General features: G+C 45.7%; 1 protein-coding gene across 1 annotated transcript; it reads right to left on the reverse strand.

Moving 5' to 3' along the window:
- Nucleotides 1-851: 851 nt before the first annotated feature.
- On the reverse strand, nucleotides 852-51,255 carry LOC136947578 (sterile alpha motif domain-containing protein 5-like). Its single transcript, XM_067241693.1, has 3 exons — nucleotides 50,968-51,255; nucleotides 50,722-50,913; nucleotides 852-992 (listed from the first exon to the last, which is right to left on the reverse strand). Exons 1-3 carry the CDS (start codon nucleotides 51,229-51,231, stop codon nucleotides 852-854), a joined length of 597 nt encoding a protein of 198 aa, XP_067097794.1. The 5' UTR covers nucleotides 51,232-51,255.
- Nucleotides 51,256-72,089: the final 20,834 nt, after the last annotated feature.

The following is a 72,089-nucleotide window of genomic DNA, read 5'->3' on the forward strand; positions in this document are numbered from 1 at the left end:
TCCTCATAGCCCTGCTGTTGGCTGGGATGCAATTTTAACGGCCCAACTTTGGGGATAGTGCTCAAATTGAAAGTCTTACTTCAGGGGAACTTTATGCCATGGATTTAACCGTGATAGCCATTCAGAAAACTATATATGTGTTCCTCTGTCCCCACACTACTGGCTGTCTGGCTACTGCTTTACCTCAAAAAACAGTTGTAACAATGTAGGCCTCATGTATGACCTATATTCTATATGTACAATATAAATATAATGCAGGAGCCTGTCAATACAAGGCCCACAAAATAAACCTTTAGACGGGAATAGCTTTTCAAGGGAATTGATTCTTTCTCCAAAACACAGTTTGAACATGTCTTATACATGAAGGGCTACTTCGTCAGATGACCTGTGCTGTCAGGCAGTGTGCATACTTTGTCTAAATTCCCCACTCCAGTGTTGAATTGAGGACTAACCTTCACCGTCTTCACATTGAGCGAAACATAATTTAGAAAACGAAGGAAAGAATCCCAGTGTATCTTTTCAATTAGTCTGCATTGTTATGAGGTGAATAGATTTGGTCCCTGTATTGTGTCTTTCCTGAGACACTCTGGCAGTGCTGGGAGCTGGGATAACTGCCACTGTCAGCATATAATGAAAGGGAGGATATGGAGTTTCTGAAGAAAAAAACAAGAAAAAAACGAAAAACAACCAGCTTCCAAGAAACCGGGCCACAGATTAGAATAATGGCTCGCTGTGGCTTCTTCATTGTCCCTGGGCCAACACATGCTATCAGGAAACTTGGGTTGGAAAACAGTAGACCGTTTTCTACACCTCAGTAAATCGAATGTCTTTCCTGTCACAAACCTCGGAGACTAAGAAGGGCCGAGAGAACCACATAATGACCGGGTGGCGTAGCCGTCGCAGGCTCCAGGAGGCAGGAGGATACCCGCATCTGGCGGGCCCACGATGATGACCTCACAGCTGAAAGGCTCCCGGGAGTCTCTGGTGCACATCTGGGAGACGTTAGCAGGACCGCAGGGAAGGACACTGGCATTGCTTATCAATGAGGTGGTTATTTCTTCTTGGTAGCTTTGCAATGAGCTCCATCACTCCCGTGTCATATCAATGAGCCTCATCATTCACTCATCACATCAATGAGCCTCATCACTCAGGTGTCATATCAATGAGCCTCATCACTCCTACCAAATTAATGAGCCACATCACTCACCTAGTGTCTTCATTCACTGGGTCTAATAGCTCTCACACAGCCTCATCACAGCCCTAACATATCCCTGCCTCCTTGTAATGAACAGCACATTGTAAACAAAGGGGTTTTGACAGGAGACAGAGGTCCTTCCCACTGAGATCAAGCGTGAACACACTGTCCCCCGCTCACACCCCGGGTGTTCCTCGGAGCCGGACGCTCCGAGCTGCTGGAGGAGGAAGCTTGTTAGCCATGCAGTGACAACGGGGATCTGAGGAGATAGCGGTCTGGATTGGAGAAACATGACATCAAAGCACGCGGGATCAATGATGCTGTTTGCCTATCGATTCCTCCGCTCTCTGAAGGAGGCAAGGCACAGCTCGGCTCAGAGGCTTGCGAGGGAATAAGCTTTCCACACTGTGCTACATCTTTTTGTTGTTATTGAATGTAAACATTGAATAACACAGTGGAATATGATGTTAATTTTGCTTTTAATAATTAAGTGCTTCTTGCTGTCCAAGCACTAAGTGTGAGAATGCCAACAGCCACCCAAAAACAATGCTCTTTCTTTCATTAGAAACGTTACGGTAGAATGAGCTCATCAAGCCAATTCCTGGCATGGTTAGGATAGAGCCTCATCCATACTCCCAGACCTAGCCTGGCTCCTCAGGGCCCGCAACAGAAAGTGGAATCAAATTGGAGTGAAATCCTCTGAGAGTCTCTGCTGTCACAAATTGTCTCTCTGTGTATCAGCGCGGAGGCCCGCAGGCCAGAGAGGCGTCTCACACAACGTCATGCGCCAAAGTCAAAAGACAAGATGGATGAAAAAAAGGAAGCATGACAAATATATTTGGAATGTAAATATCTGCAGATCTCTTTGTGACTGGTCTTGAACCATGCCTTTCTGGTGCCTGGGCATGTAAGAACAGTTGACCCTTTGTGGCCGTTTAATTTTATCTCTGACTTGGACAAAGGGGCTATGAACAGTGTTCCTAAGCCATTTCAAAGGTCATATCCCATCATGCATGGCAACCGGTCGCTAGCTCTCTCTTATTCTTCTCCAGCAGGCAAGAGAAATCCTGGATGTTTCTATAGCTGGTCCAGGAGATAGAACAGAACAAAGCTCGATGTTGGACCACTTGCACAAAACGTCTTTCAGCAGCTCCATCTGGATGGTGCTAGGGTTATGTAAAAGGTTAAAAACTCTGTCTGAAAGCACTTGACAAATACGGCTGCGTTAAGTACAGTTTTTTTCCTTCTTTTTTTCAGGAAGAAGCTCTTACAATGGCCATCATGGCTGTCCCTTTGTTTTGTTTGAAAATGTTTTTTTTCCTTTACATATCAGCATGCCGGGATGGCATTATTCTATTATTTACAGCTCAGGCTTGCAGCTACTGTCACAGTTATAGCGTTCGTATCTCTTCTCTGACCATTTACAACATGACAACAACTACGCAGACAGACATTGAGAGTGTGTTCAATATTATAACTGATTTATCTTAACACATAACAAATTAAGGACTGAGGATCAACGATACTAATGATTTCTCAGGCCAAATGGTAGTATAGAAAAAATACATCAAATGAAAACTAACATAAAAACAAAAACAAGAACTGAAATCCACAAATCACATTCCATCAGTAGTCTAGCAGTGGTTTGAGTGGAGCAAATCACAGTGAAACATCACAGAGAAGCAGTGTGTCCATGGGAACAATCAGAGAGGGGTTTAATGGCAGCAGATATCAGACAAAGCTGGAAAGCAGCCTGCTGCCTCGGTCTCTCCTATCGATCAACCCCAGACACGCACTGATTGCCAGGAATACCAGTTTATTCCAGGGATGATTGGCTGCACTCCCACAGTAGCAGGACAGGAATACCCCCTTCTCCTTCATACTCCCTCTCTCTAAAGGGGGGAGAGTGACCCCTGAGGAGGGAGGAGGAAGATAATGACTGCTGGAGTGTTTAAGCTTTGTAAGTGGGGATGTGAAGAGGAGGGGGCCTGAAATGTAATCAGGGACAGACAGGAACACACCGTGCATTCAGTATACACACAGACACGCACACACGACACACTCTCACACACGCGCACACACACACACAGATACTCCCACACAGCTCTGAAGCAGCTGTACAGAGGTGATATCTGCATTAGCAGACAGGGACGAGCATGCAGCAGGTTAACACTACCAGAAGAGGAATGGCAGCAGAACTTCCATTTGGACAAATGTGCACAGACATTGATCATATAATCAAATCCTTTAAGATCAGCTGTGTGATACTCACTGGAAGCAAGTCTGAACATAACTGAACACTATCTGAAAGACATTTAAAACAACACTAACCCTAAAGAAATACCAGATAAATCCCAAAAATGGCATTCCACTAAAATATGGAAATCCTCACAGCACAATGCACACTAATAACGGATCGCATTTCACCTCTACTTTTCAAACAACTGCTATGTGGGAAACTACCCTTTTCTGCTTTCAAACGACAGAAAAAAAGTCTATAAAAAAGTTTGCTGCTTACTGTACGTCTTCTCATTGCAGCCCTACAGCTGTCAGACACTGATAACAAAAACCATTGGATCCTGAAGAAGAAGCTGGTGTGCCAGGGCCAATGATTGTCATCCACCATCCATCTACCCTCATTACCATGAGAAAGAGTCTGCATCAACCAGTTTTCAAATGCATTACAATCCGCCCTTCAACCCTCCCTCTCTTGTCTTCATCTAAAATAGGTTTGCAGATTACCTCAGGACTGACAGGCTAATATTTACATCTCAACACTGTAAATCAGAGCTCTTTGATTAAAAATGCTCTGACAGTTTTGACAGATGTTGAATATGTACGCAGGTAACTCATGGAGGAGGTATGGCACTTCTGCTAAGTCCATTCAAACATCTTTGTTAGCTCAGCTCAGATAAGTGCTCTAGACATAATTACAGCTTGGGCTATATATAGCACTGTACCCAGGCATGATAACGTTAACAGTGTGCCTTCTGGGGTAGCTGGAGGGTGGCTGAGGTATTTATGGGGTATTAACGAGTGAGGTGGCAGTTAAGGAGCCGGGTGGATGAGGGTCTATTGGCGTTCAGGATGAGAACCGTGCCAGAGCCTCATTACGGGATACGCAGCGTGGCGTATCGCATGGTGCCAAACCGGCCACAGTCGCGCCACCGCCTGCGTGAAACAAGGTGCCAGACCACGGCCGAGGGAACGGGATCCATGGCACAGCCATGGACAGCCACAGAGCTGGGCCCTGGCCATCATGGGAGGGGTTTTACCAGTGGCCCAGTTTGAAGCCTTGCTACTGGCTAGGCCATGTTGAGGTCCAGTGTAAACCCAGCTGTGACAACATCCAATAGACTGGGTATTCTAGCATGGGCCAGTGGTTCCAGCACACCCACATCTGTGTGGGAGTGGGAAGGGATTCTTATCAAGCAGGCAGCAGACCTGGAAGGAGCACCCAGCAGAGATGTGACCCTCATGAATAGTGCAATGAGATCTCATGAATATTCCCTTTGACTTCAGATAGGGGAGGGGCTAAAGGAGGAGCTATGGGAACCCTGTCCACAGTGAAAGGAGCAGATAACCCACAATTCATCACATAGAAGAATAAGCAGCTCAAAGGTCTCTTGGCAACTGGACAACCACCCCCTCGCCCTCCCCTTCATCTCTCTCACTGTCTTCCTCTCTCTGGCTCAATCTCCCTCTCTGTCTCTTATACACCATAACTATCTCCTTCTCCAGCTCCCATTCATAGGATATCATGGGAGCCTTTGATGTCTGGATCCCTCATGTAAACGGTGTCAGCGAAGAGGAGAGCCCCTCTATCTCACTTCCTCTCTTTGGCTTTCCATCATGTATGAAGTGAGCCCTGTAGTCTGTGCTATGTTGAGCTGAACCTACCGCAACCAACCAGCCATGGAGTGAAGAGAACTCAACATGCCAAAGGCTCATCACCACTCATTATCTCTCCACAAATCCCCTCCGGTGTTCTTTTGACTTCCTTCCTTCCTTTCTCCCTCTCTCTTCTTCTCTTCCCGTCTTGTCGTTTCCTATGTGCTTTACTCTTTAAGACCCTAATACCACCTTGCTCATTAGAATGTGGTAGCACCGCTCCAGAGGCTAGAAGGAAGGCACTTCGTCTTCCGATATAATTAACCTCCAGTGAGTTTCTCTAAATCCGTCATTATTGCAATGGGATGATAAGTATATTAGGATGTGGCCTGACATCTGCTAGAGAGAGACTTAGTGTGGGGATGAGTGGCTCTGCCTGCCAGGAAACAGTCCTGGCAGGACCGGCGCTGTTGTGAAGGGGTCGACTTAAAAGGCTTAGAGAACCGTCATGTACAAACCTTGGACCATGGTGCATGGCTTTCACACACGAACAGTCCTCTGCGTGACGCACACACACACACACGCACACACACGCACACACACACCCTGCATGAGGAGGGATTTGTTGTTACACATGTAGCCCCCCATCAACCACTCCCCCCTAAAAATCCAGATTAACTGTTCCTTCAAATTGACTTTCAATAACGTGCTCAGCTAATTCAATATTCTCCTGCGGCTTCGCTCCCACGCAAAACATTATGAAAATAAAATGGAGGCAGAAGACCTCTTTGTTGAGATGGAGTGTTTTCCTTTGAAAGCGCAAATAAACTGGAGGTCTCTAGGAAATGCACTCAAGGGCCTTTTTCTATTTTGGCAGTTGAGTCCAATGCTTCCAACACAGAGTTAGTTATGTACATGTCTGACTATGAGCGTCTGGATTAATTTAAATGTTCTACATCCAGAATAAAAGGAGATTTATCTGTGGTAGAAAGTCACAGGGTGTCTCTATATGTACAACATACACACCATGTTACAGCTCAGTCTGTTTGTTTTGAGTTGACTGTCAATACAAGATCTAATTGAGGGCACATGGCCCCTTAGTAACGTGTTTGGGTTCATATTGCTCCTATCATTCAAGTCATCCAGCAGGCAACAACAGTGTTCTTGTTGTGAGTTTGTGTGTGTGTGCGTGTGTGTGTGTGTGTGTGTGTGTGAGGGCGAGAGAGAAAGTAAACTAAAACGACACTTGTGAGAGCAAATCACTTACAAACTCTTAGATACTTGGATCTGATCTTCCATTGGCTACTGTGAGTGTGTAGGGCTAGAGAGAGACATAGAGAGAAAGAACACAACACTGTAGTCTTCAGTTCATGTTAGTATACATTAAAATATAGCTATTTGTATCTGCGGTTTTAGAGCTCAGATATTTTTTTATAGAAGAGGTCTTGCTCTGAGCTGAACTCTACGTGGCCTGTACCATGTATCCCCTGTGAGGAAAAACATGCTGTTTTTTGTCCAAAATTTCTAAGCATGAACAGGCTCTAAACAACAAACCCAACGAGGTGTATAAATTGGAGATGACTGAACTACACAACAGGTCATATTTGAAGTATTTTGTTTCAATCCTAGCTGTTGGGAGCGAGAAAGATTCCCAGCTCAGTTCCACCTCTGCTTTACTCTGTTTAGGCTTCTCTGTTCTAATCTCCCACTCCTCCTCTCTCCTCTCCTTTCACTGTGTGTGTTTCAAAAGGTTAAAGTAATATTTTAAAGTATTCTCGATTTTTTTGTTGCATTCATTGTTTCTCTGTGAGTTGTCGTATTTTGGGACAAGACGCAAACCCTATGGAGGCAGATGTTAAACCATTACAAAAAAGTCAATTCTAAACTCCAGTGAAATTATCCTTCAACTGATTCGCTCTCCGTTTGACAAAAACCCCTCCAGCACTCTCCCTGAGCTTCTGCTTATGGTAATTATCGATCCATGTGAGTCATTAACAACAATCCACACCTCAATACGCTGCAGGTTATCGCTTCAAAATACCATGCAAAATGTATGAAGGCATTCATTGCTTCATTCATCACCCCAACGTGGATGTTTAATTCCTGTCAAAACGCTGATGGATAATGGATGATGTACATACCTCTACTGAAGAGACAGAGAGACTGCAAGCGCTAACACTATAATTGACAACACGGGAGCAGCTAGCTGGTGATAAACAACTGTACGTGTGTTAGGAAAATCTCTTTATCAAGAAGTGCACAGCGTTGATGGAGTCAAGAGAGTTTTGAGGTAAAGACAAAGAGGAACATTCCTTGGATGTTCCGCTTCTGCTTAACCACATTTGGGTGCATTGGTTTCTATTTCTGAGCGCGAAGATGTCTTGTACAGCAGTTATTCAGCCTGTATAACAACTTGCTCAAATATTTCCATCAATGTGATCAACAAATATGCACTGTTCCCTGTCCATGGTGCTTCAGCAGACAGAGCGAAGCATACAGCTAACAGACTGAGAGCCTCAGGGCAGCAGGTTGCTGCAGCATGTCAGGATCATCACTAATACGACTTGACCCCTGACCTTTACCATGCAATGTACAGTTACACCTTCCCCCTATTGCAATAACTTCTGAGAGAAAAACAATTGTGAATGTGGGCGTGTAGAGTGTTATAGTGTGAGTGTGTAGAGTGTGTCTAGTGCGAGTGTGAGTGTAAGTAGTGCTGCCCAACATGAGACATGGCCAGAGACACACATGATCTAACTGCTCTGGTCTGTCACCTCCATGCATGCACATGACTGGGCCTCGGACTGGGAGCCTAACACACTCATTTCCCACGACACAAACACATATAGTTAACATCACACAGTAGAAGGTTAGGCTATCCAGGTCAGCACAGTGGAAACCACAATGCTACTACGGTGCTCTGGAGGTATACCCCACCCTCTGCTCACAGCTCCGAATAATCTATTCTATACAGTGCATTCTCACCAGGCGCTTCCATATAATCTATTCTATACATTCACACCATGCTGAGCTTCATCAAATATGTATGACAGGTTTGAAAGATTTAACTGGCGTGTTCTGTGCTAAGGCTGCTGACAACATCAGGTATGAGAACACATACACACACATTCACACGCAACCACACACACACACACACACGCAACCCTTCACATTGCCACAGACATAGTATAAACACACAAACATACACGCTGACAGAGTTGCAAGCGTGCACACACAAACACACACACAAACAGAGTAGAGAGTGACCTTTTACAAGTAGCGGGGGTGAGTTTTACCTTAGTCCAAGCATCAGCTCACCATACTGAGCAGATGACATCTGCCTGAGGCCACAGGCTCACTGGACCTTATGTTGTAGCTTATGATGTAACGTTGGAACGCAATTATTACTGAAGTCAAACGAAGCACAAACGCATAAGTGTATTTTGCTCATTTGCTCACTTGCCACACCCACTTATATTTCTAGCTTCATATAACAATGGGAGAATCAGGTATATTAAATACATGTTTTCTATGGTGAGGTATTCATCATGGACCCCACACAAACACAAAGAGTGCTCCACTTCAATATGATATGAAATCAACCATTACATAACTCTGCTCTTCTTTAGACATGACTCTGTTGTCAAAGGTCTTTTCATTTACAATAGTGGTGAGCCCAGAGGGCCATTAGGTCACTACCCTCTATAACATCTGACAAGGTTACACAACCACTGTATATGACTATGAATTCATGTCCATACCACACTGTGTGTTTCCATATGTGGTTTACCAGACCTCTTGTGTGCAGTGCCAGAGGGCAGGGAGTAGGCTATTAGGTCACATCACTATGGTAATATTCAGAGGCCTGGAACAGTCAGATGTTCCTGTGAGTCGCTCCATCTCTGACCCAGACCTCTGACGTGCACCAGCGGCCAGAGGGCTGCCACAGCTGGCCGCATCACAGCAGAGAGCCTACTGGCTGGTGTGCTGGTTGGCTGGCTGGATAGCTGCCTGCCTACCTGCCTGGCTGGTTAGATTTCTGACAGTGTACCCGTCAGGCTGGCTCGCTTGCTGCTTAGTTACCTTCACGACTACCTATCTGTCTGGATAGCTGCATGCCTGACTGGTTAACTGTTGTTAGGTTAGTATATGTTACCTGGCTGGCTGGCTGACTACCTTCCTGTGCCCCCTGGCCTGGCTGTGCGCACAGACAGGTGCACACTGGGCCTGAATCAGGCTTCAGTGGTGTCTGTCATGTCCGTGCCTCTGATGCAGGGGGTTCAATGTGTAGTCAATCTTTTTGTTTCTGTGTCAGTCACTGACTGTCGCAGACTGACTGCAGAGCCACTTAGCATTGTTCAAACCCAAGTTTGGGGTTTTAAGTGTCGTTTTAGTGGGCAGAGGTTAATCCAGGCGGAGAGCTTTAAAGGAAGTGAAGAGGTAATTACAGTTCTTCAGCACACTGACGGGAGGGAGAGGGCTTGAGTGAATATTAAGAGGCAGTTATTTTGTAAGAGCATGCAAGCTCGCTGATGTCCCGCAATGGTGACTCAGACTGTTTCTGTTGGGCTACTGTAAAGATGTTGGATGCTTCGGTGCTTTCACAGGTTTAGATGGTGTCTCAAGCGTAAGCTCCTGTTCCCTTCCTCTCGTACTCCCTTTCTCTCTTCCCCTCATCCTCTCTTCCTCCCTACTGTATCTCCCTCTATTCCTCACAGGCCTGACCTTCAGCCCAGAGGCCGGCTGTTCCACTCCTTCATTAGAGCTGAATAATTGGGAAACTGACCAGGATGGGAGGACTGACACACATTAACCAATAACGGCATATATTATTGATTTCAGAACCAGTGAATGATGCTCATTCAATACTGTGCTTTTTCCTGCATATATTTACCTTACGGACAGACAAACACACAAACGTACACATAACGTGTGTTTATGTGTATGTGCATGTGGGGGTGTACGTATATGTGAGTGTGTGTGTGCTCATGTGCATGTGTGTCCTCATAAGGTAGTAAAGGCTTGAGGCAAACACAGTCCGGTCCCTCTAATGGCCTGTTCATTGAGCTTCTCTTGTAGGGAAGCAGTGGGACTTCTGGCTAGTGTTGAAAAATGACCCGATGTACAAATGATTCCACACTTACCAGCCCCCCCTTCACCTCGCTCACCACCCCCAGCAAAACACTTCCACTTACCTGCAAGAGAGGGAGAGACATGAAAATCAATGACTGCACACTCAATTATATCACAAGTCACTGGTCTCCTTTGTTTTCAGTTCCCATATCTGCGCTGGACAATAACACTTTACATCTCCGCTCTGGGCCTGCAGGGATTTCTGGGTAGGCTATCTTTCTCTCTACACCAAGGGGCGCATGTAGTTCCAGGGAGAAATATCGTCACACACCTGAGACATCAAGATAACCGTGGCTCGAGAGTTAAACAGGAAAGACGTTTCAACGTGAGGATGAAGTATCCCCATGTCAATAACTCCCAGGTACTAGACCAATCACTCATGACTCGGTTTTTGTTTGAATGTTCTGTACGGCGTGGCTTATCTGAAGATGATTGGGCTTTGTACTGCAGGAGTAGCATGATGTGAACGAGTCGTTAAGAAAAGAAAGGGAAAACAAAGAAAGACTTCCTCTGGTAGCAGTCTATTCTGCCGTCAGATCATCTAGATGTCCTTGAGGGATGGAGAGTTAATATGGTGTAGGCTCAGCATCTTAACCTATGACAGCAAGCACATTACAGACACTGTCACACACCAACATATTTTTCAAGCAAAGTTCCCGAAAAAGAAGATATCCAATCATCTAGTAAAGTACAGAGAAGATAATGGGCTGTCTTCACTTGTTCAAATACTGCAGCATCAAAATCAATATCAAGAAGGCGTCTTGCAGCATGTTACATCATGTCCCCTCCTTCTTTCACTAAGACTCAGACCGTGTGTTTTCTGAGAATGTCAATAGAATGAGGAGAACACCCTCCATTCTAGAACCCATGGGACTGTCCTGTGTTGACCTACAGCAGGCTTCTCAGTGACAGGCACGGTCAAAGCGATGTTTCCCTAACTCTTGCTGCTCCACGTTCAGCCGAAAAACCCGTTCCATCACAACTCCAGGATGTGTGTACTTCCAGAGGTAGCTTACTAAGAACAGGAGGGGATAATATCATAAATCACTGGGATTGGAAAACGATGACCATTTTCAGAAATGAAATAGAACTTGTGGGACAATGGAGAAAATGGAGAAAAAAAAATTGTAAGACGGGGCCGCATTCCTTGTTTCCACCTCTCCACTCAGCTGAACATTTCACTCCCACTTAGCAGCCTCCATATTATGGCTGTCGGGGACCTACCGACAAGGCTAGATAAATAATTGGTGCTCTTGATTAAAACAAAGGCTCCCTCTATTACGAACTTGCTGTTGCAGTTCACAACAATTAGCGTCCTGATAAATGATGGTGGTCTCCAGTGAGCAGCGTATAGATAAGCTGGACTGACAGGATATGCTGTGGAGAACGGGGTTTCACTGCATGGGGCTCAAGTGCTCCATGTTGAGACAACGTGTGAAACATTGATTAACAGTTACGTGTTACTAATCAGAGGCTTTCACAAGTATATGTGTGTGTGTGTGTGTGTGTGTGTGTGGGTCTCCGCCTCAGGAGTGATTTGTAAAGCGTAGCAGCCCAGCATGGGTCCCCACCCTCTACCATCCCACAATCCTGCTCACCCCCTCCCTGTGTGACTTATCTCTGCAGAGTTGATCAATAATTAACCATATAGGACAAGCTCTAATGAGGATGTAATACCCATTTAGACTGATAACACCTCAGGCTTAGTGAGGAGAGACTGGACCTTCTTTCCTCAAGCCTTCTCGTCACCTATTATTGTCTATCACACTCACTCTTTCTCTCCTTCTCCCACTGTCTCAAAGTCTCCATCCACCCGGCATCTCATCCCCATTTTTCCCCTCAGTTTTTCTCCTCTCTCTGCTTTACCATTTATCTTCCTCATAAGCCTCTGCTCTATTTTGTTTCGTTCTTCTCTTACTCCCCTCCCACATTTGTTCGAAGTCAAGTTCCCTCTCCTCTCTTTCTTGACACATTCACCTTTCACACTCTACTGTTGTCCCTTCCTCAAACCCTCAACCTCTTCCCCCATCACCTCAACCCTTCCACAAGCCCCTCCCCCCCTTCGTAGCTCTCCAGACAGTGTCTGGTAAACCTCCGCCTACATTACCCATCACTACCTCTCTCCTTAGTGGTGTATGACACCCCCGGTAAAGGCCATGCCTTCCCCCATCCATCAGGCTACCCCTCCACATCCCCTCCTTATTCCTCCTCCCCCACCCCCATCCCACGCCCACCATAGACAGGCTTTAATAGGGCCCATTAATCAGGGGCCTGGTCCGTCCTGGCCGGGCCAGACTGTAATTCAGCTCTGAGTGACTGCAATCCCTCTGGAGGTATTCACTCAGGGGCAACAAAAGAGTGTCTACTCACCAATGGCTAGGCTGCAGTGCATCACTATGCATCCATGCCTGGGTCTTCAGGTAAATGTGCCCGGACAACTTAGGTTCAGTTAGCAGTTAGCATAACGTAGCACAACATCACGTTTGTCGTGCTACAACTTTGAGGTTGTGTGGTGCGGAGATTGATGGCGCTAGACTACTAACAACGCAAGCTAATGATGGATACCATGAGGCAGGTAGTGATAACAGCCTTGGCTAGCCTATCAGTTCGCGTTTGTGTCCGTCTTCCAAAAGGGAGTCTCCTAGGGCCCATTAGAGGAAAGCACAAAGAGCTGCTGTATCTCCTCCTGCCAAACACACCCGGGAACGGTAGATGTGCTGGAGTGAACAGGAACAGTCTCCTTGAACACCTTCTTCCAACTGAAGACACCCCAGGCTTTATACAGTACCATCTGCCATACATGCCTACTCGCAATGGAACTGTCCACAGGCCAGTTGGCAAGAGTAAGTGTGGTATAATGAGTATGGGGGGAGCAGACTCATAAACAAAGATAAATGATGATCAAGTAACAGCCTGTAGATTTATGCATTATCAAACTGGGAACCTCTCACTGGTAACCTATTTCAGAGGACGATTTTATAATATTTCAGGGAAAGATAGGGCATCTGTGCCACACATGTTTGTGTGAGATAGCTGAGCCTCAGTACCCTGTAGGTGCATCACTTTATTCATCACCTCGCTGCATCTTTCACTGTGCTGAAAGGGTCCGTCACTGCACTTTGCCAGAGTGATGGCCTGACTGCCACCCTTTCAACCAAAGCCCAAACACGCATTCTAAAGTCTATTTTTTTTAAACAGTACGCGTGTGTGTTGAAGCAATTACTTGACAACCATGAATTATATCTCAAAAAACATTTTCATTTAGCGGACGCTTCATTTACAGATTCTCTAAAAACATAACCATCCGAAGAAAGCTTTATCGATTTCTCTCTAAAACCCATATCTTAAAGACAAGTCACCTTCCTCTAAATATTATGATTGGAGGATTGCATCGCTCGTCGGTTGGTACAGTACATGGCCAACAACAGAGAAGGACATGCTCCATACAGCCAGCTCCCTGGGGGAGAAGAGTTAAGACAGCCGGTTAGAGCATCAATAATTAAAACACGTGTAATTCCCATTAGCCTGAGGAGCAGGGCCCATAAATAGTTAATGGGACTCTTGTGTTCCTCCCCCTCTTTACTCTTTTCCTCATTCTTTTCCTCTCATCTTTTTTCTCATTCTGCTCCTTCCCTCATCAATCCTTTTCCTCTCTGTCCATCTCCCTCTCCTCTCCGCTCCTCCTCTGCTCTCCCTCTCCTCCTCTCCTCTCTCGTCATTCCCTTCTACTGTCCTTCTTTTTCAGACAGCAGCAGGGAGATTGGGGTCTCAGTGACAAAGACACAAAGCTAAGAGATTTTAATAGGTCCTTTGGGGCGGTTTGAGAGGCCTGAGGTGGTCGAGGGAGGCTGAGAGAGGCAGAGTTGGGGCGAAGAGGGGTGAGGAGTGGGTGAGAAGCGGTTGAGGAGTGGTTTGAGGAGAATAGAGCTGGATGTAAAGCTTAGTGTCAGGGGGCCAGCCTGCTAGAGAGCGGGGTTCTCACGTCGGCTAACACGTCTGTGAGGCAGCCTGAAAAGGCCACTCTGGCACTCACAGCCAATTACTTACTACCAAAACAGAGACCAGCTCAGAACAAACATGGTTTATTTATGAAAGTGCAACCGCAAGAAAGGTCAAAAGGTGATTTAAGTGAGAAGAAAGGAGTGAGGAGGGAAGGAGAGTCCATAAGTTACAGTAAGAGTTTCTCTGAGCCTCTCTGGTGAATGATTCAAGTGAAAAGAGGAGAGAGCAACACCGAGAGAGGAGCTTGGAGTTTGCCTGCTTCTGCATGATGAATAGCACGGATAGCATGTAGAGTGGGAGGCTGAAATTGAAACAGCCTTCTCCCAATGTTGTGCCATCAGTCAGGGGAGCCCCCTCATTAATCCAGAGCCTCATCTCTCCATCTACTTCTCTACCCACTCCATCCCTCCAACCCTCCATCCTCCTCCCAGCCTGCCGGCGTCTCCGCCGTGTCAGAGCACCAGCCTGCATGACTGGTTGTAGTGAGCACCAAGCGCGATCACAGCGCCGGCCCCTAAACCACAGTCCATCCATCTCGTCCTTGACTCCAGCCTAATGTACTGTCTCCATGCTGCTCACACAAGCATGCCCTCCGGCAGCAGCAGCGAAGGCTAGGAGAGAAAAAACTTTATTGTCCAAACAATGTGAGTACTTCCCTCTGGCATAAAACGCAAATAGCCTGGTTATACATTACGACTGACATTGAAAATGTGTCCTCATCAAGAGGCTACTCATCTCACAGGCTGTTGACATCTTTCAACTCAACATACAGCAATTTCTTCCAAAGCATGATACTCTATGTGGCTGAATGTTATGGCCTGAGATTTGTATCTTAACTATCTTATTTTCAAAACAGGAAAATGTCATCTACATGTCCCAGGGAAAAGCACAGCTGTACATCACACAGCTGGGAAGTGACTCACTGTTGAGATGCACGCAAGTGGACTTTCAGCAACTGAAAAAGCAGCAGATTTCATCAGTCTGCCCTACATGGTTCACAGCGGGACCACGTTTGTGCGTGTCCAACCACCTCAACAATCATCTAACGCAACGGCTCAATGGTGACCCTCCAATCTGCTTTGAACCCCCCCCCCCCCGACCACAAGGCAGGTCTACAGAATTATAATCTCCTGATGCATTTCACCTTCTTTTGTTTTTACCCTCACAAGTAAATACATTTAGAGTAATGCGTGGATAATCTGAGACCACCCTCTGGTTTTAGATCCAGGAGTTAGCCAAATGTACCAAGCATAAGCTGCAATGGAGGGAGGGGGGTCTAGTTAATAGTTGAGGGCCCACACAGGGTGTTTGTGTGGGGTGGAGGAGTAGTTACTGACAGCTGACAGACTGGTCAAGACAGGCTCACTGGGCAGCTACTGATGACTGGATGTGAATGACAGCCAGCTTTGCTAGCGGCTACCTAGCCACACTAATTCTAATCTAGCCTATGTTAGCCTCCAGTGCTAGGCTGCTAGCCAGTCAGAGCCATGTAAGCCAGCTACCTTAGTGCTAGCCACGCCATTGCTAGCCAGCTAAACTGAACAGTTATGCCCTGAGGATGTAGGAGGATGCTGGCATGTCACCCACACACAAGGTTTGCTGCCGTCTGTTGTGAATGTCTGTTATGAAGTCTATCACATGCACTTCCTCTTGTATTTGTTGAGATGTTGGAGACGGTCTTATTTTTAATTTCTTATTATATTCTCCTCTCTTTCTAAAGACAGGATATTCACAATAACTTGCCGTCTTCCTTCAACTTCCTCTCTTCTTCTGTTCACCAGTAGCCTTCCCCTGGTCTCAGGAGCCAACATAGCCGACCACACAGATATGCTGTCTCCCATATTTTAGAGGGAGTTGGCAACTCTCTAAACCACACATAATATCATCTATCATCTCACAAAGCAGCAAATACTGCATCAATCTGCCTGTCAGCAAACCTCCAGAACAATTTACCATCCAGCATCATAATTCCACACAGTACCTCAAACCCCTCTCAACTTCATTTCCGGCCAAAGAAACTCATATTTATACAAAAACATAAACACAAAACAAGTTCTAATAATATTAGGATATTTATTGAATTACAATTTTTAGAAAGACTTTGGATGGATTTCACATAAGATATATTTGCATTTTAGAACATTCTGGGATCTTTCATTTTAGCTTGCGAAACATATGTCCAGCACTTATGTTTCTGTTCAGTGTAATAGCCTTAATTGAGAACGTATTATGTGCATACCCAATTGTGTAGAGTTTCCACAACTCTTCATATATGTGGGAGAAATGTCACAGTGGCTATACAGCCCAGTCACAAGTTCTTCCTAAGTAGCATTTGAATGCATTTATACAACTAGCCAAGGATTTGCAGAGCTGCATTTCTCTGTGATGTACTGAATTTGAAAAACAATACATATTCCCATGAATGGGAAAATGTGTCAAAACCTTTGACTGGTATTGTAAATTAATCTATATTTTAAAATTCCTTTGATTCTCCACTCAGATAAAATGAAAATAACAGATAAAGGGGAAAGAAATATCAAAGCAGGGGGGGGGGGGGGGGGGGGGCAATAAGCTGAACAGAGATGAGTAGAAATGGAAGGGGGACCAGACACCATGTGGGCATAGGTCAGAGGATGGGGGGAAGGAGGTTTGGGGAAGGTTAACAAGAGGCAGAGAAGTAGAGGAATTCTAGTTCTCTGGGGTGTTGGAGAAGTGCAGCCTCAGCAAACGATCTGATCTGGGCTCATGTGGTCTGTAACCCTCCATCCCCCAGCCCTATAATAACCACCACTATCATCCCACCATGGCTGGCTGGCAGGGCTTAGGGCAGGATGATTAGGCCGGTCTGGATGTGGGTGACTGGCTGGGCTGGATGTGGGTGACTGGCTGGGCTGGATGTGGGTGACTGGCTGGGCTGGATGTGGGTGACTGACTGGGCTGGATGTGGGTGACTGGCTGGGCTGGATGTGGGTGACTGACTGGGCTGGATGTGGGTGACTGGCTGGGCTGGATGTGGGTGACTGGCTGGGCTGGATGTGGGTGACGGGCTGGGCTGGATGTGGGTGACTGGTTGGGCTGGATGTGGGTGACTGGCTGGGCTGGATGTGGGTGACTGGCTGGGCTGGAATAGGCTACATTGAATGGCTGGGGTCATCAGTCCGAAAGAGGTCTGGGTTAGGATGGTGCAGGGCGGGATAGGGAAGGGGGTTTGGAATGGGTCTCCCAGACTAGATGTACTAGGAGATATGGGCCGGTTAGAGAGTGTTGGGGGTCAACAGAGAGTGTTGGGTGGATCCCAACCATCAAACTAGCAGAAAACCCACCCACTCGAGTCCATCAGACAACTAGCTTTATCTCAGATACAAGCTACTGACTGGAAGAGCTTGTCTATGAGAGTTAATACCCTGACTCCATTTTATATTCTACAGCTGCTGTTAGAGCACATCCAGTGGATTGTAACATGGTGTGTAACCGAATGAAGTTGTGTGAGAATGGCTATCACCAGTAGAGTGCACTGTGGTGATGGGATATCAGTAACCATCCTGTTTTAACACCATGGGTTAATATTACATGTTTCTTAGGTTTCAACAGAGAAAATATAAAAACTGTCAATTAGTCATAAAACAGAATGTGGTTACTTAAAAACACTGTTAAAGTACAGTAATAGTAAACTGCAGTGGACTGTATTTGCTTTCTTGATCTCTATTTTTCTCTGTGTCCATCTCTCTCTCTCTCTCTCTCTCTCTCTCTCTCTCTCTCTCTCTCTCTCTCTCTCTCTCTCTCTCTCTCTCTCTCTCTCTCTCTCTCTCTCTCTCTCTCTCTCTCTCTCTCTCTCTCTCTCTCTCTCTCTCTCTCTCTCTCTCTCTCTCTCTCTCTCTCTCTCTCTCTCTCTCTCTCTCTCTGTTTCTATCTGCTCACCTCTCTCTCTTTTGTTGACTCTCTCAGGTCTGTTTTGTCTCAGGGGCTATGTTATATTGTCCGTCAGAAATCCTGCCGTCTCGGAGGACAGAAGACCACAGGAGGCTGGCTACCCTTTGACCTTCTGTCCTCCCTGTATGCTAGTCTGATCTGTTATGAGTCTGACTGTATGCATGTGTGAACAGCCCCAGGGCTGTGACTGTGTGTTTGTGTGTGTCTGTGTGTGTGAGTGTGTGTGCAAGCAGTCCAGTACAGTGAATGCTGGAGTGAATGTATTAACCCTTCTATGCTTGTGAATGTGCCTCAACAAGGCATAACACATGTATGACTATCTCAAGTTTGTGTGTGTTTGTGTCTGTATGCGTGTGCAGGTGTGTGTGTGTACGCGTGCATGTGTGTATACGCCTGTGTGTGTGTCCGTGCCTGTATAAAAGCTCTTTCAGCATCATCGCTGTCAGACAAGAGTGCTGTGAATCTCACGGCTCCATTGTTAAGCGGCAGCAGGAACCAGATAAATCACAGCTTTGCATCCAAATGGGGGAATTAGAGAGCGGGCGGCCAGCTCCATCCACGTGTCTCCTCATCCTTCACTCTCTCGCTCCAGCCTCCGCCTGACGGAGCGGCTCTGACACCCCCCCACCCCCGCCTCACCCCTCCGCCTGACCCCTGCAGCAACAGATTATTTGTCCGAGGAGTTGATTCGGGCTCCAGCTCCCTCTCCTTCTCTAAAAGCCCTTGTTGGAGTAATGAGAGCTTTATGTTTCAGAGGCGGTGATAAGCCCTGGGTTTATCAAGGTGGGCGCTCCTACCGGGGCAGGGGGCTGAAGTGGGACTTCAGTAGGTCTTACTGACTCTCACCATAAGACACATACAGAGGCAGCCGTGTGTGTGTGTTTGAGTGAAAAGTATGCAACTGTGTGTGCCAGTGACCCAGACTCATCCCTCCCTCCCTCCTACCAGACACACACACACACAGACACCACAGATCATTTTTGTCATTGACTAGCCTACTTAATAGACTTAATAGAAAACATGTTTGTTATCTGTGTAACTTCCCTCAGAGTCTCTTTAAGGCAAGCAGGACAGATATTATAGAGAGTCTAGTCCATGAGACACTCTGTCACAATACACTTACCTGACCGGCCAGCCCGGCCAGCCTGGCCTAGCCCAATGACCTCTTTCAATTGTGTGTGCTCTGATCTGGCTCACAGTGAAAAGTGCTGAGGTCAAATCCAGTTACTCTGAAGCCTCATGTTGTATTGTGTGAGGGTGAGGTTGGTGGATCCGCTGTATTGTGTGAGGGTGAGGTTGGATCAGTTGTATTGTCGCAGGCAGGCATGCGATTTGCTTACTGCGAGGTTTCTGCCCACCGGGCTACCATTCAATCAAACTCTTGCATCCGGAGTTTGTGCAATAAATACAAATGTTATAACCTTGCTAGTGGAGAAGACACAGTTCTATCACTAATGTGCTAAGGTTCATAGTTTTAAAAGTGGGACACAAAGGGTCCTGACTCTTTACATACACATTCCAACTTGCCGTTTGTTTCATGTTGTATGTTGTTTTTGACTAATCCTCGATATGTGAAAACCAGCTTGGGATGAACAGTCCTAACTCTGTGCCTGGGCATCTGATTCCAGCACACAGCTCTGTGTCAGGACAAGACAGTCATCAGGCCATATAACACACCATAAACAAGAGACCAGACCATAAAACCACACCAACCAAAACCAGTAAACACATTAATAACTGTCGACTCACTAACAGACTGTCATATCTGAAAAGGAGCACATTCGGTGTCCAGGCTTGTTGAATATGATCTATCCATGTTGAATCTTTGCAGAGTAAGTATATGTAAGATCCCCGGGGCTATAGGCAATAAAGCATTTAATAATGGCTGATACTTACAGCAAGACATTTGCCGGTGATTCCATTTTTATCTATATGTCGCTGCCACTGTGGTGTACAAACCATAAAACACTCCCCATTATTTCCCTTGAGGGTTTTCTATATCACCCAATCAGCAGCTAGATTGCTAAGTAGGTTAAATATAACCTTTGACCCAATCCACCCGCGCATAAACTTAGCCTAGCCTCCGGTGCGTTTTGGCATTTGGTCCCCTGTTCCTTTCTGCTCTGTGGAAAGGTCATGGATTGTAGCAGGTTTGTAATGAGTGGTGTGTGGTGTTGGATAAAAGTATGCACCGATATGACAAAGGTCAAACGCCAGGTTTCAATGCCCCAGAGGAGCGCTAGCCAGTCATCAATAGCAGAGGATGAAGAGAACCATTGACAGTTCAGAACGTCTAGTCTACAACACAAGCCGCCCACATTCTCCACACTCACACCTTTCGTTCCTCATTTGTGTTTGGTAGAACACAGGGACGCGACTGTGGTTAATGTCACAGAGGTCAAGAGCTCAAGGGTTTTCACACCCCAAGCGTGTAACTCCAAGGAACTGAGTAGAAGCATGGAATATGAGTTCAGCCATGCAAACACCATCTCTTCTTATGTCCCCCACAGCATTTTTTTTTTCCTCTTAATGTGGTCAAAAACTCAGAGCTTTCTTAATTCAGTTGACACAAATAACCTTGCTTGTCACAACAAACCCAATTGCAGGCCGTCAGTGTGCCAAGCCCCTGGGGAGGTGATAGGGACACCCCATAGAGTGGTTGTTGTGAACACTTCTATGCAGCAACTCATTAGAGACCCCCCAAAAAATACAAACAAGAAAATGAAAAAGGCTTGACAGAAGATTAACGAGTTTGTCCAGGCACACATAAAGTAATTCACTGAGGGAACAGTTCAGCTACATCTTAGCTGAGTAAAGAGAACCATTACAATGGGGTATGCTCTCAACATACTAGTACACTGCATTTAGCAGTCGCTGTATGTCCTTCAATCACACCTAGGCTACCATTTATCTTGTCATCTAACTGTCTCTAACACCTGTCTTGTGCTTACCATGTATGTATATACTGTACACACACACACAACAGAAAGATAGAGAGGAGAGAGAGATAGACAGAGAACGAGAAAGAAGGAGGGAGATGGGGGACGGGGGGGGGACACTGTGACACAGCAGAGGCTGTGTTTTTCTAAGTCTCCTCTGGTTCAGATAAAAGATGCTGCTCAGTCCATCCACAGACAGCAGTCCAGACTGATATCTGACCGGCAGTACTTCCAGCCCTATCTTTCCCCAGCCAGAACCAGATAACACCTCCCACATCCATAGGAGAGTTTCAGCTTTGGCTGGTGACGAAAGGAGTTGGTTTTGAATGTGTTACTAGGAAAGGTTGAAGCCAGTATCCCTCTATAAAATGTCAAGAAAACATGGCCGTTTCCACATTCTATCAAGAAATGGTAAATTATTTCTAAACTTATGTGGTGTTTGGTAAGTGACAATAGTGAAACATGCCAAGGACATGGCAAGGGGCTCGAAATACTATATAGTATTTACCTGCAAACAAAACTGTTTTTTGCTCTCAGCAGGATGGAAGAGCTGTTTCTTATGGCTCTTTGCTTAGAAGGCTAGAGTTGAGCGAACTGTCTAAGCGTGTTTCATATGGTCTCTTGGGAAACCCAGAGCAGAAGAGAGATCCTACTGTGTTCAGAGAGCCAGTGTTACAGACTAACACGCCTTGACACCAGAGCCAAACGTCTCCAGTTTGAACCTGTGGCCCCTGCGCGTCTCCTGAGAACTGGCCTGTCCATCCTTCAAGACACGCGTGTACAAACACACAACACACATACTCAGGGTATAGTCCTGTTTCCATTTCTAATAACCCAGCATTGTTCCACATCCTGGTGTACAGAGACACGTTCCAGGAAGCAGAGAGGGAATGCTGGTTGGCTGCACACCCGTGCTGCCTGCGCTGGGCTCCTGTAATCACTGGAGCTGTGACTTCCTGCATTCCTGCTGCGGTCTTCATCCGAATTTCAACGCGTCAGTGGCAACCCAGAAAATTAGGGTTGTGTTAAATGTTTTGTCTGAAAATAAACCTCTCTCTTGTTCCAATTTCCTATTCACCTCAGTCACACCCTTGGTTTATATAAAGATTTGGAACAACAGAGAGGGAAACATTGGAGCTGTTACTGTATAGAGCCACTGTAGTTTTACCCAACAACAAAAGGGTGCGGCATTGAACCATTTGTAACAATACATTATGGTTCTGGAACACTCATTAATAGGGCTCCTCGTCTTCCTCCACCTCCCCCTCTCCCTCCACCTATCACTCTGTGACTCTGCATCTGTTGCAGCCTAGAAGGCAGATGTTCCTATGGGGAGAGGCAGCAGGCAGATACCCCCTCATCCCTCCACACCCCCCTCTCCATCCCTCCATCCTCTCCACCTGATTACCCCTCTCTCTAATAGGGGGGTGTTAATGACCCCCCACCAGCGACTCTGGCATCACTAACACCCCCTTTATACAAGCTTGGCTGAGTCTCATTTACAGACTATTAGGAAGGATAAGTTAAGGTGTGGCCGTCTGTCGCCTGGCCTATTCTGACCCAATGAATCTGAACAAACCATGAACAGTTGACAGGAACATGGGAGGTGGCTCTATAATATGTCTGGATGGACAGATATAAATATATTCTGTTTAGGCGCGGTGTAGCTTGGAAAACTGACAGATGATGAATATCTGTAGTTTCCGAGCATTTCAGAAAGAGCCTTCCCTTTCTCTTTGACTGTATTATTTTAACCTTTTGGTTTCAACAAGTCGTTCTCAAATCATGTTTATTTTTTCCAGTTGAGCCTAAATAAAAGAACATGGTCTCTTCTAATGAAATAAAAGATAAATATTTATAAAGGTCTATTCTCTTCAACTCTCTCTCTCTCGTTTTGTAGAACTCATGCACAGTGTTGCTAAGCGATTAATATCAGCTTCTTTGAATCATTGAATCTCAGCTCAGAGGCCATGGCCGGAGGCCAAATCCACAGCTGCTGACTAGCATAATAATGACTATTAATCATGCCATTCATCTGGATGGGACATGTAAAGTGGACAGGGGTGTGTGTAATTCTGTGTGTGTGTGTTTGTATTTTTGCACGTACATGCATATGTGCGCGTGCGTGTGTGTGTGTATCCCACCAAGCCCACTCACAGACAGGTGGCGACCAGACAGAACAAGGTCAACTGGGAAGGTCAGAGAGCATGGAAAAGTTGACAGTGATAAAGTGACGGACAAACACACACACACACACACACAAACAGGCTCCCACTCCCATACACAGATGCATAAACAAACATACAGACTCACAGTTACACTATATTTGGAAAGAGACAGAGAACCCACTGCCAACAGGTAGTGGGAGGTGACCGTTCTGCAAGCCGACCCATTAAGCCTCTCCCCCTACATCTCTATATCCTCCCTCTCTTTCTCCCCTCTTTCATTCTCCCTCTCTCTTGCCTCCTCTTCCACTCCATACCTAGCTCTCTTTCTCTATGTCTCTCTCCAAACAAGTCTTTCTCTGTGTGTTCCTCTCTCTTTGTCTCATTCCAACTTTGGCAGCATAGCTCCAATCCAATCCTAAACTCCTAATCTGCCACTAATAACCTTACTGTGATCCTGGCTTGGGCTCAGGCCATCGCTGGGAGATAGAGGGATATGTCTACTCTCCATCCCACAGAGCCAGGAAATATTATTATTAATTTGTCACCTCTGCTTTGGTGGGCCAGTCGAGTGATATTGATCGCTCTGATGACACACTGATATGGATTATGGTGTGGCAATAGAACAGGCCTCTTTTGAAACCTGTAAATGTGTCTTTATATTGATGCCAATTTCACAGTTTGAAAGGTCACTTTTTGTTGTTTGTGAAAATGTGTGAAGTAGAGTTGAGAAAAGGCACAAACACACACACACACATATTACAGTGTGTTTGATGTTTGACCCTTCAAAATCTATCTCTCTCTTGCTCTCTCTCTCTCTCTCTCTCTTGCTCTCTCTCTCTCTTGCTCTCTCTCTCTCTCTCTCTCTCTCTCTCTCTCACACACACACACACACACACACTGTGCACACACACACACCGTAACAACTTCCAGTGAAGTAGATTTCCCCCCCGTCAGCTGATTAGCAGGGTAAGTGGGCCACTGTAGATTCTGAGGCTGCCTTCACAAGGATTCATGTTGTTGATAATTCTGTCTTGGTGAGCAGCCCAGCTTTATCTTCTGCCCCCCGGCTACTCCCTACTCAGAGGTAATCCCAAAATGAACTCTATATCACCTCCTTGGAATACCAGCAAAAGACAGAAGTGCTAGAAGGAAAAGGAACAGAAATATGCTCACATTGCAAATCAACCAATCAGAGCAGGAGGTTCATGTGGCGAAGTGGATCCTTTTGAGACAGCAAGAGGCCAGGGGAGGAGCCACAGGGCCTGGCATAATGATGGGCACCATGCGAACATGCTAACCGCTAACGAGATGCCAACATTGCCTGCCTGCCAATCTTGGAACATTTATAATACATTGTATTATAAATACAATGTATCAGTAAATACAACGTATGATGTAGGTCTTTAGTGTTGTTTTTGTCTTTCTATCAAGACGCTGTAGAAAGGCAAAGCAGACAGAATTCCTTTTCAATGTGTCTCACATCTGAATATACTCTTATATATAACTTGTGTCTCTAACAGTGTGCTCAGTCAACTGTGGCAGTGTTGCAATCTGCATAACATATTCACAAGAGAGGAAGAAAGAGAAAGAAAGGAGGAAAAGGGAAAGAGGGGAAGAGACTGGAGTCTATTACCCAGAAACTCAGAGACCAGCTTTTCCTTCTTCCTAAAGATGCTCCCTCCCTCACTCTTAGTCTCCCTCTCTTTCCCTCTCCTATTGTCCAGACTCCACCCTCTCTCCCTCCCTCCTTCTCCAGACTCCATAGCAGAACCATCTTAGCTTTGCCATCCTCGACGGTCTGCTCTCTGCATGCTAACCAGGCGGACACACCACAGCCGGAATACACAATCTGGACATAGCTAGCTGTTCCTCTGCAGCACAGGGGAGGGAGGGATGGGAAGGAAGGAAGGATGGAGACCGAAATGAGTGTATAACATTGATTTCATTCTCCTTCAGTGGTTGTGTTTCTTTCATTTCTGCTCCTCAATGTCTTTCTACTTCAGCAACACATCTTCATCTCCTTGTCTTCTGCTTTCTGTGTGTTAAACCAGGCGGGCCCTCAGGCGTCACCTCTAGGTAATCTTCATTTACTAGGCGGTTCCAGATTAGGATTAGCTCACTGCTCTGCCCAATCCCTTTAATGTTAATGAATAGCTAGCTGGTTAGCATGTCAGATGCAATCTCGACATCAGAGATGATGCTCTGTCTAGTCCTATATGCTTTGCCTATTGTTTTCCTCATTAAACATGAATACTATTGCCTGGCAGGAGGGTTGGGACCTTTTAAAAGGGTCATTTAAGGAAGCCACAGTCATGCATGGTTATCTCTCCCAGCTGATCACATTTAATTTCCTCTAAACGGAAGTCACGCTTAAATCTTGACACTCGTGTGCCTGCTGTTGTGACATAAACCCAAGGCTCAATTAGTTTTTTACGCCCAACTTGGTGGCAGCTGTTGTACTTGTCATGGCACCAATCACAGCCTCCTCTGGAGCGGAGATGTAAACTCAAATGTAAGGACAGTCATGGTTGCCGAGACAATGTCAAAGTGCATGAGGCAGAAAGGTCTGGAGCTTCTGCTCAGGTTCAGGGCAGGGTGGTCTGGTGTCTTTCCAGAACTGTTTCAATGTCTTCTAACGATGGATACAAGTTTAGCTGCTTCCCTTTCAAAGGTTTCAGGAAGTCAGCAGTTCCAGTTTCAGTGTGATGTGTGCCGTGCCTCTGTGAATGGCTGGCAGCCATGGCAACCTTGGCCTCAGCGTCTCAACAAAACAAATCACAGACAAGTGTGCCAGTTGGTGAGGGTGACTTTGTTTTGTGTATCAATGTGTTTGTATACATACGTGTATGTTTTCAGGCTGTTAGTCAGTTGACTACTGGTTCTAGGGAAGGCTGCAGTTTGAGATCACAGACAGTGGGTGGGTACCTACCAGAGAGCCAGCTGGGATGTTGAAAGCAAGCTAAATCAAAACAACAACATCAAGAGAGATGCAGCAGCTAAAGAGTGTGGGAGAGAAACATGGCAAGATAAAAAGCCCAGAGGACACAGACAGAAAGCCAAGTTGGAAAATGGGTTGGAGGCTCCACACGAGAGAAGCGACAAAATGCTGTGCTTGGGAGACTCATATCCCTCTGTGCAGCCAACCTTTGTGTGATATTACCCCCTGAAGACTGCTGAACCGTGTAAAGAGCAAAGATAATAAAATGTCTCTTCTCTTTTCTTATCTCTTTCTCCATCTCATCCCTCTCTTGGTTATTAAATCTTAGCGGTTCAGCAGATCTTTTATAGTCCCTCTGTTTCATGCAAAAGTGAAATCCCAGTTCAAGGTTTGAAATGTTTGTAGCAGCATGGTAACTTGATATGCTAACCTTTTTCTAGACACGTATAACAAGTGGAGCATTGGCTTAAAGATGTTAGTGAAGCATGATATCCTCCACTGTAGCTGTTTTCACCTACAGGGAGTCATAAAGCATTGTATTTACATGTGATAGCCATGACTCTGGCACACAGATGCTTCAAGACAGCTCCCCAATGTATTGTAGCTCAACATCTGTCTACAAATCCCATCCTCCCCCACATCCAGATCTACCCGACATTCAACCCCCAGCCCCAGCCCCAGCCCTAGACCCAGCCCCGGCCACAGTCCTGGTCCCAGACAACCTCCCTAGTTTAAAAAGCTCCATCAGGATTTCTCTAGAGTTACAAACCACCCAGCAGCCCCAGCATGTTCCTGCTAGGACTGAGGGGTCACAGTGATGAGGTCAGAGGTCAGGACTAGGTCCTGAGGCTGTGTTGACATCTAACCCTGGCGTAGTCATGTGTGGATGTTTCTGCTGAACTAGATGAATCTGGGTTTAATCAATTGGCCCCAATAGGGCGCTGAGTGTGTGTGAGTGTGTTTGTGTGCGCATGAGTGTGTTACAGTATGTGTGTGAGCTTCCGACACAGGCAGGTTCAAAGGGGGAAGTTAAGTGGCTCATTAATTGATAGCTGTGGCCTCGTCTGTCAAGTCTGGACAGCCTCTCTGCGCCAGCGTAGTGTGTGTGTGTGTGTGTTTGTGTGTGTGCGAAAATCATCTCTCAATAGCATGCTTTTCTTGTTATCATGGGATAAACAGCTTAACTGATGCATATCCATCTGTTGGAGCTACAGGTAATAATAAAGGAGCTCAATACTCAAACACATACAGACTGAATAACCCCCCCCCCCTCACAAACACAGACACACACACACACACACAACCACACAGACACGCACAAAGACCCTATGCACCCCCATAGCAGCCTGATCAATAATCATCTCCATGTTAGCCTTGCAGGGAGGCTGTGTGGTGAAAGGTACCATGTGGGGATCAATCATGGCCGCCACAGCAGAGCTCTGTAGATTCCAGAAGGATCACTCTGCTCCTATCCAACAGGCTGGGATTTGGCTCTCCAGAGCATTCCTGTCACAACATTGATTTGGAAATAATTACCCACTATTTACTGATTCCTCTGGTGTTGCTCTGGGTTCAGCTTCCTGCATGTCACTAGCATCACTGTGGTAAACAGGGAAATTAAGACTCTCTCTCTCTCTCTATTCCACTCTTCTCGCTCCCACTTCATCTCACCTCAAATTAGAAATTCACCAAGCACAGCCTGTACAAGAGCAGAGTCTGTCTACACAGACACATCCATTTTAATTTGTAAACAGCTACTGTTACCCCCCCCCCCCACCCCCCCACCCCCAAGTAAAACCTAAGCAGTAGTTAGCTGTTAGTCGTGAGGGCGGTTGATTAGCTATGTTTAATGGACATGTTTGATCCTCACAACCTCTGACAGGAGCCATCAGACAGGCACACATGAAGACCAGACCACACCACCTCAGGTTGTCTGTTATGGCGAGACTTTCTTTCCACCCCACCGTCACAGAGCGGGTGGCTAAAGCCTTCAGTCACAGGGAGGGAAATACCTGTGTTTGAGAATGAGCAGTACATGCATGCCTTCCATGAACTTGGTCATATTTAGAGACACAGCTGAAAGCAACTTAGGTGTGTGTGCTTTGAAGGATCTCTGTGTTTGAGTAACCATGGGCTGGATACAATAGGCCTCTCTGTATAGGAGATGGGGAGGGGGACGAGGGGGAGGAGAAAGAGTTAGAAGGACACCTTTAAGCTGAGTTACTGTGTTACTGTGTTTCACCTTGTCATCCTGGACATGTTTATGAAGCTTAGCAAGGACACAATGGTTGCATTATACACATAATCTGCCATACAGTTTATCAAATATTAAAAACCTTGAATGTGAACAAATATTATTTTGTACTTTAAAGTATAGACCGTCTGGACCTCAATACGCAGGCATACTGCAGACAAAGAATTGTATTTCTAACCCGTCCTCCATGCACACCTAGATCCTCCTAAGTGTCCAGACAAACCATCCACTGTTGATGTTCCTGAGGCTTTAAATGACTGGGGGCCTTGTTGTGTCTAAGTCTAATGGTACTAGATCATATGACCCGAGAGTACGGACACAGCACATAATGCTGTGATTATGTCTGTGCTCTCCCTGGCAACTGAGCACGTTCTCTATCCTGGACCATGCTCTGTTTTTCTCACGCTTTCCGCTACGTTAGCCCTGCGATTAGCGACGGAACGCCAGGGTAATCCCCGCTAACGCTAGAGATGCGGGTACAGAGAAGCACCAATTTCAGATTTGTGTTAACCGCCCACTTCTGGGCACGCCTACTCAGAAAGAGGAGCACAGAAGGGTGTTGCTCTGTAACACCTTCCGATAATGGGACAGGCTCTAATGACGGGATTAGAGGGTATTGGTTTTCATGTTCACTCCTCGTCCGACACATTATCATACAAATGGTTGAGTAATCTCTCTCAAATTAACAAACGAGGAGACTTTATTGAAACTGTAGAGGTGCTGTAGGCTAAGTAGATGGGTACTGCTTAATGTTTTTGTACCTGGAACAGCTCTCTGACAGAAACCAGTGGAGCTTTAGAAGACTGTACTGTACTTACTGTTATTAAAGGACAATCATTTTTATATAAATAGTTGACTTTTTAGACATCCTTAGCTTTTTACACCAGCAAAAGGGTGAAAGAGAAAGACTCCTTAAAGGCAATATTGCAAGAATCTGCAATCTCTCAAACTAAATGTGTCCAATAAAATGTCTCTGAGCATTTTTACTGAGTCATGCTGCTTGGTAGAGGAGTTAATCACAATGTTCCTGAGGGACATTATAGGAACAGGTAATTATGGGCAATGTAGGCCATTCCTCCATGCTGCACTTATCTCTCACACACAGTTGTATTAATAGATGAGTGGAAAAGCAAAGGAATGTGTCCAGGCAAGCAGAATGCCCCACACGCTACGAGGCTGACTGCTAATCCTACAGAGCATGTTGGGTATGCATGCATGAGCCAGACTGGTAAAAACAAACACGTATCTACAATAGAGGACAACAGTCTAATGGTAATTTACCAAACTAGACTAAAGATGAGTTAGGTCACCACACCACGGATGCACCAATAGCTCACAGCACATAAGGAGTTGAACAAAACTGCTGCTATTTGCATGAGATGAGTTACTAAGGGCCTAATCATGCACTCTAAATGACTTTTCTAGTCATCATTTCAATGATGTTGCAGATGAAAGAGATAAAAATGACAATGAGAGTGACAAGCTAAGAAAAAATATTAGTTTGTCTCTTAGTACTATTAGCAATGTAATGAGCTCCCATTTCTTCCTTCCCAGTTGGCTTATTAGTATCCACCTACTGCCTGTTAGACTTCATTACCTGTAATCACCCCACAGTCACAGTAAGTACCCGGGTAAATGGGCTCACTGAGTCAACCAGGGAGTGGTGCAAACACACACTTTCCAGCTCCCAATTTAGACAAAACGATCTGTTTGTGATGCCGAGTCTTCCTACAAAACCTCACCACCCACCCTCTGCCTCCACCCACCCTCTGCCTTCACCCACCCTCTGCATCCACCCACCCTCTGCCTCCACCCACCCTCTGCCTTCACCCACCCTCTGCATCCACCCACCCTCTGCATCCACCCACCCTCTGCCTCCACCCACCCTCTGCCTCCACCCACCCTCTGCCTTCACCCACCCTCTGCATCCACCCACCCTCTGCCTCCACCCACCCTCTACCTCCACCCACCCTCTGCCTCCACCCACCCTCTACCTCCACCCACCCTCTGCCTCCACCCACCCTCTGCCTCCACCCACCCTCTGCCTCCACCCACCCTCTACCTCCACCCACCCTCTGCCTCCACCCACCCTCTGCCTTCACCCACCCTCTGCCTCCACCCACCCTCTGCCTCCACCCACCCTCTGCCTTCACCCACCCTCTGCCTCCACCCACGCTCTGCCTCCACCCACCCTCTGCCTCCCTATGAGGATCCCATGTGTAGAAGAGCTTCCAGGACCATCTTGCGTGTCATCTATCTTAATAAGCTTCCCAGTCGAGCAGTGCCTTAACTCCTGCCCTAACAATTTCCCCTGACCCTGCTAATCCCTCAGGCAGGCCCAACAGAGGACACTGAGTCACCGCACTCTAGTAGCCAAGGTCATTCACTCGAGTGGGTCCATGGTTAGCCAGTGAACCCTGCTCTTTGTGTGCCAATAAGACTTGGCAATGGCTGCTGTTTCAACCCGCCTAACTGCGTTGCATACGGAGGGGACCTTCCTTCTTGCCGTTCCCTTTGAGTAAATCACTTAGGCCTTACAACATGGACTCCCCTCCACCCCAATCAGCAGGGATTCACTCTAAAAGCCCATTCATTATACCGACAGGGATTAATGACCAGGAGCTGGCTGAGGCCTTCCTTATGGGCTCTCCAACATAGAGTTATTGCCTTAACATCGGGCTACTCTCAGCAGTCCAGCCAATATGTCTCTCACAGTCACCTCCTCTCCTTGAACTGATTGATGGCAATCGATACTCAATCATTGGCTACGGAAGGACCGGGTGGAGATGTCATGGCCCCAGGCTCAGGCCCCAGGCCCACTGGGACACAGCTCTGCAGGGGGATTACGGTGTGTTGGGTGCTGGTCTCTGGTGTCCTTGGCTGACCATGGTAGATCTTAAGGTGGTCCTCACGTGCCCCCACTCAGCCCACTGGTCACTGTGTGTTCTTGGCGACTGCTGCTGCCCACCCTGGTGTCCTGATGTCACACCCTCTCAGAGAGGAATGCCATCTGCTGTTGTCTTGGAAACGGGACGGGACACCTGGCCTTCTGTGCGGCGCATCTCCGCAACTGCCCTCCGCTCTAGACACGAGAGGAGTAACACGGAGGGAGGATGACTCATCCAACGCCCTCATCCCACCCACGATTCCGACCATAAAATGAATAATCGGATTTTAAAACTCTGAGCCACAGACCCATGAGGCTATCAGATCCCGTTTTACAGCCGTTCGCTGGCAGATAAAACGAACAGAGGTGCACACACAGACAGAGAAGCACCTAGAGACACAAAGACATGGCCAGGAGGAGATCAAAAATGTTGATCGTCAATCGTCAATTTTCCCCTTATCAGAGATGAGCTAGTGTGTGCGTCAGTGAGTGTGAGAGCCCCGGAGAGAGACAGGGACGTGGATCAACAAAAAAAGGAGGGAGAGAGGTACAGCGAGAGAAAGCATATGTTTTCTGTGTTTGTTCTCGTGTCAACCCCCTGACGTAGCTAGTCTCCAGACCAGGCCTTGCAGGTCCACTGTGGCTCCAGTAACTGTCTGTCACTCCCTGTCCTGTTGCCCTGACATCTGTCTAGTGGGACCGGGACAGTAATTGACTCTTCTTTATAGGAGATGGCGTGTAATGGAAAAATCTGATTCACCAACACTAGGGATTAGACCTTCCCACTTTTGCTCTGACTCACTAAAGCCTATCCATCACCCTGTACATCTCCTGTAATTATGGCTTGGTCTGATCTCCAGCCCCAGCTGATATAAACTGCTCTTGCAATAAATCACATGCCTATTAGGTGGTTGTGTCTATAGGAGCGTGTGGCTGATGATGCTGCCACTGGTGGGATGTTAGTGGCTATTCTGGGAGAGGAGATGAGGGCTAATGTAGAGTCCTGAGATCAGTGTCTACGGCCTGTTTGAACTGGATAATGATGATGATGGCATTCTCCTGTGGTAGGAAATCATTAAACGTAAATGGCTGCAGCGTCAGTATCAATCTCATCACAGCTAATGACAACAAGTGAATGTCCTCGCTTTCAGTGTCTCCGGCCCCTGAATATTTACATAAATGGTTATTCGCCTGTGGTAGGGATCATACATAATGTTTCTGAGTTAGAAAGCGACCTGAGGAAGCAACACAACATCACCAGTCTGGATACCAGGCACATGCTCTGTGTGATAATACAGAGCATGTGTTATATAGTACATGTCATTATAGATTTAAGTGCTACCGCTGGTCTTTATGGGAGGGACACTTTGTGTTCATCCCTGTTTGTATAAATGACTAAATAAAGTGCTGAGTATTAAAAACTACACCTTCTCTTACCGTGCAGACCTGCTGTCAGAGAAATAGCTTATTAATGTAGCATATGGACATTAACATGATATGCTAGTCAAATAAAAACTCCAATGAAAATATAGTATTTCGATTATTTTTTTGTTTGTTGACTAAACCATTACACAAATATGGTTCTCCCCCAACCCAGACAGGTACACAGGAGCTAAAATCTGAAAGTTAAGCTGTGATGTAAGAATCCAGTAGGGCTGCAATTTAGCCATTATCTGGTCATTAGCAACTCGATCCTTCTAGCTCACTCAGATATGACAGCAACCTAGGAGCATGGACCATTTGTGTTTTAGATCAGGTTTTCTTAGGACAGAAGGAGCCGGCAGTTGGAAAAACACGAGCTGAGTTTCTGGGAGTTGTTTACTTTGCCCAAGACAAAGGGCTCATTTGCACTCAGCAGCCTCTTCTGTTACCAATAATTAAAACCCTCTTCTGAGGCAGCAAGACTCATCTTTGTAGTAAGTGGACCTCTACGGCTGAAGACTATACAGAGAGTGTCAGACTGTGATTAGGACGAGTGCAGCAGAGTAATGGTGATGTATTTAGTCAAAAGCAAGTTTGACTTACTTTATTCATGGAGACCAGACTGTGAGAGCACACAGTATTGTGCAACTCCATCTACAAAGGCCATGTATACACAACAGGAAGCAGGGGCCCCTGGGCATCAGACAGTGACGTTGTCAGCAGTCCTGATAGAAGCAGGCAGCAATAAATACATAAACCAGGCCACCTCTACTCCATTAAACCAGAGGACAGGCAGGCGCTCTATTGGATTTGGGATCCAGAGAAAGCACAGGCACACACACACTCACACACACACTCACACACTCCCTAGAGCCCTGCTATGACAGTGTGTGCATTTGTCTCCCTCTAGTTCTGGCAGCCTCAGGGAGACACAGAGGACATATTACACTGCTCAAACACATTGTTTCATCTCGGAGGTTGCCATACTTGGCCCTACTCAAGGAATATTTACAGCACAATAGTATCCAATGCATTTAAGTGACTGCAGAAAAAAGCTGTATATTTGATAAATAAACTATAGACAGTAGTTACAAAACTTAAGTGCATTTGTTAAACCATGAGCTCCATGCGGTTGCTACAGTGTTTGTTAAGTGTACTAGCAAGTGGCTATGGACCCTGGCTACAGACATGCTATCAGTCGCTCAATTTCCTCCCTGCTACATCCAGGGCTGCTGGGATAATCTGTCTGAGACTGCTTCAGCTGCTAGGAGTCCTGCTCTAAAGGGGGTAGTGCTCTGCTGTCATCAGGACCATGTTTACAGTGACCTGTAGCTGCATTGCCATATGGATTCCCTCCAGGCCAATGAGATTAGAGGTGTCATGTCACATCGGGAAGCAAAATAGTCTGTGAGAAAAAGTCAAAGATAAGACCTGTAGAAGTGGGGGTTGGCAGATGGGAGTATATATGTGTGGGGTAAGAGTAAGCTTGAGTTGATTAATCTTAGCTTGGAAAATATTTTCTCTCTTTCTATCTCTCTCTATCACTCTTTAGCTCTATAAATATTTATCTTTCTTTTTTACATTCTCTCTCATTCTGGATTTTCACTCCTATGTCCTTTGATAAACTTGCTAAGGAAGAGAGCATTGTTTTGGTTTCTATACTGTTGAGTTTTTTTGTCCTCCAACATCGGACACAAGAGAACCAAGACCTCGAGGAAGGCTTCAGATATGTTGAGCTTGATTTGGCCTGGCAAAACTGCTGACATAGTTAGTGCAAATGGAAGCACAGCTACTCCTATTCTAAAACGTGGTTACTCAGAAAAAAACAACAAATGGGTGAATACTCCTGTATTTACCATCGTAAATTTACACAAAAGTGTGTTATGTCGAAGGAGCCCTGAGGGTCCAATATTTAGACAGCCAGCAAAGACACGTGTTAGAACACTAAACACACTAGAGTCACATCTGCTGCCTCTTCAACCATGATGGTAACCATGGTAAAAACCACTTCAGCTCTCTCTCTCCCTCTTTCTCTCCACCTATCCATCTCTCTATCCCCATCTCTCCCTCTCTTTCTGTCTCCCTCATAATCAACCATCACAAAGACTTTATACTACAGCTAATCAAGGATGATGAGCTGGAAGGAAGCACGGGGTGTTAAAAAATAGCCTGCCAGAAATGGTTGACTCTACGAGGGAGATGGAAGTGGTCTTCCTTTCAGACAGAACAGTGTAGCCGTAGTGGTGTCCTCCTTCACACATGCTGTACACCGCCTTACAAACAGGACACCAAGACAGTCAGCAGGATAAGATATTGTGCCACAACTTTAAGAGTTTTATCTGACATCTATTGTCAGACAGAGAAGGCATGTGAATGGTGACTCACCACATTGTCAAGTTAATGATGGGCAGCTAATGGCATGATGGCAAAATCATTCTGGCTACGAATTCTTATACAAAGCTTCACTGTTTACAGCAATACTGCTAACTTGTGGGTATTTCTGGATAATAATCCCCAATTCTTTGTAAGCTGTTGTCTCAGAAATGCATCACATACTTACATTTAACAATACAAAAAACAAAGAACTCAACACTTTTCTAGGGCCAGGTTAGGCAAATCCTAAACATCCTCTTGCAAACACACACACACACATTATTAGTCTGCTGCAGTCCCACTAATCCCTAGACAGTTTAGTCATAACACCTCAAAGCACACCCTGGCTTTAGGTGGTAGTGTTTACAAAACACTATCTGGGATGAGTGTGTGTTTGTGTCTCTGTGTGTGTGTCTGTGGTGTCAGAGTCGTGAACAGGGCCAAGGACGGGGTCATGGGTGGATTTAAACAGCACTATGTAAATTAAAGTCCTATAGGATTTCAATGAACACTAATCTGTCTGTATGAGCCAGACTCATCCCTCAGTGTCATCCATCTAGTAACAAAGAGTGTCTGTCAGCATGTTCCCAGAGAGAGAGAGAGAGAGTGAGAGCGAGAGATAGTAAGACAAAGAAAGTAAGAAAGAGATAGATAGTAAGAGACACAGAGAGGGAGAAAGAGAGAGGGAGAAAGAGAGACATATGTGATGGAGAGAGAACTCCAGAAAGGCAGCATGTGAGAGAGAGAGATGAATATGCAGTGGAAGGGAGAAAGGAAGAGACCGAGTTGGAGAGACAGGCAGGATGGAGGAGAAGCGTTGCCATACTGTAGCTGACAACAGAGATGATGTAGGCTCTGGGCAGCCCTGGTTTTGTTCTACTATAATTCCAACCAAGAGACTGGCCTTAATGCCAATGAATAGCTGAATAAACTCTGAGACAAAAGACAGAGCCGTGGATAATTGATGCAAATATGCCTCCCTGGCAAAGTAAACAAAGATGATTCTGTGCATGGGCCTGGATGGCCTGTTCAGCAGAATCAAGGGGTTTAGAAGGAAGGAGATAACACAGTGGTGTCAGCCAGTCAGGCCGTCAGGGAAGGACAGCATCTGTAAAACCAGAAATGGACTTGCGCATGCACAACACAGCACAGTTGTCTTCCTCTGTGACCCACATTGCCGTAGGCAGCTCCCAGCCCAACTCGTCCCAAGGCTAGGACTATGTTGTCGGAAGGGTGGAGGGAGGAGGACGTGGGAAAGGGGAGGGGGGGAGTAGGGTTTAGAATCAAATCTGGTATCCCACTGTCCCAAAATCTAGGCCATCATCATCATCAGGGTCTATTGTAGTGGCTGATGAGGAGGTGGGGTGTGTGTGTGTGTGTGTCTGTGGGTGGGGGTAAGGGGTGGAAGAGGGGGGAGAGGTAGCGGAAGGGAGGGGAGCTGGGTGGCAAGGGAAGGAAGCAGAAAGGGGGAGAGAAGTAGAGAGGGGAGAGAGAGGGTGCGGGGGGGGGGGGGGGATGGGGAGGATGGACTGAAGCCTTCATGGTTGTCATGTCTCTTACCTTATGAGGAGAAGAACACACCCATCACAGTCAGCACCGGGTGGAGAAAACAGAAAACAGACAAACAGTTATAAAAGTTAAATATCAGAAACACAGGGCCTGTACTTTCAGAGAGATGATATGTCTTTATAGACCCCTAGGTGTGTGCTATAATCAGTGTTTTATCCTCAGGTGGTGCTTAATGCTGAGAGCAGTTTACAAAAAGCTTTTTTCTGTGTGTGGTACAATTCCCCGTAGCAGTGTTAAAACGTGAGTGTTCCCAGTCCCTTCTCGGTGCACACTGTGTGTGTTCTCATGTCTCCCCCTCAACGGAGTGATGCATTTTAGAAACTTCCTAGGGACATCGGTAACTCCCTCACACGCACAAACAAACACAGACAAAAACTCTTCCCTTGTCTTCAAACATTTCAGGTCAGACATAACACACATCTCCTCCTCATCCGACTCCACTTCCCAGGTAGTCCCCTCCCACAGGAAACCACCAAGTATTATTAATAATCCCTTCCTGTGCGTGTGGCGGAGGTTCGGCGTGCTTCAGGAAGGCCGTGCTCTACTGTGTCTCTGCCTGCACACGCCTCACTTCCTCTCTGTCACGACCTCCTCCACCTCTGCTACTCTCCAATGACTGATCCCCCCTGACCCCTGACCTTAGTGGAGGGGGACATGGGGCCCACTTTTAAGGCTGCATTAGCAGCCCACAGATCCTGGCTATGCCTGGAATGGGATGAGTTTGCATTTTCCTTCTCTGGATCTTTGCCTGGCTGTAACCCTACATCCCCCATATGTATACACACACACACACACACACACTACTGCTTCATTAGGGGTAGTTTAACCAGGGGTTGAACCACTAAGGACTTAGTACGCCCCTATAGAGGGGGGGACAGGGGCAGCTAGCTTGTACAGCCCTGTTAGCCTACCACCCCTTTCCCCCTATGGAATGCTATGAGATGGAAACTTCCACCCAATAAAACTGCACTAGGTGAGCTAGGACCAAGACCACCATGCCTAAGGTGTCATTCCCTGTCAAAAAGTGACAGCATTAAGGATAAGGGCTTTGCGTGTGTCACAACGATTTGAAAAGCCAATGTGTTTGTGATGGCTGTCACTCTAGGACCACAAGACAGCATGCTAACAGAGAAAGACTATCATGTGATATTAAACATTGCTGGGGTAACCTATGATGAGCCCACAACTCAGAGCCGGGTCAAGCCTGACACCCCCTAATTCTTTGGGCCGGAGTGTGTGCGGGGACGGGAGGGGGGTGTTCATTGATGGCTGAGAGACTGTCAACATAAATACCATGGGTTTGATGCTCCTGTTCAGCTGGGAGGCTAACTCAATAACAGAGTAAATGTCATGAGGCATGCACACAAGACTGCTCTAAGGATGCCAAATCAGAAAAGGCTTTATAGCCACCAAACCCTGCTCCTTTTTATATGTCAGATCCCCCCTCTCCCTCTCCCTCTCCCTCTCCCTGTCCCTCTCCCTCTCCCTCTCCCTCTCCCTCTCCCTCTCCCTCTCCCTCTCCCTCTCCCTCTCCCTCTCCCTCCCTCCCTCCCTCCCTCCCTCCCTCCCTCCCTCCCTCCCTCCCTCCCTCTCTCTCTCTCTCTCTCTCTCTCTCTCTCTAACTCAGGGTCTCTCTCTCCTGCCACATGAACCACGAGTGTTGCAGTTTCCTATCGCATGGATCCGAGTCCACAGCTCACAGTTTGTACCTCGTCTGAGTGGAACATTTACCTCATCTTTATGAGGGAACAAGGTAAAGCATGTGTCACAGTGACGTGCTGCTATTCCCTGCTCACTGGCCTGGCTTGAGCCTGTGGTGTGTGGTGCAGTCTGAGGAGCTCACTCTGGACCTCGAAACGTGTCATCAGGGTTTGTCTTCACACCCCACTTCCTGCCAAGGTGACACGTGACAGCTGCCCAATTAAAACCCGTCCTGCTACCTTTCTTAAAGGCGTCGCTGTTTTCCACACGGCACATCTGCCAGGAGGTATATAAAGAGGCTTCACTTTGTCACACTTTTGACCCCCTTCACCCCCCATCTTCACCTCCCACCTTCTGTGCTCCCCCTAGGCTCTTAGTTTTCCGTGGCGAGGCCAAAGTGCTGACTTCTTGGGAATTATGGTCTGGCAGCTCACATCGGCCCCCAATCAGCAGCTGGACTTAATAAAGCATGGGAGGTCGACCCACTGAGCGTGTCCCAGACGGCACCGCTGTCCTTAAAGGGACAGGCAGACAGTAAAGGTATTGGTAATGTTTATGCGCTTAACTGGGAGAATTTGCTTTTGTGTCTACGGACACAAAATGACTTCGCTGAGAGTGAAGTGAAGATGAACGTTTGTATGAAATCTATAGTATAGTTCACATTTTTTGTCCCATCCCCCACACCCAAAAAGATAATTTATTTATGAATTACCTAGTTTGAAATAGATTGTTTCTCATGATATGAAAGCCTGCCCCTGGAGCATCTTTTTCCACGCAAAATGTGCTTCATTATGCAAATGAGCTTAATCTATCAATTAACCAATGAGATTGATTGTGTTGAAGGTAGATGAGCATGTCTTGGTGCCTGAGTCCATGAGTGACAGCCAGTCCTCCGGGAGTATACTGAGCAGATTACATGAAGCAGGCCCAGCCCACAGGCTCCAGGGACCCGTCAAGACGTTAGCTGGGAACGAGCAACAACGTATGCTTTCATGTAGCATTAGCTTCGATGCTCATCATGTAGCATTAGACGAGCGGCCTCAACCAGCTGTGGATAGCTTAGAGCAGGCACTGGAGAGGGGGGGAAGGGAACGTGACACGGTAGCTAACCAGGCCCAAGAGAAACATCTAGCAGGACACTGGTAAGAAAAGAATCATGATGAAATGACTCTCATCCTGTCTTCAGCTTTACCTTCTGCGATTATATTATGGGCTACAGAATTTAAAACAATTAAATGAGAAAATACTTAGGGTGCCTTTGATTGACCTCACCCAGTTCAATAAAATAAATGGGCAACCTGAACAGGAGCCAACTGTGATATACAAATTCAAAAACTACTACTACTACTATGATTTCTGGTGAGCACTAATGAAAGCACCCAAGTGGATAAGGTTTGGTGTCAATACTCTGATTGGCTCAGCAGACTTATCAACAAGAAGAACACTCAACCCAGAAATAGTGAGAGTGCGGAATGTTGTGGTGCATCCACTGTAAGGAGGTTGATGAGAGCCATGGTTAATTCCTATTTGAATACACATTTGAATAAACAACCATTTTTGTTTCGGTTTTACGCAGAGAACCATGTTTGGTGGGATTTAGGAAGGCATTTATTAATAAAAAAAGATGTTTGAATGCTCATGATTGCTACTGTATGTAGTATGTGTGTATGTCTGGCTGTGTGCCTGTGTCTGCGTGTGTTCATCAGAGGTCTAGCAAGAACATCAAGCAGGAAGGAAGCAGTCCGTGTGTTTACAGGCATGTGCTCATCCCCCCTCCTGCTGTGCCTACACACACAAAGCCAGAAGTACCGTCTCACCCAGGCAGACGGCAAGTATGCCTGCTTTCCATAATAATAGACCTAAACCAAGCTGTGGGATTACTGCATGACAATGAAGCTGCTCTTTATGCATAATCACAGCCCTTAACACGCTCCCTGCTACATTGTACTGTACTTCCCAAACAAATCTAGCTACAGCTGACTCTGTCGTTCTCCTCCGAGGACCCTAGAGGAGAGGTGTAAAAGCCAGGGTCTTTACACTGTTTGGGCCCTACAGGGAGCCGTACCTCACTTTGCCAGCTGGTGTTTCATGCATTAGTCCCTTGACAAGAGTAGCTGTGATTTTAGCTTTGGCATAGGAATGGAGAAGGTGAAGGGGGACAAATGTGTATGTGTGTTGGTGTGTTTGTGTGTGCCCTTGTGTGCTCGTTGCCCATGTGGCCCCTCTTGCATGCAATTGTTCCATAAATGGAGAAGGACAGCAGAGAGTGGAACAGCGGGGGGGGGGGGGGGGGGGGGAGACAATTCTCTTCCATTGTTCTAGAATGACAGGGTGTTCTCTTCTGGACCCTGGTTCCACTAGGGAGGACCCTTCCTGATCTGGTGTGGTTATCTGGCTCCAACAAAACACTAATATCCACAACTTAGTGCTGTGAGGAAACAGACAATGCCATATTCACAACATACATGTACCGAGAGCAAACAAACTAAAACTGGCACCTAAACACATACAGTATACTTTCATCCTGCTTATGACAGTATTGGAGTAATGATGCTTACAGGCACTTGCATGTGTGGGTCTGTGTGTGTTGAGGTATAAACAGTATGTGTATATGTGCTTTATATTCACAAAGAGGTGGACACTTTAGAGCATAGTAAATATGCTGCAGTGATCTTTCATGTTTAATGAGTAAGCACTTCACTCCATTTCTATTTACCATGGCAGGTAGTCTACCATGCAGCCATATTCACGCTCCACAACCTTAAGATAATGGACCCACAATCAATTATGTATTGTCTTGAGCTATGTCGCATAGGTTAAAGGAACGTAATTGAGAGCATGGCTCACAGTTGAGGCACGCAAAGGGAGTTTCTTGAGGTTAACTGAAGATAACATGAATATTACATCGGAGTAGTATGGAAGTAGCAGACAAGATTCATGCTTTGTTCTTCTGTCGGTCCAGCTGCCAGCAAGCCAGACAGCCAGTCAGCCAAACTGCCCGCTTGCCTGTCTACCTGGCTGTATGTCTGCCTGCCTGTTTTACTGCCTGCATGTCAGTTGTGTGTTGGAGCAGGGAAAGTTCCAGATGACCTACTCATTGTTTGCTGTTGGGTGTCAGAGATGGATGAAATCAGGTCTGAAGGACACAGAGGAGATGATTTAGGAGATTAACTAGAGAACACCAAAGGCGCACACCAAGTAGGAGTCTTTGCTACCCTTGAAGACAAAACTATGTTTAAAGGACCTTTGAGTCAAGGGTCTGACATGACATGTTGGAGTTGTATTTAAGCTTTAATAATCTTCAGCAAAGCAAATCCAAGGAAATAGCTGGAGAAAAATCCAAACAATTTCTACATTTTTCCTCTAAAAACCGGCTTTCAAACAAGTACCGTTTTAACACAATCCTCTTTAAAAGTCGGGAAAACATTTAAAGCTGTCACTTTGGTTACATAACCCTGGGACTGCAGAGAATATCAAGTCGGCCATGTTTTAATTGAATCAAGCTCACTGATGATGAGTTGGTTTATGCCGTCGTTTTGGCCAAGTCTGGTTCTGTAATACAGTAGGCCTACGTAACTGGAGCCCCAAGACTAAACTGAGGCTGGGCCAGTGAATCACTGTGATCTGCCAAACCATCTGAGGCTGACCCAGCATGGCAAGCATTTGAATCAGAAGAGAAACGGCCATATACATTTCCACATTAAGCTTGGAGAATTCTTCCCCCTTAGAGCTAATCCCAGGAGCCATTAAAATAAACAAGGGTCGGTTTGGCATTGTTCGGGAACTGAGATCTGCTGACACAAAATGGCGGTTTTGCGGTTCCATCCTGGCAGAAGAGACCAAGACCAAAACTCCACAGTCCACGTCTCAGACTCCCTCATTAACACAGAGTGACCTCAGATGGCTATAAGAACGTGACCATTCAGCGTTTAGCAAAACCACTAGACTAATTCCTGAGTGCACAACATAAGTGGTATTAACAACTGGTGTAAGAACAATCCCGAAACATTGTAGGACTACCGTATTACACAACTGAAAGCTACATTCCAAGGCACATCAGTATGAAACAATTCACACTTCATCCATTTAACAATTAGCCCTACCGTCTGCAGTGGGAGAAAGGGACCAATTAGTACACTGAACTCCAAACCCCAGCCTATCCAGACACATCTGCTGATGAAAGCGCTTGGGTGGATGAAAGTTAGCCCTCAAGAGCTGGTGCCAGATCAGCTTAGTCTCCTTTCATCCTGGTCAGAGCCATCCATAGAGGGAAGCAAAACTGATCTGAGATCAGTAGCTATGGGCGATTTCTTGCCCCCTCAACAAGTTGAAATTATGTTGCTTTTCACACAAACCAAATGAGCTGGCTGCCCAAACTCCACACATCTGCTCATTCTCCTTCCCCAAAGGCACAATTCATTTAAATAGAAGATTTTGATAAAAATGGCAATTAGGGAAAAAATCGGAGAGATGCATATTACATCAATTTACTATAATATATTATCTATCTTTGGTAATAAAACACTAATTGCCTATTACTATCAATGGGCCTTGAAGGGGAAAACCTTGGCTGAATAAATTCAGACAATACCTGTCATAAACTTGCCATAATTACCAGCTCTCTATGCTACATTGTGTAGACATACACTCGACACACACTTACATAAACATAAGCACACATAACTATGCACACTCTCACACACACACACACGAGTGCTCGCATGCACATAATCGCATGCAAATGTACATATGCGGAGTCAGGTGGCTGAGCGGTGAGGGAATCGGGCTAGTAATCCGAAGGTTGCCAGTTCGATTCCCGGCCGTGTCAAATGACGTTGTGTCCTTGGGCAAGGCACTTCACCCTATATGCCTCGGGGAGAATGTCCCTGTACTTACTGTAAGTCGCTCTGGATAAGAGCGTCTGCTAAATGTAATGTAAATGTAAATATGCCACTCCGTCCTGATAAAAGGGTTGTACGTGACACAAATAACACATAAATGTTTCATAAACACTGTCAGAGGTGGCAAACCACAAAACACAAAGCCGTATCAGACAATGTAAATACCTGTGGTTCATCTATAAAACATCAAGTCTAGTATTAAGTGTGTGTGATGTGTGTGCAGCATGTGAATGTGTGTGCAGTGTGAGAATGTGTGTGAGAGAGAGTTTGTGTGAGGTAGGAATGTACTAACAGTCAGGTAATTAGGGTTGAGATAGAGGTATGTGTAGCCGAGGGGCCAGGAGGAGGGGCAGCATGGCTTTAGCTCAGCCACTACAAAAGGAACTCAGGTGAGGACACATCAACGCCGGTGTGGTCTCCCTGATCAAAGCTATCAGCACAGCCCTCACCCTGATGCCTTGGAAATGGACCAATTAGACTAGGAGAGAGAGAGAGAGAGAGAGAGAGAGAGAGAGAGAGAGAGAGCGAGAGAGAGAGAGAGAGAGAGAGAACCATGGGAAGAGAGGGAATGGGGGGGCAAGAGGGGGCCAGAGGGGGGAATTGGTGGTGGTTTGGCGTTCCCTACCTAGCAGCAGATAAGACAGGATTATTTCCTCCAGCCTCTCTGTCTCTGAGAGATAGGTATAGTTTGGTGGCAGAACATTTGACTGCAGCGAGAGGTTGCATGTTCAATTGATGAATATATTATCCTATTTATTGTTTTATTTATTATACAGTACATTATATATGAATACATTTTTCCTCTATTTTTCTCTTTCCTTTTCTCTCTCTCTCTGTCTCTTTATTTCTGTCTCTCTCTGAGCCTCTTTTTCTCTGCTTTATCATCCAGGTTATGGATAACACCAGGCTAGGGACTGGCCAGTACATTAAGACTGATGTTTGTGGTCTAAGTGGTGATCAGCACAGACACAGCCCTGACATTTCTGCAGCTAAAAGGTGAGTCTGAGAGGCAGGGAGTGAGGCGGCCTTGGGATGCTCATACACCTCTGATTTATGGGTCTCGGCCTGCCTCTGGGTCTCTGGGCTCTGGAGGCACAGCCCCATCATTGCTCATTCCTACAGCATCTACATAGGAAGGGGATTATTTCCTCCATGTGACAGAGGGAGTGAGGGGAGGCAGGGGCAGGGCTTGTTAAAGGAAGACATGAATGTGCTTTGTCATGTTTTATAAGGATGGAGGTGTGACCAATCGAGGACCAACACAATGAGGGGCACAAACACACACACACACACTAGACACAGACACATTTATTGAACTAAATATAACCAGTGTTTCCCCTAGCATTATATTAGGGGGCCCCGCCTCCCCAACGGCACCCCCCGCCCCCCCTGGAAGGTCAAGTTAATAAAATAAATATTGTTTTAATTTATATTTTTTTATATAGCGCCCTATCACAAAATAAGTCGTTTAAGGTTACCTTTCCTATAAAACACGTCTATAGCTTGCTCTTTCATTAAACAAACTAAATGGCCTTATGTTATTTATCTTATTTACACGACGGCATGTCATTTCTGTCTCTACATGGTCACCGTCGCCCCCCCTCCCCCCCCCCCTCCCCCAAAGCTGTAAACATAGGGGAAACACTGTAACCTCTACAGTATTCTGTAAAACTATTCAGTATAGGCTTCATAAACTGTCTGGTAGCTGGAGAAAACCAATTTTCCACATTTCCACAGACTAATCGCTCTAATCTCGACCTGCACTTTGCCACTTAGACCTTCCAATCCCAGACCACAGGACAAACACACACACTAATCCCCAAATACCCACTATCTGTCTCCATGGCAACCGGTGCCAGGGACCCTAGTGCATGACCCCACATGTGGAAGTGGATATGAGAGAAAGAGTTTGTAAACAGTCCTATTGGACAATAGGTCTCATGTGGTTTGCCATATAAGGACATGTAGTATAACACTGGACCATTTTTTTTCTATGAAAGATCAACCTGACTGTGTGTGGATTTTCCGACGATGAGTGTGTTGTACTGTTACAATCTGGGTTGTGACTCAGTCAGGTGCTCCAGTCTGCTCTAAGGTCACTCCCCATCCTGAGGAGAAAATCCTCCTTTGCTTCCCATTGCAACAGACAGAAGAATCCATTGGCGAAGTATCCACAACCTTTTATGATATTCACTTAGTATTGTACTGACAAATGTACACTGTGTTCAGTCATGCTAACTGACTACATCTGCATCCGTGAACTCCAGACAGAGAAAACAGCTTCCCATCAGTTGAGCGTGACGATGCTGGAATTAAGGTGCTGGAGAAATGCATGAAATTCTTTTTTTTACAGCTCTGAAATCCTTCTAGTATCTTACTCCCCCTCTCTGTCCCTCCCTGCTCCACTCAAAGAACCAGCCTCCATTTCACCCAACAATGAATAACATTTCAGAATCCAAATCCTCTGAACCACGAAGTGCATCTCTGAAATCCTCTAGTGCAGAGGCGGAGGCCCTATTCACCACAGCGATATACCTCGGAACGAAAGCGAAAGGCTTGCCTGTCACTTTGATTGGTTAATCCCTGTTGAGGCGTTTTTTGGTAAGCTTTTCCCCAAAAGCACAATAGAGAATCCTGTGAAAACTAAGGATTATAATATGGAAACAGGCTTGATGACCTTTTGAACTACGTCAAAGAAACACAACGGGGCTTTCAAAATACCATAGTGAGTCGCACATTGTCTAATCCAAGTTCCAGAAACTCCTTTGCCCAAAACACTCGACAGCTGAAGAGATGTGCATATTGGAGATACAGCAGCACTATGTAGCCAGGCTGTCTGGAAGCTGCCAGAGTCTTCCCGCAGTGGGACCAGAATAGCTGTGACAGGGCACCCATGAGGGAGGAGTCATCACGACCTGCTACCGACGCACGCCGGGGACAACCGAGAGGCCGTGATGACAACATGCTGAAGAAGCTTTATTTAAAGCTGTTGACTGCCGAGATATTAGCGATACGTGCTGTAGATGTTCCATACTGCAGTCCTTAATATATCTATACCTTCTCATGTTAAAGGATCAAGGAATAGCATCTACCAGGAATAGGGTTAGGCTTGGTTGCCTTGCAAAACATCTTGGAAACATACCCAACATGTCTGTGAGATGGCTCGCACACTTCCGTTACAATATCTCCACCACATGGCTAGGTTATTATTGACATTTTCATAGGTAATTACACTGTGGGTTCCAGACTATAATTGAGGTCTACTTCCTTCCTCCCAAGGTTCCTTCAATCTAGAGAAGAACTAGAGAAGTGTGCAGAGTGAGGATCAGGAGTGAAACAGCACAGTGAGGACAAGACCTCTCCACTTCCCTCTGAAATGAGAGGGCCAGCTGAACACACACTGTTCTGCTGGTTTCCCACATTCACACATGCTCCCTGGAGAAGGGTGGTCATGTCTGTCTGTCTCTTCAAATCTGTGTCTGTCTGTCTGTGCTGTGTGTGCGTTTCTTGAAGACAGACAGATAGACAGACACTCCCTCTTTAGTCCAGACTCTGAGTAAAAAGCCTTTTAGTAAAAGGACACACCATTACGCTGTTACCCTGACCAGGTAATGACACCAACCTCTACGGAGATCGTAGAAATCTTTCATTTTCCAGACAGTGGACAAATTCACAAGACATACTGAATGAAAAAACGAGTATTTGGCCGGATCTTTGGACAGCTGGGAAAGAGATCTCTCACTCCAAAATCTGAGCTCGCACTCCTGAGGCAGGGCGAGGATCTGAAATGTAAATCAGACATTATGATAGCGTTCCCCGACACCCACAGCAAGCCGGAGGGCCGCGCACTCCGTTTCTCCTTGTCAACAGTGATCAGAATCACCGCAGCCCAGCCTGTGTTTTCGTCAAACGGGTCCAGAACTTGTGGGGGTCAAAGCCCACAACGGTCGCGCTAACCCGCATTCAGAGCACACCCAGATGCGCTTCCAGAAGAGTACACTTTAAGAAGTCAGATTCTGACTGTGTCTGAGGTAAATGTGGGTCACATTCAACCCAACCCTTCCACATCCACCCTTGACATGAACAATGACATGACTTCCCCTTGCTTTCACTGCCCTCTCCAGCCCACTTTGGCCATCCTTAATTCTTTTACGACTTCCTCTTTACAAGCCGTTTGTTGATGAGGCGCTCATGTGGAGCCCTTCATTGGAACTAACAAAACAACAGCTTTCAGCAGTGACCCAGGGTGGGCAAACCCACCACTGGCAAACTGCCAGCCCCAACTGTCTGATACACAAGACCAGTAATAGCTGGCAGAAAACTACAGGTTAAATGAAAAGCTTTCACAAGAGGGTAATGAAAAAGCTCTTCATTAAATGAAAACAAAGTCGGCACAGTGAAACGCACACAGAAGAGGTCTAGGGATGAGAGGAAAGGATGGGTAGAGGAGAAGATAGCAATTTTTACACAGGCCTTCAATTTTTTCGAGGGAACCTCTGTGGATTTTCAATTGGTTGCCTCATGACACTTGCCAACGAAGAACCACCTCTAACAGAAAGTTAATTTCCTGAAAAACAAGAGATAGCTGGGATATTCATCCAGCTTAGAGAATGACAGCAGGAAGGGAGGTGAGAGCTGAGCATGTAAGGTGCTGAACTTCTCCACGGCAGAGGAATAGATTCAACTATCCCCCCCCCCCCGCCACCACCACCCACGCTACCGCTCCCCTTGACAAATACACCAGAGTGCCTAGCATCAGTGCTAAGCTGCTATGTAACATGCATGAGTTTCCCTGAAGCCTTTCCCTGTAGCCTTCCCTGAACCAAAGCCATCTCATCTTTCCTCTCTCTTCACACGGCTGGCCCTGTTGGCGCAGTGCAAAACAATGTGCATCTATTTACATTCAACACACTCCATAAGACACACAGGTTTCTATCGCCGGCAAAAAGTTGGACACTTGCCCTCGTCAGTCCTATTCAATAGACGGAAATTGAGAATCCAAAACATTGCCCTAGTGAAAGGACATGTGGCTCCATCAGCTTGTAGACTAACAATGGATGATCTCCCTGTGTTTGGCCTCCACTTCCTCCTGACACACAACACTCACAAAGGAGATAGAACCACTGTTGAGGATTGGGACTGAGGACTCAATACTCCTGTCTGAGCAACTCTGGCTGTGGAGAGTTTATGAGACTGAAATTTAGGATTTGAACTCCTGAGGATTAAAGTAAATTGTTCTAGGGCAATGTCTGTCAACTTCAGAAGATTACAGTAGGTTACTCTAAGTCAATCTGGCCATTGTATTGATCCTTGGTTAGATTAGTTCCACAGTAATAGATTAAGCAAAGAAGGGATAGGGCATAGAAGGTCACTCCACCCCCCCTTACCCCCAACCCCACCTGTCTTCATTGGCTGTGGAATGTCATAGGTGTCACCACAACACCGTCACACGCTCTTCTAAAAGTCTGTTTACACTGCTGTCCTGAAGCAGAGCTGAGCTATGCCATCATGCTGTATACCTCCATGGCTTTATCTAGAAGTCTTATTTGATCTCATTTCAGATAATGTGCTGTCTCCACAGCTACAATATAAGCTTCTCTTGCATCACTGTAAGTATACTACAGTGAAACAGTAAACACCGTCTTTACCATTAGTATTGTTTACCCAAAGACATATCTATAGCAGAATTGCACAATTACTGTTGAAAGGTTTGTTTGTTTGTAACCCCTCTCCATCTCTGTGTCTCTCTCTCTCTCTCTCTCTTCCCCCAAACAAGAGATCTATATGGCCTAAATAAGGATCATGGGTATTTATTGCTCCCAGCAGAGTCCTTGGAGTGAAGCGTTGGATTATGGTCTATCCCACGAGGATGTGGCAATGAACAAACACTTGAGAGGCCCATTGAGTCTTGCTGCTCTGGTTCTCTCTGCTCAAACACCAGCTGACCACACAGACTGTGTTCAGTCTGAACATCCTATCAGCAGGACACTGACTCATGAAAACATCCTTCCCTTTCCATTGGTGTCTAATGTATATGCCAAGACAGACATTTATGTCCCTGGAGTGTGTGTTCCCATCTCTGTGTCCAGTAGAGTGGACGTCTCAAGGGCAGAGAGAGGAGAACCCTTCACTGACCAATCAGAGGCCAGCTGATCACACTCCTTCCATCACCATGGGCTCACACTTGACTTGCTCCTCCTGAGGAGAAAAGCACTGGTCTGGATCCAATTCAAGACTGCAGGGTTTCATACACACACACATAAACAAACAGGCGTATTTACGCACACACACAATCTCACACCGTCTCTCTCTGCTCTCAAGGACCTTGAACTGTTCATTCTCCTCTCAAGCCTCAATGTCGAAGCTTTGGCTCAATATAAATACAGGCTTCAAAGGGAGGGCTGGTTTAACCCTCTGGAGCCAACACTTTGTTTGAGTTCTGGGCAAGAAGATAATCCATACCAATCCCTAATCTCTGTGGGACTGCCATTTATGAGAAACATTCAAAGTGGTGTAAATACAAAGAGGGAAAAGAAAGGCTGACAAAAGTAATAAAAACAGAAGAGTCTTTTTTCCGTATTGATCTGTGGTTCAGGAGAAGGCAAGGCAGGACGGTGACTTGAAGGAATTATCTAAGTGAGGAATCAAACCCAGTGGATGACCACAAAGGACAAGAGGATAATCCAATCTATAGGACAATCCCAGGAAATGCTATTTTGAAACACATTGATCTTTTTAAGAATGTTCCCTATAAGGGGAGGATTACGATAGAGCATTTACATGCGCTAAACACACACACATATACACACACACACACACTCAGTGTCTCTCACGTGCATACATACAGTATGTCTCTCACACACAGCCGCGCGCACAAACACATATATTTTAGCTGTGATGACCGATGACCGAGTGCTGCCTCACACATAAACAGCCCTGTCCATTCAGTGAACCCTCACAAGAGGGCCACTGTGCCTCCTCTAACAACAACAGCTTCTCTCAGTCTGGGTCCTCACAGGGAGCTGCTAGTCTGCAACAGCCAAGCAGCTGGGCACTCTTCACCCAACACCCAGCCAATCAAAACAGATGTCCAATCATCAAAGCAACAAGACCCGGCCAATCCGGTCACAGCCCTTTATCTGTTGCTCTGTCCACTCTTAGGTCAGACAGCCAGGGCCCAGATCCTGGACAAGTTGATGATGTCACCATAGATTAATAGGTCTGTGTACATTTCAATCAGAAATTATAGAGTGAATGTTAATGTTGCTCATTGATCAATGTGAGTCATTGTGGCAGCCAATCACATGTCCCCAGGGTACAATAACTAACTCAAAGCAGATCTACAGTAGGGTATGGCATTAGGAAATGCATCATGACGAATGCAATTGGACGACTGGGTGGGGGTCCTTTTAGTGACCAAGTCTGGGAATGATGTGTTTTTCTTCCAGTGAGAATGATGGGCAGATGGATAGTCATACCTTGTTTGAGAATGGAGGCCTGGCCAGGTTGATGCCATCTCTGATGAGTTTATCTCTGATCATAATCTTCAGCTTCAGTTTGGGATAAATCACCAGCTCTCTCCGATTACTAGTACCGAGCGTCAGGTTCCGCTGTGCACCCAGATAACCCCCGTTGCGGCCGACCCGGTCACTGTTCGGTTCCGTCCAGGACTTTGACCCCCGGAGCTTGGACTCATACTGGTCCACCATGTGGGTGGTGTAAACCTCGGATGCAGAGGACATCGGCTCCAGGGTGAAGTACAGCCCGCAAGCTGTCTCCTTATCCTCTTCTTTCAGCCTTTGAACAGCGTCATGAATTCTTTGCCGGTGGTGGGGTATGTAGACGCCGATGGCATCCAGGTCTGGGTCCCCAATTTGTTTGCAAACTTCCAGATCATCGTAGCCGTTGTCAACAAATGGCTCGACATATTGGGAGAGCTGAAGTGTCTTTAGCCACTCAAAGACAATAACAGGTCCACTGCTTGTCATTTTGAGTGTAACAATTGATAAAGATACTCAAAAAAGCAGGTAGCCTATAAGATTACTTCAGAGGCAGTTACTTCCACATATGAATTTTAAATCGCATTGTAATGACGATACGTAAGCAGTCCGCAAAAGGGTTTAAACCTCGGGCATCGTGAACAAACGTAATGCCGATTATCCATAACCAAGACGGCATGTATTTCAAAAGGTCTTAAATTTCATGATCTTACTTTTGTTCTGTAACTCACAAGTTCAAAAATACGTGGTGAAAAGGTAAAGTAGCCTGTTACAGTCCAACACTACATCCACGTGAGTTTGACACCTGCCTATATTTGCAGATCAAGGAGAGGACTTCAATTTAGACAGCTCAGCTGACCGACATCGTTTGGACATCGATGTTACTCGCCCATTTTGACTTTGCTGGGTTCTTCAGTTTAAACAAAAAATATTAGACAAAGTGAAAATTAATTCGACAAAAATAATACCTATTCCAGCCACCGCTCAAACTGAAGAGCAGCCTTTTGTGGGTTATAATAACCGCGTAATACCCAATTTAACGTTGCGCTTTTGGAGACAGTTTTCCTTACTCTTGTATTGCTTTCAACTCCGCCTTTGGCCCTCTGAAGAAATGGCAATCAGAACAGAACGAGTGGAATCCAGAGCGAACAATGAATGTGAATCTGAAAGTAATCCTACATTAACGAGCGCAGCTGTTAAAAAGCCATATAGTGCCCAACCGATTTGGCTGTGCGATCTGGCCACTCCAAGCCGGTAAGACGGTGCAGATAACGACACTTCCACAGCCAACGCATTTAATATTCCACCAGCAGAACAGCCGGTGCTTGAACCATCCACGCCCCCAAATTCGTTCGTGGTTTTAAAAATAGTGATGGAATTCCTTCTTTACAACCTGTCACCGAACCGCGAAGCGCACGTCCACGGGCTTCCCACGGACAGTCCAAAGTTAACCGCGAGAGTAGCAAGGAAAGATGCCCTGTGGGCAAAACATTTAGACCAGTCGGACAATTTAAATGTACAGTATGGTTTGCTGGTTTGATTTACGTTTCTCTTCCAGACTGTGTGATTTCGTTACTCCGTTCTTCTCTCTGTGGCTCTCTCACTCTCGCTTACACACAGCACACACGCTCTCTATATCACTCATTCAACGTTTCCCTGGATATTTTTTTTTTGCCACGCACTAGTGCCCCCTATGTTACAGCTAGGGTACTGAAGTATTGCTTGCACAGCCGATGACTGTGCCTAACATTGACAACTGCACACTGGTTATTTAACAATGGCATTCCATTGCTTTAATTTTCAAGATACAGTGATTTCTCCTCACAAGCTACCAAGGATTTGCGCGCTTTTAGCGCTCAACTAATTGGAGCAGCCAGCTCAAGAAAGATATATATTGAATGTTTCCTTGTGTTCTTTGTGTGTGAGTGTCTGTCTGTCTAGTTGTCTGTCTGTCTGTCTGTCTGTCTGTCTGTCTGTCTGTCTGTCTGTCTGTCTGTCTGTGTGTTGGTCAGTCTGTTGGTCAATCTGTCTATCTTTCATATCCCTTCTCCACGCTTATCTGCACATGTTGCCTCATATAACAACATCAGTCCAAGGTAACCTGGTCAGTCTGGACAGGATACCCTCCCAGGATACCCAAACACAGGTAAGAGTCCAACATTGAGAGGGGTGAGGGTGGGCAGGAGGAGGTGTATTGGAAAGGGGGTGGTGGTGGGTGGGGGGGATTGCGGTGTCCAACAGGACTCTGGGTAGTGAGCTTGGTGATGCATGCTTTATCAAACCCGAGCTGACAGCTTGTTAGAGGTCAGTTTGATCCAATCACATCCCACACTGGCTGGAAGTGATCTGCCTGGCTGATTATGACATGCTGCTCACACAGCAGAGCAAACACATCGCCGATGAGAGGTGGACGAGCATCGCAAGCAGGACTCCCCCCTCCCATATACACACACACACTCACACACACACACACACACTCACCCCCTCCCATATACACACACACACACACTCACACACACACACTCCCCCCTCCCATATACACACACACACACTCACCCCCTCCCATCCCTCCACCCCTGATTTGAGTAGAACGGCAGAAGCATGCCAGAAATACATGTCAGGATATTAGATTCAGTCAGGGCAGAGAGCTGAGAGGATTCTCAATTGCCTGACACAACATGATAACATGAGCTTCTTTGCCAACAATGTACAACAATGTAGACACCAATGTAGACAACAACCAGCTGCTGGATGAGTGTACCTCTCAGTTATTTTACAGAAATGTTTTTTATTGAATAATGTGTAACACAATACCTCTATTTTCCCACAGATATCAAAGCACCACAGCTAACAATCAAAAGCTTTCAGCCAATCTAATAAAGACACAATTCACCTATTTCACTTTGTTGCTCATGAAACAACTTCTATTAAACTAATAGTATATGTGCACTGTGTCCTGTGTTTTTTCTGTATGTTACTTTCCTGTTATCCTGTATGTATGTATGATGTCAGAACCAATGTATACAGATTTCTTGGCGTTGGTCATGTGACTGATAAAGAATATGAAAAGCAACCCCCCCAAGTTGACTCAGCACTCTACAGTGCCTCAGACATCTGTGCCTACACTTTCCTACCAAAAGCTCAGTCATCTAAATCTGCTTACACATCAGGGTGTTGATTCAGATCTGTTTAGATGTGGTCTCTAACTCTGAACCAGTTCTCAACATCTTCCCTACCCACCAGACAGGCTGTGCCCACGACTGATGGATTAGGTCACGTCCATGTGGTCACACACTATCCTTTCCCCTCTTCTTCTCTCCTCTCCTCCGCTCATCCTTCTCACTACTCCCCTCCTCTCCTACTCTTCACTGCTCCTCTGTTCTCCTTTCCGCTCCTATCAGAGTGACAAGGCATTAGATTGGTTACAGGAACAGGGGATTATGGTGGCAGAGTGGCAGATGGGTAGAGAGGACCTGGTGAGCTCTATGCTGGGTAGACTCAGAGTGATATCAGCAGGCTTTGCCAGTAATGCCATGTTTCCACACCACTTACCCAGCTCCGGTTAACAGTGAAATGGGAGTAGGAAGGGGGCACAAACCCACTGCAGTAGCTCACTTGGTCGGCATCTATTTACATATAAGGTCTTCATATGAAAAAAAGCTTTTTTACAAACTTCACTTACTGTAATCAAATCTGATCGACAGACGACCATACAGATTCAAAGACAACCAGAGCATGACAAATGTCCACACACTGTAGTCTTTTATACTGTTGTCTATGCCAATGTTAACCCTAACAAGTTTCTTTCTCTATGAAACAGTCTACGGTTCGCATTGGGTCTCCTTGGCTACCAGCTTGTAGGTGAAAACCTCGGCGGCTCTCATTTAGAAAATCCTTTGAAATCTTGTCAAGAAACCTGCGTTAGGAACATGGGGATTGAGGAGCACGTTGTGCCAGTTGCTAGGGCGCCTGCATGGGTTAGACCAGGCTTTTACAGGTGGGCATCTTTTAGCTTAACGATTGAAATATAAAGCTTTGCACTGTCCATTTTTTTTCAATGAGAATTGAAGTCTCAGGAAGGGAGACAGAAGCTCAGGTGGCCTTAAATGCCAAACACACAACAGCAATTAATTCTTAGACTTAAATATGAAATGACACATGACTCATAGCTTTACTTGTGGGCTACGGGTACGGAACAACTGAAGGGACACACAGTGCGAGTGGCACTGTATATCTAGATCAGGCTGTGCTTCAGTAACATGAGAGGAAAACCACCATCTCCTGTCCTGCTGTTGTCATCTCTGGACTCTCTGGAGAGACAGTACATGAATGGGCGAGAGATAGAGAGTATAACAGAGAGACAGGACATGGATGGGAGAGAGATAGAGAGTATAACAGAGAGACAGAAAGAAACAGAGGGATAGAGAACAGCTTCTGCAGGGGCAGTTACGGCAACAGTAGATGCTCCAGGTACTGATGGTTGCCTTTGATTAGAGTCTCTGACTGGGTTTACTGTATCCTATTAACATGATTTTCCCACAGTAGTTCTTCCGTAAGACTATCTGACCATATTTACCAACATTGATAGCCCACCAGCTGAAAAAACTGAAAAACCCCATCTCAAAATGGAAGTCCATTTATTTGCTAGTGAGGTGAAGGTGAGAGATTATGAGCATCATAATGAAACGGGATAGTGAGGGGTTTAGTCTATAACCTTTACCGAAGGTATGCAGCACCAAAAGAACCATTTGAGGATAAAGCAAGAAAATAAGCTTGTTGTGATCTCTGGCAATCTCAGATAAGCTATTCAAAACAAAGAGATATTCCACTGGCTCTCTGGTCAAGGCCAGGGAGTGGATCCATCACAGGCCTCCAGGAACATTGAACCTGGAGCTGGAAAAGACCTGATCTGTCTGCATGCTCTTTTAATTACACACAGCTGGGTGGGTTCCAATCCCCGGAGACCCCTGGTAATTCACACACGTCAGGAGAGCACAAGCCCTCGACTGGCAGCTCAATATCACCCTACCTAGAAGGGGGGTGTGTGTGGAGGGTGGGGGGGGGGGGTGCAGACACATAGGTAGAGAAGAGGAGAAAGTACATGAGAGAAAAATAGGGTGTGTGAAGACAGGGGAGAGAGACAGAGAAAGAGTGTGAGAGGAAGGGGGATACATGAGAGAGAGGGGGGTATAGAGGGATTGAGAAACAGCTAATCTCCCTTGGGGGCAGTCTAGGGTTAATTCAGGGAGCAAATGCCATTGTAAGGGGCCACAGGCTGCTGTCAATCATTCCATCTGACACAACCCTGCCCACATACTTCCTGTGGGAGACCCAATCATCTGTCTGTTTTCAGCTCCACAAAAGCAGTCATACTGCAGCAACACTGGCAGGCTGTGTGATTATGTAAACCATCCCAGAGGTGGATACTTTCCTGTATTGAGTTCTAAAAACATTTATTTTCACTCGCAAGATCAGCATTATTGACCAATTAGAGCGCTGTTTTGCAGGAAGAACTTCACTCAGTCTACTGTTGTAATTATCCTAGACAAACAGGCAGACAGAAAGACTTATTGGCAGGGAGGTATGCAGGCAGACACACAGGCTGGTTGTCAGGCTGGTAGTCAGGCAGATGGGCAGTCAGGCAGGCAGACAGACAGGCAGACAGGTTGGTCAGCTACTAAATGCTCTCGCAGTCTCCTTAGGAGAGAATAAAATATTTTTTTTATATACCTTTTGGCTTCAATTTACTGTCTCTAGTATTCTGTCACCTCCAACTGAAACTTGATTATACTGAAACAGTCATTTAATAAAAGAGCCCGGTTTTGACTGAGAAAATCATAAAAATACCTAGAGCTTTTATTAGCTTATTAAGTTATCAAAGAGAGAGAGAGAAAGAGAGTTAAAAGCCTTTTTGCTAATGAAGAACTTAACGACCGCACAGAACAATCGTTAAAAGGATGCGAGTTCATTTTTGTTGATAATGTATAAAAGTGTGTTAAGTGACTGAAAACACCCATTAAGTGTACCCCGCCAACAACAACAAAATATCACATCATGTTCAACTATCCAGGTAAGGAGGTGATGATGTGCCTGATCGAGGTGTCCATCCGTGAAGTCTAGAGGGATAGAGCCTTGTGTTTAGTTATAACCACAGATTATGTTGGACTGTTTAGACGTAACATCAGATAGTACTGTAGATCCACCATTCCTCATCCTGAAATTCCTCCCTATCTATTTCTCTGCAACCAACTATCTCCTATCTACCAGAATCAGGACATTTAATGGAATTAAACCAGAGCTTTAAAGTCTTCAACTGTTATCTTTGAACTCCAGAAGAAACTTCCAGGCGACTGATAGAGGTTCTGGTGTGGGCTAGGGGTTGGCTTCTCTGTAATAACATATGTCTAACCTGACTGACATTACCTGCAGAGGAAGACAAGGAAAAGAAGGAGTTAGCTGGGAAGAGATCCGAGATCTGCATGCCCCCTGTCCCACCTCGCGTCTCCCATCCTCTGCTGTCTTGCTTTGTTCAGGCCACTGGTAACCCTGTTAATATGTGAACATCGTCCACTTGATGCCGCCTGCTAATTGATATGGACAGCATGCACTATATAAACTTTCCTTATTTGCTAAAGCGGATTATGTATGTATGGTATGCAAATTTGGTACAAGGCTTCTGGCAATGTGAATTGCGAAATTGTAAATATTGATGTAAGCGGAGTTCATGTGCTGCATGCATTGCTGCCCTGATGTTACTCTTCCCTTTCCTGAGTCAAGATGTCAGATACACAGGTGTCCTGCCAACCCAGTACGTGGTACACACACAGTACATGGAAATACACTCACAAAATGGACACACAACTACACACCCACATACACACACACACACACACACACACACACACACTGCATATACACACTCAATCATACACACCTAAAGGTCAGAGGGTCAGCCAGGTCCATCAGAAGGTCCTGGAGGAGGGCTGATTCTGGGACTGAAACCCTGTCTAATCTACACCATAACCAGGGGATCTTTAACTGCTTGTTGAATCCAGTGGAACCCTGAGGTGAAGCAGACCTCATAACAATGTGTGTGTAATGGACAGAGCACCGACAGTATGGTTTGTAATCAATTTAAGCATTTCTTAGTTAGCTTCAGACTGAGTGCTAGTCATTCATAATCATGCCGGCGTTGGTCTGGGACAGTACATGGAGAAAGCTACAATAACACACCAGCTGGAATAAGACTTAATGTCTGCTGTATGAACTCATGTTTCAAAGTTACATTTTATAGTGAGTGTGCGCGAGAAAGAAAAGGGAGAGAAAAATCAGTGTGTGTGCAAGCGCAAAGAAGCTAAAAAAAGGGAAATGTGACGTGACTAGGAGAAGTATCCCCAGAGAGATCCAACCACGCAGAAAACTCCAATTAATAAAGATTAGTTCTCTTCCTGCAGCGCTCCTTTCCCCGCTTAATTAAAACAAGGTGATTGAAGAGCGAAAAGTCATCCAATGGCCCAGCTTCATCAGAATGGCCTATTTAATCCTCTAGAACCTTCACACATTTATACAAAACGTCCCTTTGTAGCTTGTAGTTGACTCAAGTTGACTTCAACAATCTCAACTGAATGGTGTGGTCTTGGCGTACGCTTAATGGGGATGTGTTACAGACTGAGTGGACTGAACTCAGGGAATTGAAAGCGAGACTCACCATTGAGAAACCCCCTCCAAGGAAATGCAGGAGGTCTGGAGGGTCTACAGAGCTGATGGAGACCACCACAGTCTGGGTGGAGCAGGAGGTCTGCAGAGCTACATGTACTGGACACTGCCAGAGTTTGTTGACCTGAGGAAGCAGGAGACAGATGGTGAAGGAAGGTGAGGAACAGCTCTGGAGTCAGTCTCAGCTCTGAGAACAGCAGACTTTTTTATGATTTCTGGTGAACCATTATCTTAACGTTTTACACACACCGACACACACATGCATACCCACGCATCCGGTAGGACGAGTAAGGTGCCAAACAACAGAGGGAGATGATGGAAAGCTGATGGATTATCGAACCTGGAGTTTCACAGCTATATTCATCTCCTCGGTGTGACAGCCAATGACAGATGGAACGGACCACGCTCCATTTTTCATTAGGGGTCATTACATGAGACAATGATGGGTGTGAGAAATCAAACAAAGCAGGAGCCCATTTCCTGCAACGGGGGAGAAGAAACGACAAAATCAATCAACGACCACGTTTGAATCTCCACCCACCGACGAGGAGGACCTCATTGATTATGATGGCTGTGCCGTGTTGTCAACATTCTGTCGCCGGGGTAACAAGCAAACCAAATGTGTTGTTTGTAAGACATCGGGTTTGCGAGGGTGTGGAGGCACCTCTGACAACTTAATGCGTAAAGAAAAAAACGAGATTCAAAAAAGAAATACTGAGATGCATATTATTCATCATTTTGACATCACCCATGAGGCCTTCCTCCCACTCAGCCCTATCTCTCCCAGACAGGGTGTATCTACTCGTTCTTTGTCGACCATACACTCCAACGCACAACCGCTGACACCCCAATTGCTAGCCAATTGGTGTGGCTCTGGGACCCACGCAGAGAAAGGAGAGCTGGAACAGAATTTCTCTGCTGGTGATTTCTCATGATTCATCAGTAGAGCCAAGCAGAATGGATATTGTGTGTGTGTGTGTGTGTGTGTGTAGGAATGCACAGTATGCATGCGTGTATGTTCTTGGGAGCCTGAGCGGGAGCATCAGCAGAACCAGACTAAGGTGTTGGCCAGAGTGCCTTTCACTTAAGAATAATGGATCCAGTTTCACACACATCCGACAGCTATCCTATAGCTTTTATTTTTTCAGATTGTCAAGTACAGGAAAGGATTTGAATGGTAAATGTGAAGATCTCATTAAGATTACATTAATAAAGAAGGGGGTATTACAGTAAGACAGGAAGCAGATACCGTGAAACTGGCAGAAATGATGAGAACAAAGAATATGATGATATTATTACCATGGTGACTGTATTCCTAAAATACAGGAGATACATCGGTAATGAAATAAAGTACTGAAATCATCCATGAGATTGATACCTGAGACAAGAAAGTCAGGTGACCTGGAGTCAGGCAACCTAGGGTCAGGTGATGGCCAGTCAAGCCAAGCAGAGGGAGTGTTGAGGCAGCCTGTGAGGGCCTGGTGAGAGGTCCCCACAGAGCAGCACCTCTGCACATCCTCCAGGGGGTTATTGATATCACTGATAGTAGAATTGACCTGATATTACTGATAGTAGTATTGACCTGATATCACTGATAGTAGAATTGACCTGATATTACTGATAGTAGAATTGACCTGATATCACTGATAGTAGAATTGACCTGATATTACTGATAGTAGTATTGACCTGATATCACTGATAGTAGTATTGACCTGATATTACTGATAGTAGTATTGACCTGATATCACTGATAGTATTATTGATCTGAACAAGATCTGGGAGGATGTGGACTGACATTGCTGTCATGGCACAGTGATACGTGTGCTGTGTGCGTGTGTGTGTTTGTGTGTGTATGTGTGCGTTAGGGAAAAAGAAAAGGCAAGAGGAAAGAAAAAAAAGACAGTGACTGAATGTCTGATGTGTGTGTGAGAGAGAACAAGCAAGAGAGAGAGAGAGAGAGAGAGAGGGAGAGAGAGAGAGAGAGAGAGAGAGAGAGAGAGAGAAAGAGAGAGGGAGAGGGAGAGGAGAATGCATAATAAGCATCTTCCCATCTTTTGCATTCTCCTGCTGTCACCTTTAGTGTATTACAGTAAAGGATTACCATGCACACACACACACACACACACACACACACACACACACACACACACACACACACACACACACACACACACACACACACACACACACACACAGTGTCAATCCTATAAATTAAATAAGAGACTTCGCAGGCAACAGGATTGACTATGAGCTACCAGACACTGCTGACACCTCCAGACTGAGAACATTACGATCAATGTTCAATATTAGATCTTTTTACTCCAACACCTTCATACATGTTAGATTTCTCATCTGTCTAGTTCGGGTTCATGACATCTGGTAAGGGAGCCTCATAGTTCCTAGTCTGCAACATCTCATGACCAATTCAGGACCTCCACAACTTTCCAGAGAGCATCAGAACACTGCCTGGCTCCTCCCAGAGCTGTGCTTCCGTGCTCCCAACTGCCTGAGTTGATCCCCAAGATGGATTATGTACAGTATGTCTGAAGACTTAATGTGTTTAATATCTAATTTTCTGCTTAAGTAAGCTCCTTCAAACATGCTCCATGATTAAGCAGAGAAATGGCTCGCTGAACCTCCGGGACCGGGCTGTGCCCCCACCCCACCTCCTGACACCTCCCACACACCCTGCACGCTCCAACCTCCCCCCTGGTCTCTGCTCCTGCTCTAGAAGTAGGCCAGGGCACTCTGGTGGGGCCGTGCCTTTTCACTTTCATGAAGAGGCAGACACGGTATGTGTTTGATGTTTAGTCACGAGTTGGTTTACTGCTGCAGAGGCTGTGGAGTGTGTGTGGCACTGAATACTTTGATGGAAAGAGTAGGCTGTGCTCCTCGTACTGGTTTCATTCACCAGACTGTATTTAATCTGTTTTCTATTCACATGTATGGTTTGAGAATGGTTCTCAAGTGTTGCCAATATAAACCACACATGCCATGTAAATGATACAAGTTTGTTTTGGTGACTCTTCTCCAGCACACTAGGGGGTCAGATGGCTGAGTGGTTAGGGATTTGGGCAATTAATCAGAAGGTTGCCGGTTTGATTACTGGCCGTGCAAAATGATGTTGTGTCCTTGGGCAAGGCACTTCACCCTCCTTGCCTCGGGCAGAATGTCCCTGTACTCACTGTAAGTCGCTCTGGATAAGAGCGTCTGCTAAATGACTAAATGTAAATGTAGCACACTCGCACACACGTACATGCGCCAACACACACGGCCTGGAACACCAACACACACTGTCTACCACACAACCAGCAAGTCCAAAACACACTGTCTGGAGTAGACCAACACACACACTACAAAACCAACACTGTCTCTAGAGCCAGTTTCGAAAGGGACCAGTTTAGATACACCAGATGCTTCACCTCATCCAGTATCCCAGTATCAGTCCATCTCTTCTGTGATCTCCTACCGTCAGGAGAGCCAGGAGGCATGGTCGTTCTGATGGATGCCAGAATCTTCCATCCATTACTGAGTCTGAAGTGGGAGGGGTGTGTGAGGGTCAAACCCTTCAGCAGGTCTCCTCCACGTGACCCTCAACACCCTCAATCCCACCAATTACGGACCGATTCTCTTCGAGGTTTCCAAACAGTTAACGGGCTGTCAGATCATCGGGCTCTATAAATATAACATGTCTGTCATTATAATAATATTCCTATTTAAATGCATGAACAAATGCTTTTCCTGCAGGGGGTTCTGTGCATCTGAATGGCTGGGGTTTAGGTTTTGACAGATCTGCTGATATTCTCTCCATACCGCTTATCATCAGTTATATCTGTGGCTTGGTTCTGTCACACTTGCAGACGTCTCCAGTGTTCTCTGTGGAGGGCTCTGTCTGTAATGATGGCTTTGGGAGGGAATGGAGTAAGGAAACACATTTCTCGTTTCATTGTTGAGTCAGTACATGGCTGGTACAAAAGTACATGTCCATTTACTTAGACCCTTCACAGTATGTTGAAGATCCTCCATGCAAATCAGTGCTGTGCTGTCTTAGGAAATGTTTCCAGTAAACAGTTCCATATCCTTTTGCTTTAGTTTGTTGTGGAATCTCTCCAATCTAAACATATACTAAAGTGAAAAAAGAGAATGAAGTTGATAATATTCCAGTGCTGAAATATTGCTTTAAACAAAGCTCAACCAAGTCTGTTTTACATTTCAAGTTTTTATCCTTAGGGGGTTCATTCAATGTCTTCTACAGCTGTAGTTGGCTTTGTAATAGACTACTGTTTTGGAGAAAAAATGTAAGATAGATGTTTGGTCGGGTGTATGGCATACAAGACAATATATCGTATATACCTTCACATTTGCAATGGGAGAATATTTTTGATAACAAGTCAGCATTCACAGTGATAAAGTTGTACTTCCTGACTGTTGTAGTGGAGTGGATGTTTAGATGAGAATGGACGGCCATGACTCATGCAAACCTTGGCCTTGACAAAATGTTTTAAGAGCTGTGGAGGTGGTAAGTTATCAGATGGCCTCAAACCTTGGTCCTGAGAAAATGTGTTATTTCTCCTCCTACAGTCGCTTACAATGTGACTGTTCACACACCCCAATCAGTGAAACACAAGGCTTAGACTAGCTTGAGGCTAACATAGGTACCTTAAATGGGATTGTCTAGGCTTGGCTGGAATGGGCTAGGCGATGTATTGCTAAGCTATGATGTGAGGCTGGGAGCTAGATTTAGATCTCGTCAACAATGAGAATCTACTGTTGAAGTATAACACTGAATAATAGTCTTAAGGCAACCTGCTCTGTCACATCACAACAAATTGATCCTTCCACACAGAACTAGTGGCTCCACTCCGCCACATTCAGCTTCAGAAGCAATACATTAGTATAGAGGAAGATAGATGAGAATAAAGACTGCTGTTTAATTAAAGCTGCCACCATCAGAACTGTCACCTGTCGTGAAACCCTTGTTCCCTGAAGGAGGGGGCCGTTATTTACAGCAAACCTAAAGGCGTCACACGGAGGAGGGTACAACAGGATCACACTAGTCCCCGGTGGCCAGATTAGAGGATTTAAAGAGAAGGAAAGAGAATGTCACATGGATTCAGGAGACCAGCCTTGGCTCTAAACCTGGGTACTGGTGTTCCTGTTCAACCCACCATCATTTTGGTTCATTTCCAGTTTCGTATGACATAGCTTCATCGAGTGAATGGACAGTGTAATGTGCTCATATGCTTCAATACAAGTTGAGATTTTGTGTCTATATATAATATGGTACATTACGTAATTCACCAGATGAAAAGAACAGTGTCATTGCACACAGGAGACTGTTGACAGAGGATGAATGCAGGCTTCTATTGTATATGTCGACTTGCCCTCAATTTCCATGGCGATGTCAGTGGAGAGGTCCAGGAGAGCAGTGCTGCAGTGCACACAGTTACTTCCTCGACAGGTTAGAGGGCTCAGAAGCAGACAACACACAGTAGTTCTCTCTAGGTAGGAGTTTAATGGCTCAGCCAGGATTATCTCTGCACACAGAATATGTTTTATGTGTGCATTCCTTTCCTCTGCTGCATGGAACCATTCAACAATGTATTACTTTTTGATAGGTGATGAAATATGTGTGTGTGTGTGTGTGCAGTGTGTGTGCATGATCTGAGTTGTGTATGTCAGGCCTGTGTGCCTATGTGTTTGCAAGCTATGTGTGTGCCTGTGAGTGTCTGTGTGTATCTGAGTGTGTGTTTGCGTGTGCACGCGCATGCACCCAGGTATAACAGAGTCAATAAAAAGGCAGTGTAATCCTATTACGATTTCCATCCCCTCTCTCCCTGTCTGTCCTTGAAGACCTCTCATGGCCTTGTGTCTCTCCCTCCCCTTGAATACATAACACTAACACACACAAACACAAAAGCACACACACACATACACTCACACATGCACAGATAGACACACACATAGACTAACCCCCCCGCACACACACCCATACACATACATCAAGTTTGTCCCCGTCTCATTTTCTTTTGGCATTTATTAGCATTATACATCCGTCAATGATCCCATTTCCTCTCCCCCAAGGTCCCATTTTGACAAATGTACTAACATTTACTGAATGTCATTGTTGTTTGTACCCCTGAATGTCACTGGACATCCACTCCATGAGCATGATGGACAATGCACCTCTCCAGTGTGTCCAGGTCAAATGAAGACACATGACCAGACAGAGGACAGACAGGGGTCTCCCCCCTCGTCGCTTTCCGCTCACAGCCTTTCACTAAACCCCCCGTCTCAACAACAGAGTCGCTGACATTACGATGGAGCAGATGAAGGCCGTACATCTGGATTACCCGGTGAAATGTCAGTCAGAAACACAGACAGGAAAACGTGCTGGATGGACGACTCCTAAAAGGCTGTTTTGATGCAGCCACACTCCAGGAGAGCAGGGACAGACTGTATTAGAATCAAATAAGCAGCATATCAATTGAGCGGATGAAAACATAGCAGCTCATGGCAATAAAGAGAAACATCATATTCTCTGTCGAGGGTATTCTTGAGACTGACCTTGACAGAAATCTCATTTACATGTAAATGATACCAGTGGCATCTGTTGTAATTGTGGCCTGAACTCCACGTTTGAAAGGGCACATGCGCTTACTGTTTAAATGCCAGCACCTTGAAACCATTGAAATAAAAGAAGAAAAACAAAGACGTAAAAGAAGCACGACTATGAGGAAATAAGCAACAAGAACATACAAAAAGTATATCCTCGCTCTTCAGATGCTTTTACAGTACATCTCTTGTTCAAAATGCATGGACATTTCAACCCCACAGAATCACACTGTGATTTCCATACACATTCAAGTTGTTCGTAGCAAAATAGTAGCAAATTGAACCAACAAAAGTGTGGTGAATCAACACACAGGACATGACTAACTGAGCTCCAGAGACCTGTGTCAGAACCTCCTTGAATGACCTGCAGGTTTGGACTACAGTGGAAAGATAACTTGACACACGACACACCCACAACCATCACCTAGCATGGCTACTGAAATAATCATTCATTATTCATCACTGAGCATGTGCAGAAATGTGATCCCCCCTGGATGCGCTGGCTGTGACGGATTGATGATCAAGATGGTGGGGTGGGTAGGAAAGCCAAATTAGGGAACATCCTTGATGTATAATTCATGAGGTGACAGTAATGGAGTCACACGATTGGCCGTTCTGCCTTTGCATTTAGATACAGTTCTGCTTTGCAGGTGGCTCCTGGATGAAACATTGCAGAATATGGCATAACAGGGAATTCATAGTGTTTTTCATGCTTTAATAGAGTAATCAATTGCGGTGGTTAAACAGAGAGGGAGGAAGGGAGAGAGAAAGTGAGAGGTTGAAAGATTGGGAAGGAAAGAGATACGTAGAGAGAAAACAAGTTACTGCCTGCTACTCAACATTAGACAGGCCCACCAATCCTGGACCACAATGCATTGAACCCCCCTCTCTGTGAAAACCCAGTAGTTGAGGGTGGGTCTGCTTGGAGACCAGGCTGGTGGGCTTGGGTAGCGCTAGGGTAGCCCTGGGGTAGCGCTGGGGTAGTGATGGGGTAGCGCTGGGGTAGCGCTGGGTTAGCGCTGGGGTAGCGATGTAGAGTAGCATGGTCCTCTTTAATGAGCTTCTCTGGGTTTTAGAGGCTTCTCGCTGACACACCACTGAGTGGCTGGGAGAAGAAATGGAAAGAGATACAGTTTAATATAGAGTTTGGATTTCAAAATTTTCTGTCATTCTTAGCTCAGCAATTGAAAAAGCTAGAGCTGTGTGACCCTCGAGTCAGACTAATAATAGCAAACTTACCAATAGGGTTTACTCTGACGGTTTACTCTGACGGTTTACTCTGTTGTCAGATTAAATTTCATTTTGATATTGTTGGTTATCTTCACAGTCACAAAGTTTGTTCAAGTCTCAGAGGAATCTTTTTTTTTAAGAGATTGTCAAAGTAAAGAAGACTGAGAGGTAAAGAGTGACATATTTTATTACCATAACAAAGGAGAACATTACAAAAACATCCTCTGACAGAAGGTGTTGTGTTCAAGTTCCGTTACATGTTTGCATCCCCTCTCAGTTCCCATTGGAATAGCTCTTTGATTCAGGAAGTTTGGAAGAAGGCGGAATGTATGATGTGGTTCATGAATAATGCAATTGTGTTTCAGACAGATTTGTTTACTGGGCGAGGCATTTTCTTCAGAAAGGACTTTGATGGTGACAAAGTTATTTCTTATTTCAACACCTCGGAGGCGACATGATAATCTGCGCCAAATCGATTCAACAAACAAAATGTAAAAGAACAATAAAAAGAGAAAGAGGAAAAAAAGATTTGGACTAGTTTGAAAAAAGTAGTAGTTTCTTTGCGTCCCAGGGTAGTGAGACATTGAAATCTGGAAAAGTGTTTAATATTTTAACAAGGTTGAACTTGCAGCCCTCTTAAAACCGTAGAAACATCAAACTTCTCCTCATGGTTCAATAATAGTCAGAGCAAAGAGAAGAAATATGATAAATAGTTTGGGAACTTGAGATCTGTTGCTGTGATTCTATTGTGAAGGCAAGATATGACAGGAGATAGACAACAAAAGAAAGTGGAATGGATAGAATGTAGAGATGGGAAACAGAGCTAGGTTCCAAGGGGATGTATACATCACAGATATTGAGACCAGCTATGAGGTATTTCATCCAGTGTAGCTGTCAGAGATCTGCTAACCAACCAACACCCTCAGTGAATTCTTTCTTCTGCATGAAAACAGCTCTGACTCAGATCAGGATCCAGTGTTGATAGTTGATGACAATGGGCTCCAATCACTGTGTTGACTTTGACAAGAGCAACCATAACCATACCCTCCCAACAAAAAGCCTTGTGCCTCTGCCTGGAAAACCAGCTACAAGGGACATCTTGTTACTTGATCACAATACAAAATAATACTGGTCTGAATTTCATTATGGTCTATTTATTTCCAAGCTACTTACTCTGATAATGGATATGACAGTTTTACCACTGTCTGAACATCCACTACAGGCTAGAAATACTCCCTCTGCTTGTTAACCAAATGACCTGCTGACACTGATGTCTACTGCCTTCAGGAGAGGACTGTGAAATCCCTCAGTCCACTGCTACAATTTTAACCATTGCAATAATACAGAGGCTCTGTTTGTGTGTGTGAGTGTGGTTGTGTGCACGTACGTTTGTTTGTGTGAAAACAGTTTGTGTGTGCATGTGTGTGTACAGTATGTGTGTGTAGGGGGGAGGGGTTCCTTGTGTGTGAATATGTGTACAGCAAGAGGAATGCCAGACTGTTCCAGAACGAGACATATGATCTCAGTGATCTGATCTGCCACCTTCAAACATACACATGACTTGATCTCTGACTGGGAGTCTATGGCCTGAGATCAATATAATTGTTTATGGCACAACACCTCAAATCTCTGGCAAGAGTGTGAGACATGGTACAGCAAGCATGTCTATGCAAGTTTGGATACACCGTCACATACATCTGGTGGCAGTTAGACTCTATGTCGTGTTTGTACAGGGAACTTAATCAAAGTGGACATGTGTACTCACTCCACAGTCTAAGAATGACATTGGGTCGCATGGCCACTCATATTTTGTTCTGGAAAGCATTTAGTTGATGAATTCCAGAAGGAAGAGTACTTTTTGTGCTGGAGATACATGGCTGAAGTGATACGAGTCACACTGTCGTCATGTACAGGTCCTAGTTGTCATGTACAGGTCCTTGTCGTCATGTACAGGTCCTTGTCGTCATGTACAGGTTCTTGTCATGTAAAGGTCCTAGTTGTCATGTACAGGTCCTAGTCGTCATGTACAGGTCCTTGTCGTCATGTAAAGGTCCTAGTTGTCATGTACAGGTCCTTGTCGTCATGTACAGGTCCTTGTCGTCATGTACAGGTTCTTGTCATGTAAAGGTCCTAGTTGTCATGTACAGGTCCTTGTCGTCATGTACAGGTCCTTGTCGTCATGTACAGGTTCTTGTCATGTACAGGTCCTAGTTGTCATGTACAGGTCCTAGTTGTCATGTACAGGTCCTAGTCGTCATGTACAGGTCCTAGTCGTCATGTACAGGTCCTAGTCGTCATGTACAGGTCCTAGTCGTCATGTACAGGTCCTTGCCCTCACCTGTCTTTCTCCTATGACCTGAATAGCCAAGCTTCTGTGGGCCAGAGAAGGGCTTCCTGAGGGCACAATGTCCCCTGCGTGAGACTTGCTCCTGAAGCAGCATTCCAAATCAGGATGTTCATCTCCACTGGGAATGCATCGCTCTCCTTCCCCCCCTCCCTCCTCTCTCTCTCTCTCTCTCTCTCTCTCTCTCTCTCTCTCTCTCTCTCTCTCTCTCTCTCTCTCTCTCTCTCTCTCTCTCTCTCTCTCTCTCTCTCTCTTGTTCTATCTTGCCCTCTCTTTTTTCTTTGATCTTGTAGCATCATCCTGAAACCTGAAAGGCTCTTGGCTTTGAAACAGCTATCCTTTCGACGCAATGGGGAAAGAATCCATACAAAAGTACCACTAACCATGGTTGGCTGGTACTATGTGCTTAGCTAGTGTGCCAGAAACATCCCCCTCTCTCTCTCTTTGCCTCTCAGTGCTGGCAGCAAGCTGGAGGGCATGGTCAGCCTGGCATGTGGCCTACCTATATATAAATGTATATATGTCGACTGGGATGGGGATCGCAGTGTCAACGACCTAATGATTACCCACAATGCACAGGGAAAAACAGACATTATTGTTCAGTCGGTACTGCGTTTGGAAACAGCCTTTGCGAACAGCTCTGAGGCCCGGTGTTTCTCAGAAAAACCCCAAATGACCATGAGTGGCTGTACAGGAGCACATCTGACCCATGCAAACAGGGGAGATGATCGACCCAGAGAACAACAGCAGGTGTGGAAAGTGATTTGGTAGAGAGAATGGGGCATTATGGTGGTCTGACAAACCAGGGCAGAACAAAGAATGCAGACGCCTTTAACTGAAACTGTTCCTGGAGTACCATTACCAGACTGTCTGGCTTTGAATGCAGGCACTGTATGTGTATACACTCAATTAAACAGGCCCCTCACGCAGAGGATTGGTGATAAAATGGCCCACCACGGACAAGCACGGCACCAAGTGTTTCCAGCTGAGACAATTACATCAGGTGACCTATGAGGGCTCTGTGCAAACAGTGCTCAGTAAATCCATTTCAAGTGGTCAAATTACTAAAGTGTCATTTTCACTTGGTATCTTTTGTCAGGTTGAGGGGAATCCTCTGAGAGTGATTGAAAGGACTGGCATTAGGGAGACCTCTACATGTCCTCCCCCTCCCCCCTCCCCGTCCCTGCCCCTGCCCTCCACCCTTTGTAGCCACACAACCCTCCACTCCCCACCCCACCTCAAACCTCGCCCCATCCCCTTCCTGAGTGACTGAACTGATCAATAGCTAACTATAAGACCATCTCTAATGAGGATGTAATACCCACTGAAGCTGATGACACCTCAGATAATACACTCCACATACGTTCCTGAATGATAACTTTGTTTGAGCACAAAACCCGAAAGAGTAAATTCATATTATTTTATATAAATTGACAACAAATAGTTTTACATTGGCAATTGTGGCCAAAATACCCTCCAAATGAGCTCCATGGGTACTTGCTTGTAATGTATCAGTGACTATAACTAGTTAGAAGCAAAGAGCCGACGAGAGTCCATAAAGCCATGGGGGTTTCTGTACGTGCGTGTATGTGTGTGTGTGTACGTGTGTGTGTGTGTATCTTGGGGTCGGAGGGGGTGGAGGGGAGGTGGCCATTAAGCAGTTGCATGCAACCATGTGCAGCCATGCGTGCTGTAGCCTTTCTTTAACTATCCACAGGCATTTCTGTCAGAGCGGTTTGGAGCAGCTACAACACGGGGCGTGACACAGCTCCGGTGGCAGTAACAAGCAACTGTCTAAACACACACACAGCGGAGTGGACATCGTTTGGCCCTAGTAGTGTGATTGGGGACACTGGGGGAGGGAGGGAGACTGGAGGGGGACTATACTAATACTGTCTAAACTGTAGAGGGTGATGGAGTTTTTATTTGGTAGAGATTGAATTTCTTGCGACCAATGCCATTTTAGAAAAAGTCTGACAGTTTAAAGCATATTACTTTAATTTTTACAGGTTCGAACTATATAAAAACTGGGGACTTTGTGTCAATCCTTTTTATAAATGTCCAAAACTTCTAAGCCGGAACCTATTGTGCTATTTGGAGGATTGACACTTGTTCTGTACTTGATGCTACTGTGCTCCAAATCATTGAGCTGTGCAGAGCTTTCTCACTGTGGACCTCCCACAGGCCCTGTATACCAAACAAGACATGATGTATCTCCTCCACTCCCCCACCCCACCCCATCTACCCCACTCCCCCCCCCCCCCTCTCTCTCTCTCTCTCTCTCTCTCTCTCTCTCTCTCTCTCTCTCTCTCTCTCTCTCTCTCTCTCTCTCTCTCTCTCTCTCTCTCTTCCCAGGCCCAGTGTCATTTAGTATGATCTCTGGAGAGCAACCCTTCCCAGAGTCTTGTGTAACAGACCAACACGTCAGTGGATCCTCTGACACCAGGAGTCAAACCTCTTCTGGATGAACCTGCTACTCTCCTTGCACCTGCTCTGTCTTTTTCACACACACACACACACACACACACATTGTATGCACACACACACCAGACACACTTGTGTGTGCACACACATACACACACAAATATGCAGGCATACGTACACTGTTGTACACTTCCAGCTATGTTAACCTAGTCATGCAGAATCAGAGTGCTAGACAGAGAGAGCGAGGAAGAGAGAGAAAGAGAGAAATAGAGAGAAAGAGAGGAAGAGATAATAGTGTGAGAAAGAGGCTTTTGGAGCACCTTGTTGTCTTGTTCAGTCATTCAATCTTGTTCCTGTTACGTTTACATTTATTATTTTAGCTTTTATCCAAGTATGTGTGAGCAAGTGCAGATCTGGTGCAGTCTCTCTGGTGTGTTTGACCATGCTTGTGAAGTAAACCAACACAGACATATAGTACAGGACTAGACTAGAAGTATCACACTGGACTTGTGTCTTTGACTGAACCAGAGAACACTCCTTGATAACCTTGCATACAATAATTCATTTGCAAATGTCAAAGTCTTTTAATTTGACTATTCTTGCCTAGAATAGGCTTAGCTGTAAAACCCATTGAAATAAAGGGATTACCTTCATCTCTCTAATTTAGATATAGCCTCAAGCAGGGCATAGACTCATTTCCTAGTGTGCCGAAATTAATGAAAAAGATAATTTGTTACAAGGGGGAAAACACATTTTTGCACACATACTTGCACACAACCACACACAAACATGCACATTCATGGACACACACACGAAAGCACATTTTTGCAAATACACACACACACTTTATATGAACTCAGAATGGGGGCAGGGGGAGGGTGTCTTGCTAATGTCTCTCAGAACTGGGTTATTCATATACTTAAGTTCTTATGAGAATCAGAAGGTGTGAGTTAGGCCATCTCAGTCACCATGAGAGGAAGAATTTCCTTTCAACTAAAAGACAATATAACTTCAGTTC

Source organism: Osmerus mordax, chromosome 8 (assembly GCF_038355195.1).
Source record: "Osmerus mordax isolate fOsmMor3 chromosome 8, fOsmMor3.pri, whole genome shotgun sequence".
Classification (NCBI taxonomy): domain Eukaryota; kingdom Metazoa; phylum Chordata; class Actinopteri; order Osmeriformes; family Osmeridae; genus Osmerus; species Osmerus mordax.

What these genes read in the sequence shown, in the direction of transcription:
- LOC136947578 (XM_067241693.1), bottom strand. Translation starts at nt 51,231, where the DNA reads ATGACAAGCAGTGGACCTGTTATTGTCTTTGAGTGGCTAAAGACACTT. An exon ending in CGATGTCCTCTGCATCCGAG is followed by an intron (nt 50,914 to 50,967) that starts GTTTACACCACC and finishes CGGGGGTCAAAG; the next exon opens with TCCTGGACGGAACCGAACAG. An exon ending in GGCCTCCATTCTCAAACAAG is followed by an intron (nt 993 to 50,721) that starts GTATGACTATCC and finishes AACGTCTCCCAG; the next exon opens with ATGTGCACCAGAGACTCCCG.